Here is a 72,089-nt window from a genome sequence, read left to right on the forward strand (position 1 = left end):
TCACACCAGTCAGAATGGCCATCATCAAAAAATCTAGAAACAATAAATGCTGGAGAGGGTGTGGAGAGAAGGGAACCCTCTTGCACTGTTGGTGGGAATGCAAACTGATACAGCCACTATGGAGAACAGTATGGAGGTTCCTTAAAAAACTAAAAATAGAACTACCATATGACCAAGCAATCCCACTACTGGGCATATACCCTGAGAAAACCATAATTCAAAAAGATACACATACCACAATGTTCATTGCAGCACTATTTACAATAGCCAGGACACTGAAGTAACCTAAATGTCCATCAACAGATGAATGGCTAAAGAAGATGTGGCACATATATACAATGGAATATTACTCAGCCATGAAAAGGAACGAAATTGAGTTATTTGTAACGAGGTGGATGGACCTAGAGTCTGTGATACAGAGTGAAGTAAGTCAGAAAGAGAAAAACAAATACTGTATGCCAACGCACATATATGGAAACTAAAATAAAGTGGTACTGATGAACCTAGTGGCAGGGCAGGAATAAAGATGCAGACGTAGAGAACAGACTTGAGGACACAGCGGGGGAAGGGGAAACTGGGACGAAGTGAGAAAGTAGCACTGACATATATACACTACCAAATGTAAAATGGATGGCTAGTGGGAAGCTGCTGCATAGCACAGGGAGATCAGCTCAATGCTTTGTGACGACCTAGAGAGGTGGAAGGGAGGCTCAAGACAGAGGGGATACGGAGATATATGTATACATATAGCTGATTCACTTTGCTGCACAACAGAAACTAACATAACATTGTAAAGCAATTATACTCCAATAAAGATATAATAAAATAAAAAAGAGAAAACTATTAAATGGGAAAGCTACCAGTAAAGGCAAACATACAGTAAAGGTAGGAAATCATCCACACACAAATGTGATATATAAACCAGTAATCCTGAGAGAAGAAAAGTACAAATGCAGGATATCTGAAATGCATTTGAAATTGAGAGATCAGCAACTTAAAACAATTTATGTATATATAGACTGCTATATCAAAACCTCATGGTAGCCACAAACCAAAAGGCTATAATAGATATACATACAAAAAAGAAAAAGGAACCTAAACACAACACTAAAGATAGACATCAAATCACAAGAGAAGAGAACAAAAGAGGAAAGGAAGAAAAAAGACTTACAAAAACAAATCCAAAACAATTAACAAAATGGCAATAAGAACATACATATTGATAATTACCTTAAATGTAGACAGATTAAATGCTCTATTTCCAAAAGACAAAGACTGGATGAATGGATACAAGAACAAGACCTGTATATATGCTTTCTACAAGAGACCTGCTTCAGATCTAGAGACCCATAGAAACTGAAAGTGAGGGTATGGGAAAAGGTATTCCATGCAAATGGAAATCAAAAGAAAGCTGGATTAGCAATACTCATATCAGACAAAATAGACTTTAAAATAAAAACTGTTACAAGAGACAAAGAAGGACACTGCATAATGATAAAGGGATCAAATCAAGAAGAAGACAACAACAATTGGAAATATATGTGCACCCAACATAGGAGCACCTCAATATATAAGGCAAATGTTAACAGACATAAAAGGAGAAATTGACAGTAACACAATAACAGTGGGGGACTTTAACACCCCACTTACAACAGTGGACATATTATCCAGACAGAAAATCAATAAGGAAACACAGGCCTTAAATGACACATTAGACCAGATGGACTTAATTGATATTTATAGAGCACTCCATCCAACAGCAGCAGAATACACATTCTTTTCAAGTGCACATGGAACATTCTCCAGGATAGATCACATGCTGTGCCACAAAGCAAGCCTTGGTAAATTTAAGAAAACTGAAATCAAGCATATCTTCCAAATACAACATTATGAGATTAGAAATCAACTACAAGGAACTTCCCTGGTGGCACAGTGGATAGAAATTCCACACTCCAGGGGGAGGCTGGGTTTGATCCCTGGTCAGGGAACTAGATCCCACATGCATGCTGCAACTCAGAGTTCACATGCCGCAACTAAGGAGCCTGCGAGCTGCAACTATGAATCCTGTGAGCCGCAACTAAGACCTAGTGCAACCAAATAAATAAATAAATATTTTTTAAAAATCAACTACAGAGGGGCTTCTCTGGTGGCGCAGTGGTTGAGAGTCCGCCTGCCGGTGCAGGGGACGTGGGTTCGTGCCCTGGTCTGGGAAGATCCCACATGCCACAGAGCGGCTAGGCCCGTGAGCCATGGCCGCTGAGCCTGCACATCTGGAGCCTGTGCTCCGCAACAGAGAGGCCACAAGAGTGAGAGGCCTGCGTACCACAAAAAAAAAAAAAAATCAACTACAGAAAAAAACTGCAAAAAACACCAACACGTGGAGGCTAAACAACATGCTACTAAACAACCAATGGATCACTGAAGAAGTCAAAGAAGAAACAGAAAAATATCTAGAGACAAATAAAAATGAAAACACGACAATCCAAAACCTATGGGATGCAGCAAAAGCAGTTCCACAAGGGAAGTTTATAGTGACAAAAACTTACCTCAGGAAACAAGAAAAATCTCAAATAAACAACCTAACCTTAAACCTAAAGCAACTAGATAAAGAAGAACAAACAAAACCCAAAGTTAATAGAAGGAAGGAAATCATAAAGATCAGAGCAGAAATAAATGAAATAGAAATGAAGAAAACAATAGCAAAGATCAATGAAACTAAAAGCTGTAGTGAGGTGGATGGACCTAGAGACTGTCAAACAGAGTGAAGTAAGTCAGAAAGAGAAGAATAAATACCGTATGCTAACACATATATATGGAATCTAAAAAAATGGTCATGAAGAACCTAGGGGAAAGATGGGAATAAAGACACAGACCTACTAGAGAATGGACTTGAGGATACGGGGAGGGGGAAGGGTAAGCTGGGACAAAGTGAGAGAGTGGCATGGACATATATACACTACCAAACGTAAAATAGATAGCTAGTGGGAAGCAGCCGCATAGCACAGGGAGATCTGCTCGGTGCTTTGTGACCACCTAGAGGGGTGGGATAGGGAGGGTGGGAGGGAGGGAGACGCAAGAGGGAAGAGATATGGGGACATATGTATATGCATAACTGACTCACCTTGTTATAAAGCAGAAACTAACACACCATTGCAAAGCAATTATACTCCAATAAAGATGTTAAAAAAAAAGAAACTAAAAGCTGATTCTTCGATAAGATAAACAAAATTCATAAACCTTTAGCCAGACTAATCAAGAAAAAAAAGGGAGGGGGGCCCAAATCAAACTAGAAATGAAAAAGAAGAAGTTACAACCAACACCACAGAAATAAAAAGGACCATAAGAGATTACTACAGGCAACTACATGCCAAAAAAATGGATAACCTGGAGAAATGGACAAATTCTTAGAAAGGTACAATCACCCAAGACTGAACCAGGAAGAAAGAGAAAATATGAACAGACCAATTACAAGTACTAAAATTGAATCTGTGATTGAAAAACTCTCAACAAACAAAAGTCCAGGGCCAGATGGCTTCACAGGCGAATTCTATCAAACATTTAGAGAAGAGTTAACACCCATCCTTCTGAAAGTATTTCAAAAAATTGCAGAGGAAGGAACACTTCTAAACTCACTCTATGAGGCCACGATCACCCTTATACCAAAACCAGACAAAGATACCACAAAAAAAGAAAATTACAGGCCGATATCACTGATGAACATAGACACAAAAAACCTCAACAAAATACTACTGAACCAAATCCAATGATACATTGAAAGGATCGTATACCATGATCAAGTGGCATTTATCCCAAAGACGCAAAGATTTGTCAATATCTGCAAATCAATCAGTGTGATATATCACATTAACAAATTGAAGAATAAAAATCATATGATCATCTTAATAGATGCAGAAAAAGCTTCTTATAAAGTTCAATATCCATTTATGATAAAAACTCTCCAGAAAGTGGGCATAGATGGAACCTACCTCAACACAATAAAGGCCATATATGACAAACTCACAGCTAACATCATACTCAATGGTGAAAAGCTGAAAGCATTCTCTCAAAAATCAGAAACAAGACAAGGATGTCCACTCTTGCTACTTTTATTTAACATAGTTTTGGAAGTCCTAGCCACAGCAATCAGAGAAGAAAAAGAAATAAGAGGAATCCAGATTGGAAAAGAAGTAAAACTGTCACAGTTTGCAGATGACACGATACTACACATAGAAAACCTAAACACATTACCAGAAAACTGCTAGAGCTCAACAATGAATTCGATAAAGTTGCATGATACAAGATTAATATACAAATCTGTTGCATTTCAATACATTAGCAACAAAAGATTAGAAAGAGAAATTAACAAAACAATCCCATGTACCGCTGCATCAAAAAGAACAAAATACCTAGGAATAAACCCATTTAAGGAGGCAAAAGACCTGTACTCCAAAAACTATAAGATGCTGATGAAAGAAATTGAAGATGACACAAACAGAAAGATATACTATGTTCTTGGACTGGAAGAATCAATATTGTCAAAATGACTATATTACCCAAGGCAATCTGCAGATTCAATGCAATCCTTATCAAATTACCAATGGCACTTTTCATAGAACTAGAACAAAAATTTTTTAAAATTTGTATGGAAACACAAAAGACCCTGAATAGCCACAGCAATCTTGAGAGAGAAAAATGGAGCTGGAGGAATCAGGTTCCCTGACTTCACACTATATTACAAAGCTATGATAATCAAAACAGTATGGTACTGGCACAAAAACAGGAATATAGATCAATGGTACAGGATAGAAAGCCCAGAAATAAACCCACACACCTATGGTCAACGAATCTACAACAAACGGGACAAGAATATACAATGGAGAAAAGACAGTCTCTTCAGTAAGTGGTAATGGGAAAACTGGACAGCTACATGTAAAAGAATGAAATTAGAACATTCTCTAATACCATACACAAAAACAAACTCAAAGGGGATTAAAGACCTGACTGTAAAACCAGATATTATAAAACTCCTAGAAGAGGGGCTTCCCTGGTGGTGCAGTGGTTAAGAATCCGCCTGCCAATGCAGGGAACATGGGTTTGATCCCTGGCCCGGGAGGATCCCACATGCCACGGAGCAACTAAGCCCATGCGCCACAACTACTGAGCCTGCGCTCTAGAGCCCGCGAGCCACAACTACTGAGTCTGCATGTCACAACTACTGAAGCCCACGCACCTATAGCCTATGCTATGCAACGAGAAGCCACGACAATGAGAAGCCTGCACACTGCAATGAAGAGTAGCCCCTGCTTGCCACAAATAGAGGAAGCCTGCACACAGCAATGAAGACCCAACACAGCCAAAAATAAAAACAAATAAAGTAATTAATTAAAAAAAAATCCTAGAAGAAAACATAGGCAGAACACTCTTTGACATAAATCACAGCAATATCTTTTTGGATCCATCTCCTGGAGTAATGGAAATAAAAACAAAAATAAACCAATAGGACCTAATTAAACTTAAAAGCTTTTGCATAGCAAAGGAAACCATAAACAAAACAAAAAGACAACCTACAGAATGGGAGAAAATATTTGAAACGATGCAACCAACAAGGGATTAATCTCCAAAATATACAAACAGCTCACACAGATCAATATCAAAAAACAAACAAACAAACAACCCAATCAAAAAATGGACAGAAGATCTAAATAGACATCTCCAAAAAGACATACAGATGGCCAAAAGGCACATGAAAAGATGTTCAACATCGCTAACTATTAGAGAAATGAAAATCAAAACTACAATTAGGTATCACCGGGCAGAATAGCCATCATCAAAAAGTCTACAAATAATAAATGCTGGAGAGGGTGTGGAGAAAAAGGAACTCTCCTACACTGTTGGTGGGAATGTAAATTGGTACAGCCACTATGGACAGCAGTATGGATGTTCTTTAAAAAACTAAAAATAGAGCTACCACATGATCCTGCAATCCCACTCCTGGGCATATACTCGGAGAAAACCATAATTTGAAAAGATATTTGCACCCCAGTGTTCACAGCAGCACTGTTTACAAGACGTGGAAGCAACCTAAATGTCCATCGACAGATGAATGAATAACGAAGGTGTGGTGTGTATACATATACATGTATATATATATAATGGAATATTACTCAGCCATAAAAAAGAATGAAATAATGTCATTTGCTGCAACATGTATGGACCTAGAGATTCACTTCATACTAAGTGAAGTAAGCCAGACAGAGAAAAACAAATATCATATGATACAGCTTATATGTGGAACCTAAAAAAAAATGATACAAATGAATTTATATACAAAACAGAAACAGACCCACAGACATAGAAAACAAACTTTTGGTTACCAAAGGGGAAAGAGGAGGGGGAGGGATAAATTAGGAGTTTGGGATTAACATATACATACTACTATGTATTAAATAGATAACCAACAAGGACCTACTGTTTAGCACAGGGAACTATACTCGATATCTTGTAAAAACCTAAAATGGAAGAGAATGTTAAAAAAAACAGAAGAATATATAACTGAATCACTTTATTGTACACCTGAAACTAACACAACATTGCAAATCAACTATATTTCAATAAAAATTAAAAAAAAAACACTAAGAGGAACCAGGGCTACTTGGGGGAATGGTTGATTCCAGGTCTGGGGCAGGGAAGGAACATGATGAGCCTGGAGCATCTTCTTACACCAGAATGTAAGAAAATGCTCAAAGAATGATAGGGTCACATCAAAAGAATAAAGGAGTCAACCTGTAGGGGATTTTATCAGCCAAATGTGGGACAATTTGAGGATTAAAATAAATAACAGATTACAGGCCACTGAATGAAATAGGAATTCACAAATCCATACTGATATACATGAATAAACGAATGAATGAGGAGGAGGGAAAAGCTCTTCCTTATAGTGGAATGACAACTACTACATGTAGAAGAAATGGTGGAAACAGAAAATCACAATCGGACAACCGTCACGATGGTAGTTAATTCATGTGGGAATCACCAATAGATGTTAAAGTTGGTGCATGCGGGTTTAACATATATAGGGTATTGGTATAGTTTTGGGAGTATCTCCCCACAAAATACTTATAAATTACAAAGGGAAAAATAATGACTTTATGGTGTAGAAAACTGACAGGCACTAACTTTCCAGATGACTGAGGTTGGCATCACCAGGGGTGGGATGAGTTAACACAGAGTTGCTTCCTGAGGTCATCCATGGAAAACAGCACAGCATCTTCTGCAGCATTCCCATCTGCGTCTGGTTGTGAGGAAACCTCAGAATGACCCTCGTTGACAGAAATCTTACAGAATGAAAAGCTTGTACCCTTTAAAACTGTTAATGTTGTGAAACAGAGGGAAAGACTGAGGAAAATGTTCCAGGTTGAAGGAAATTAACAAGATGCAAAACTCAGTGATTCTGGATGGGATGCTGAACCAGAAAGGAAAATGACACGTTGAAACACTTTTTGAAATTTGAAAGGGCCTGTGGGTTGAACAGTAGTGTCCAATCGACGGTGATTTCTTGTTTTGGATGAATGAATTAGCATGAGTTAGAGTCCTTATTTGGGGGCAGGGTGGAATTGAGTATACTGTCTTTAACCTGCTCTCAAATGATTCATAAAAAAGAATGAGGGGGAGTGGTGTGCAAAGGTAAGAGAGAGAGAAAGAATTATAAAAGATAGTGTAAATGTAGTAAACTGAAAATTTGGGGAGAAGATATGGGAGCTCTTCGTACTGACAAGAGGTGAAGTAACAGGCAAAGGATCCATGATTGGTGGGTAATTTAGTAGTATGTACAAATTTTGAGAAAAATATAACGTACCAAAAACTGACCAAGAAGAAATAGACAGTCTGAGTAGTTCTTTAACCAATAAAGAAATTGAATTAGTAGTGAAATATTTTTCCATTTAGAAGACACTAGGCTCAAATGGCTTTTCCAAGAGAATTTTAATAAACGTTCAAGGAACAAATAATTCCAATCTTACACAACTTCTTCCTGAGAAAAGAAAAATAGGAAACACTACCCAACTCATTTAAGAGGTTGCCCTAATCAAGACATCAAAACCAAAGAGACCATGGTAAATTACACACTAAGCTCACTCATGAACACAGATTCAAAAATCTTAATAGGATATTAGCAAATTTAATCCAGCAATGAATAAAATTAAAACCCATAATGACCAAGATGGGTCTACCAAAGGAACACAAGGCTGGTTTAACATTAAGCAATCTTTTAGTATAATTCACTACATTAATTGATTAAGGGAGAAAAAGTATAGGATCATATTATTAGATGCAAAGAATGCATTTGATAAAACTCAACATCCATTCATGATAATAATTCTCAGCAAGGCAGAAGAGAAAGGACCTTTCTTAAGCTGATTAGAGGCATCTACCGTGAGCATTTAATAAAGTTCAACATCTGATTAAAAAAATAAATATAAGTGAATTTGCATAATATGATAAAGGACAGCTATCAAAAGCCTACAGCAAAAACCATACTTTAAAGTTTAACATAAAATAGTTTCCTCTAAAATCAGGAACAAGAAAAGATGCCTGTGCCTTTATCTCTACTCAACATTTCCCTAGCGATTCTAAAGTGCAGTAAGACAAGAAAATGATATAAAAGGTTTGAAGATTAGAAAGATACAAATAAAATTTTCATTATTTATAGATAATATAGGTTCAGTCTAGAAAACAAAAGAAACTAAAAATAAATAGTATTAGAATTAATAAAATTTAGCAAGATTGCTTAATATAAGATTAATATATAAAAATCACTTGCATTTCTATATATTAGGCACAAATACATACAAATACAACTTTTAAAAAGATGTTATTTATAAGAGCAACAAAACATAAGATTAAATCATAAAATATATGCAGAATCTTTGTGGAGAAAAATTTTAAAACCTTTTGAAAAACCCAATATACAAAGTTAACACAGATACACCATGTTCAGGGATGGGAAGCCTCTATATCTCAAACTGATCTATAAATTCAATGCACTTCCAATCAACATGTCAGAGGAACTTTTTGAGGAATGTGACACTATGATTCTAAAACTTACATGGAAGATTAAAGGGTCAAGAATAACCAAGAGGGACTTCCCTGGTGGTCCAGCGGTTAAGACTCCACACTCCCAATGCAGGGGGCCTGGGTTTAATCCCTGGTTGGGGAACTAGATCTGCAGGCATGCTGCAACTAAGAGTCCACACACCACAGCTAAGAAGTCCGCATGCCGCAACTAAGAAGCCCGCATGCCACAACTAAAGATCTCACATGCTGTAACGAAGATCCTGCATGCCGCAACTAAGACCCGGCACAGCCTAAATAAATATTTTTTAAAACATTTAAAAAAAGAGAGAGAATAACCAAGATATTCCTGAAGAAAATAAGGTGTTTTGGGCGGGTGGTAAGGGGGCAGAGGTGTAATCAACCAATGATATACAATTTAGAACCCAGAAACAGACTCATGTGTATATGGAGATCTGATACATGACAGAGGTGACACTGTCGATCAATGAGAAAATAGTGCTGGGATAACTGATTATCCAAGTGGAAAAAAAACTGGATCCCTACCTTACATCATACACAAAAATAAATTCTAGATGAATGAGGATACAAATATAAAAGGAAAAACGTATGGCTTTTAGAGGAAATATAAAAGTTATTTTTTAAAAATGGAGGTATAACTGACATAGAAAAATAAAAATAATTTATAACCTTGGGTAGAAAATGCTTTTTAAAAAGATACAAAACCCATTTAAGAAAATTATTTGTATATTTAGCACATTAAAATAAAGAACTATGCACTGAAAAACATCATTAAGTGAAAAAGCAAGTGACAAATGGGGAGAAGATATTTACCGTACACATACCCAACTGAGAATGAATATCCAGGATGTATAAAAAATGCTTACAAATGAATAAGAAATAACCACCAAATGGAAAATGGTTAACAGGTATTTCATAGAGAGGACACATGTATAGCCAATCTATCTAAGTAGAAATCAGGGGGAATCACAACCACAAGATATCATTTTATGCCAACCAGATTGGTAAACATTAAAAGTTTGACAATACCAAGAATTAGTGGGGATATACAGCTATGTAAATTGGCCCAATCTCTCTGGAAAAATTTTCAGCATTATCAGGGAAACCTGACAACAACAACTCAAGAATTCTACTCCTAAGCGTAGTCCCTAAAGAAACTCTTCCATATGAACATAAGGAACATATACAAAAATGTTTAAAGCAGCATTGCTTGCAATAGCAAAAAGCTGGAGATAGTGCAAATGTCTTTTGACTCAAATATGTTTAAATAAATTGTGGTATATAGCTACAATGAAATACTATACAGCAGTGACAATTAATGAACCACAGTCATACCCATCAACACTGTAAATTCTCTCTTTAATCCTTTACAAAATAATGTACTTTCATAATGTTGGCTTTTGCTTTCAGAGTCTCGGAGAAGTTTTTGTGTCTCACTATTTTTAAGTATTTCAAGTTGTGATAGCCCAAGTTGGAGATGGAAAACAGGCTCTGAGTCACTGGTGGAGGGAGGGGCTTCATTTTGAGTCATGCCTAGGACACTTATAAAATAATAAATTGCACTGGGCACAAGTCCACAATGCCAGGTACTTCTCAGATTTTCCAGGGGCCACTTCCTCCTATCTTCAATTTTCCCACAACTACAGTTCTACCTCTTAATGTCTTCATGTGTTTAATAAGAAGCAGAACGTTCCTGTGGTGGTCCCTGGCACTAAGTTCCCCAGGACTGGCCAATCTTTGAGGATAATAACAATCTGGACGGCCCAGCTCCCACCCCGTTTGTCTCCCAAATTCTCCAAGACCTTGACCACGACAGATTGGGCAGGTTTCCATTTCAATTCTCCTTCGCTCTCTGACCAAAACTCTCATGTATGCGAAGCCCTCATCACCCTCTGAGAGTCTGCGCAACTTGGGACTTCGAGCCAAGACATCCTCAAGCGACCAGATTTCAGCAAAACCTACGAACACAGTCAAATACAAGTATCAAATGATTTACTGTGTTGCGTTTCCTACACACACGGTCGCCGCCGGAGGAGCAGCCTTGCGTCGCCTCACCCACGCCTCGCCGTGACGTCACACAGGGCGCCGGGAAATGGCCGCCGGTCCCTACGTCATTCGGTCGCGCAGAGTTGGCCGTTGCTATACAGTTGCTGGGAGGAGGCGACAAGTGGGGTAGCAGGGGCAAAGATCATGCAGGACAGCGAGAGGTTTCCTGGGCAGCAGAGGCCGCTGGGCTGGCGATGAAAGAAGCAGGGCAGATGCAAAATCTGGAGAGCGAGGGGGCCGGACGGTCAGTCAGCACCCAGACTGGCAGCATGACCGGTGAGTGCCCCGAATCCTCCCGCCACTCGCCTTTCGCTCTCCTCTGTGCGTCTCCCGCTGTTTTACTCTGGGTTCCCTGCCTGGCCGTCTTCGCCTGCGTTTCTGCTCCTGGGTGTCCCATCCCCGCCCTGGGCGCGTCCCTACCTCGGTCACCGGAATCGCTTGGCCCGGCTGCACTGGCTTTTGAAGTTGCGCTCACTACTCCCCTTTACTTTTCCTCCCAGGACCTGGAGCTGGGGTCGACGAGCCTGCAAATTCCCCAAACTGTGTTTTTTATTCGATTTCAAAATTAGCCGCACGCGACGCTTTCCTATATTTCAACTGCTTTTCCTTCTAAGGTCACCGTATTTTTAGGTCTGGGTTCTAACCACTGCCCTTGTTGCAGCGCTTCATCACAGTCCAAAGTAAAGGTTGCTCCACGATGATCTCAGACGCAAGGACTTTTCATAACTTTTTTTGGAGTGTTCCCATAGCTACGTGTATCAGCTGTACTATTTTTTTCTGCTGGGTGAAAGAGGGCCCAACTTTGGAAAATGCTGGAAGACGTTGGCGGCAAGGAGGTTGAAATCAGTCTCCTGATAAGAAAGAACTTTGATTCTCTTGCACACGAATCCTTTTGCTCTGCCTCCTGCTAAAACAGCTGAGCTAAGGCTGCAGCACCCAAGTGGCATTGAACTTAGTTCTTATTTTCATCATTAGTAAAATGTTAAAGTGTTTGCCCTCTCTTTTGCAGGTGAAATACCAAGGCTTTCTAAAGTCAACCTTTTCACTCTGCTCAGTCTCTGGATGGAGCTCTTCCCATCAGTCAAAAGTCAAAGACAAAAGTGTCAGGTATAATTTGTTTCCTTGGACAGTTTTTCCCCTTAGACAAGCGGTGGTCTACAATTTGATTTTATTGCTCTAGTTTCGGTCACACTTAAACTCAACAAGGCTTCAAATTTGCAAAATACCTTCATGGTTTAGCGTGATACTTGTAATTCATAGCTGTGATAGTTTCTCTTTCCAGTCTAAAAGTAGAATATGTAGTTATCCTCTCAGACTGCCATCTGTATTTTCTTTGGTCAGGTGTCTGTTAAGGTCTTTGGCCCATTTTTTAATCAGGTTGTTTGTTTTCTTACTGTTGAGTTTTAAGAGTTCTTTATATATTTTGGAGAACAGTCTTTTATCAGATGTGTCTTTTATGATATTTTCTCCTAGTCTGTGACTTGTCTTCTCATTCTCCTGACATTGTCCTTTGCAGAGAAGTTTTTAATTTTAATGAAGTCCAGCTTATCATTGATTTCTTTCATGCATCATGCCTTTGGTGTTGTAATTAAAAAGTCATCGCCATACTCAAGATCACCTAGGTTTTCTCCTATGGTTATCTTCTAGGAGTGTTATAGTTTTGTATTTTACATTTAGGTCTATGACGCATTTTGAGTTAGCTTTTGTGAAGGGTGTAAGGTCTGTGTGTAGATAAGGAATTCACTTTTCATGATACAATAATATCTCTTGGAGTAGTTTTCTCCCAATACCTATGTAAAATGTTTTATAAATAATAAAACATTATTTAAAATGTTATGCATTTTTATCCCCTATTTTTCAACCACTCCCTTAACCCCCACCCTGGCTCTACATATTATTAATGGCTTTGAGAAAGTTCTTCATTTTCTTCATGGATTTTGAAGTCCTTTATTCTTCCTAGTTATTAACAGCTTAGTATTATTTTATGAAAGTAGAAGACTTCTAAGCTGTTGGGTTTCTTTTTTTTGGTTTGTTTTGGTTTTTTGCTGATGAAATTTCTCTTGAAGAGACAGATTAGAAGCAAATGTTTAGAGATTTAAGCTTTTTAAAAGTGCATTTAAAAAGCTGGGCTTTGCAGTGGAGTGTTATTCAACCACAGGAAGGAAAGACATCCTGCCATTTGCAGCACTGTAAATGGACCTTGAGCACATTATGCCAAATGAGATAAGTCAGACAGAGAAAGGCAAGTACTGTATGATCTCACTTATATGTAGAATCTAGAAAAGCCAAACTCAGAGAGAGTAAAATGGTGGTTACCATGAGCTGGGGCGGGGGGACAGGGACAGATGTTGTTTAAGGGTACAAACTTATGAGTAGTAAGTAAGCCCTAGAGATCTAATGCACAGTGCAGTGAATGTAGAAAACAATATTGTATTATAATCATCAAACATGCTAAGAGATAGAGGTGCTAATTATTATTATTATTTTCTTTTTTCTGCACTGGATCTTAGTTGCGGCATGTGGACTTGCTGGTTGTGGCATGCGAACTCTTAGTTGCGGCATGTGGGATCTAGTTCCCTGACCAGGGATTGAACCTGGGTCCCCTGCATTGAGAGCGTGGAGTCTTATCCACTGGGCCACTAGCAAAGTCCCTAGAGGTGCTAATTATCGCTACAATGACAATCATATTACAATATATAAATGTATCAAATTAATGTATTATACACCTTAATTTTGCGCAATGTTATATGTCAAGTATATTTCAGTTAAAAATAAATTAAATAGGGCTTCCCTGGTGGCGCAGTGGTTGAGAGTCCGCCTGCCGATGCAGGGGACACGGGATCGTGCCCCGGTCCGGGAAGATCCCACATGTCGCGGAGCGGCTGGGCCCGTGAGCCATGGCCGCTGAGCCTGCGCGTCCGGAGCCTGTGCTCCGCAACGGGAGAGGCCACAACAGTGAGAGGCCCGCGTACAGCAAAAATAAATAAATAAATTAATAAATTAAAAGCTGGGCTTTTTACAAATTGAGTAATAATTTTGAAGAACCTTTTTTAGTATCAAGATTTGGTCTCATTTTAATTCATTCACACACCACACACACACACGCGCACACACACCCCAAGAATACATCCTGTTCTTTTTCAGCAGAGAGGCACATTAAATTAAATAAATAATTCCACTGTTAATTGCACATGATGTTCATAAAGTTGATTAAGATCTTTTTCCTATTAAGAGAAGAAAAATGTTCTGTAAGCTAAAGTAATAAATTTGTTTCACTTAAATTATTTATCCTGCTTTTGCTATACAAATTAAGTCACAGAAACTCTAAGATGCAATTTCACAAGTACTTGTATTGGAAACATTGCTTCTGATACTTTACAAACCTTTGTCTTTTTAAAAATAAAATATTTTTATGTGTTATGAAAGTAATACATGTTTATTATTATTATTATTTTTTTGCGGTACGCGGGCCTCTCACCGTTGTGGCCTCTCCCGTTGCGGAGCACAGGCTCCAGACGCGCAGGCTCAGCGGCCATGGCTCACGGGCCCAGCCGCTCCGCGGCATGTGGGATCTTCCTGGACCGGGGCATGAACCCGTGTCCCCGGCATCGGCAGGGGGACTCTCAACCACTGCGCCACCAGGGAAGCCCCATGTTTATTACTTATAAAATTGACAGAACAAAAAATCCCTCATAATTCCACCACCTAGAGACTACTAACATTTTTGTGTTGTTTCTCAATCTTTTTTCTCTATTTCCTTTACTCATTTGATATCATTTAATTCTGGATCCTGCCCTTTTCACTTAACATAGGAAAATCCTCATGCTGTAATACTATCATAAACACTGGAGTGGCAACTTAGTCTAATGCTTTGGGAGTAGCCAGTGGTTTCGCAATTAGCTTGCCTGGGTTCAAATCCTGGCTTCATCTCTTGCTAGTTGTGTAACCTTGTGTGAGTTACTTTACCTTTTTCTGTGTCATCTTCCTCATCTGTAAAATGGAGTGTTACTGGTACATACTACATGGAACTTTTATTGAAAAATGAATGACTTGATATTTGTAAAGGTCTTAGATAGTGCTTGGCATATACTATGTACTTTATGTGTTTGTTATTTTTATTTTATTTTTAAATTCAGTTTATTTAAACTAAATTTTTTTTTAAAGTTCACCAATTTCTCCCACCCCCACCCTTATCTTTGTCAACCACCATTCTGTTCTCTGTGTCTGTGAACTTGGGGGTTTTTGTTTGTTTGTTTTTAGATCCCACATATAAGAGAGATCATATGGTATTTGTCTTTCTCTGTCTGACTTACCTCACTTAGCATAATGCTCTTGAGATCCCTGTGTGTTGTTCCAGATGGCAAGATTTCATTGTTTTATGGCTAGATAATGTTCCACTGTGTGTGTATGTATATATATGCCACAATTTCTTTATCCATCCATCTGTTGATGGACACTTAGGTTGTTTTCATATTTTGGCTTTTGTAAGTAAATGATGCTTCAGTGAACATTGGGAGTGCATATGTCTCTTCAAGTCAGTGTTTTCATCTTCTTTGGATAAATACCCAGAAGTGAAATTGCTGGATCATATTGTAGTTCTATTTTTAATTTTTAGAGGACCCTCCATACTGTTCTCCATAGTGGCTGCACCAACTTACACTCTCACCAGCAGTGCCTGACAGCTCCCTTTTCAGCACACCCTAACCCCAACACTTGTTACTTCTAGTCTTTTTGATAATAGCCATTCTGACAGGTGTGAGGTGGTATCTCACTGTGGTTCTGATTTGCATTTCCCTGATGATTAATGATGTAGAGTATCCTTTTGTGTACCTGTTGGCCATCTGTATATCTTCTTTGGAAAAATGTGTATTCATATCTTCTGCCCGTGTTTTAACTGGATTTGTTGGGTTTTTGCTATTGAGTTGTATGAGTTCTTTATATATTTGGGATATTAGCCTTTTGTCAGATATGTGATTTGCAAATATTTTCTCCCATTCAGTAGGTTGCCTTTTCGTTTTCTTGATGGCTTCTTTTGCTGTGCAGAAGCTTTTTAGTTTGTTGTATTCCCAGTTGTTTATTTTTGCTTTTGTTGCTTTTGCTCTTGGTGTCAGATTCAAAAAATTGCCAAAATCTATGTCAAGGAGCTTACCACCTGTTTTCTTCTAGGAATTGTATGGTTTTTATTATCATTTTATTGTCCTCTTAATGATTGCATAACAGTCCATTGTAGCAATGTAACATGTTTATTCCCTTATTATTGAACATTTAAATTGTCTGTCATTTTTACCAGTCTTATGGAATTATTAACTTCAGCCACTTCAGAATATAACTACTATCTGAGTTTTCTATGTTGTCAAATATTTACAGTGTATGAGTGTGCCTTGAGGATTGTTCAGCAAGTTATATATTGAGTATAAAGAAAAAGAATTTTTAATAATCCAGTCTAAAACTAGATAAATGAGTAGGAGAGAAACTATTTATGAGACTTCTGAGTACTTACTTTTAAGTAAGTACTTAAAAGTTTTGAAGTACAAATCGAGTACTGTTGAACATGGCTGTCATTTAAAAATAGTTCTCTCTCCTACTGGTTTATAGTTTTAAATTTCAGTTAAGTAAGACTTACCTAAATTGCCTGAATGTTACTTTAGTAAGAATTAGAATAACTGCATTGTTCCCTCATATTTCTCTGCACATCACATATTTGTCTTTCTCTCCCAGGTCTTCCCATTGTGTCCTCTGGTGTTGTACCTTATCTTTATGCTGAAAGACCTCACATACTTTTCCAGAACAGAAGTAATATAGGATAACAGTGAAGACAATGGATTTGGGGCTCAGATCCTTGCTTACCCATTTATTAGTTATGTAACCATGTTTGAGATATTTAATCTCTATCCACAGTTTCTTCATCTGCAAAATGGGAATAATCATAGCTACTTTTGTAAAGATTACATGAGGTAATTTAGGGCCTGATACATGGCCAACACTCAGTAAATGTTAGGTATTATTATTATTATCATACATATAATCAGCATCACCACTACTACCATCCACACCCCCATAATTACATTACCAACATAATTACTTCCTCCACTTCCCATTCTACTTGAACAGAAACCTCATTCCCAGGACATGGCTTTTCTTGTAAATTTCTTAGAGGTTACTCCTTTTCTAGCATCCAGCCCTTGTGTCAGAAAACCAAGAGGTCAGCATACACCGAGTCTGTCATTCCCACTTTCAAACTTTCTTCAATTTATTGCATATCACACCTACTTTGGGGCTCACAGGATTCTGCTATTTCGTTCTGTCATCTACTTACCTCATAATCACTTTCCTGTGTTCTTAAATCATAAGCTCTGTAAGAGCTGCATCCTGAGCAACCGGGTTTATGGCTGGCACATAGAAAGGGTTCAGTAAATATTTGTTGAATTAATAAATGAAAAATACATCTGCTAAGAAAATTTATGTTCAAAAACTGGTTGCATGGATGGATGGATGGATGAACGAAATTATCCCCTGGTTCAAAACTTTCTGCTTCAAGTTTTACTTTTAGAGGAGACTTATGGACATTCCTATATTAGTGTCAACAAAGCTCATGGCTTAAAACAACACAAATGTATATTCTTACAGTTCTATAGATCAGAAGTCCAAAATGGGTCTCACTAGACTAAAATCAAAATGTTGCCAGGGCTGCATTCCTTCTGTAGACTCTCAGGGAGAATCTGTTTCCTTGCCTTTTCCTGCTTCTAGAAGCTGCACACATTCCTTAGCTTGTGAACCTCTTCTTCCACCTTCAATGCCAGCAGTGGCGGGATGAGGCTTTTTCATGTTGCATCCCTCTAGCACTGACTCTCCTGCCTCCCTCTTTCACTTTTAGGACCCTTGTGATTACACTGGTAATGTGATTACATTGCCCAGATAATCCAGGACAACCTCCCCATCTCAAGATGATTTGCAACTTTAATTCCGTATGCAACCTTGCCATGTAATATAACATAGCCACAGGCTCCAGGGATTGGGACTGGGAGGTCTTTGGGGGACCGTTATTCTGCCTACCACAATCCATAGTTCATATCCTTGCTACATAGTTCTTCACCTTCCCAGTGCCAGGTAATTTACCTCTATTCCCCTTTTGTCCTTCTTAGCCATGGCCACATTAGGACTTTTCCATTGCTCAAAACTGCCCCACCTCTGAAACCTTAAACTACAGAATTTTATTTTCAGTTCTTCTGTAATTTGGAAAAGTATTCAGGGGCCAGATTATAAAAGCCTTATTTACTAGGTTGAGTAGCCTGAACTTGAACCTGAACAAAGCAGGAAGTCAGTACAGAGTTTCATCGAGGAAAAAAATAAATGGCCACAGCCAAAGAAACCAGTCTTTAAATAGGAAATATTGAATTAATCACATCTTATGTACTAATCTTTTTTTCCCCCCTTAATCTGCGTTTAATTAGGAAAGGGAGGAAGGAAAGCATGGACCCTTAGGAGATAATGAAGAGATGGCCAGAGTATCTACTGACAAAAAACAGGTGAATTTTTATGATTTAAAAAAAAAGCATAGGCTCATAATAACAAAGCAAAAGGAATGGTATAAAGTAGAATAAAAGTCTCTTTTATACTCAAGTTCCCCATTCCCACTTCCAAGAGAGTTTTTGTATCCTCTTCTAAAAATCATACATTTACAAGACTATACATGTCTCTCCAAAGGTTGGGGGTGGTGAGGGAGAACAGATGGGATTATGTATTCTGTAATACGTTCCTACATCTTGCTCTTTCTTAAAATTTTTCAAATTTAACTCTTCTCACCTTCCCATATTAGTTTACATAGATGTGTTGAGAAACACTCTTCATGTTCTTTCAAACTCCAACACATCCTGCTGGTCTTGCCAAGAATGCAAGGCCCTAACTGTTCTTTACCTAGGCCATTTCTCAAGAGTTGTGTTTGCCGCAAGCAACCTTGAGGGTTGAGATAATGTCTCCCTCTGGGACATAGAGCAGGTTTGCTCACTATTTGCAATAAAACATAACAGATTCCCGAGCTCAGCGTTCCTCTCCTGTAACACAACCTGCTTCATGTCCAGGAATCCATATGGACCCATCTGCATGACCCCTTGTGGGACTTGGGGGCAAGGGAACCATCACAAACATGATGTCACATGGCTTGCTGTGCTGTGAACCATAAAGTCCTTTGTTTCTGACCCAGGAGTTTCATGTCTTCTGCTAGCATCCATGAAACAGTAACAGGCTAACTTACTAGCTTGTAAGTAGGGTAAAATCAAAGCCCAAACCTGGCAAGATGAGCCTTGTTCTTTTTAATATTGCATAGTATTTCCTTGCTATTTTAATCTTTTGAGTTTTCCAGAGAGATTCTGATTCATTGGGTGTGAAGTGGAGACATGTATATTTTGAAAAAAGTTACCTTGATGATTCTGATGTACATTCCTGGAGATTTCCTGACTATTTCTGAGAGTGAGTCTCTAGAATGCCCAAAAGAATATAGAAATAATTTTAGAATAGTTAGATGTTTTTAATTATAAGAAAGGCAAAAGGGAAAAGAGTCGTGAATTGCCATTTAAATAAATGTACTACTTCATGTACAAACCAGACTGTCCTCTTTTGCCTATGTTTTAATGTAGAACTCTGTGACTAGGATTACATAGACACTTGCCAAGATGTTAGTGAAGTGAAGCAAAATCAGGATCCAGAACAGTGATTCACTGCAAAGATTCAGTCTTCTGGGAGTTGGAGTAAGTGGAAGTATCGAAATGGAATGCAACTTAGGCTTTTATTGGTTTTGTTTTGTTTTCAGTTTGGGATGGAAAAATCTTGGTCTCAAACTTGATATTTTGGCCTTAACTAGAAACAAAATGGAAAAAGAAAAAAGATATTTTCTGAAGTGAAAAGGACTCTAGACAAAAAAGTGATAAACTTGGCCTAAAAGATTGTTCCAATAAAAAAATAAATTGTTGAGTATGTTTCCCATTTTTTAGGAATAATTTTTTTTAAAGTCTTTCGTGGTCAGGGTTTCTGGCTTTATCTCTGTCTGCATAACTGCTTAGAAAATCTAAAGCTAAAATCATTTAATTGCAGCCATTTCCATTGGTCACAATTGGTGCATTTAAATAAAAGGAGCTCTAGTCTACTGAGATCTTTTGATAAGGCCTCATCAGTGGCAATTTTTTTAAAAGCTTGCTGGAAGTATTTAGAAGTAGATACTAACATAAACTTTATGTTTGAGGAACATAACGCTCTTAAGAAATTTTGGGATAGGGAGGGGAAAGGAGTCAAGGTAAATTTAAGGCTTATTTTAAAAGCCAGTATAGGCAGGTCTTTCATATTTAATCTATGTTTTTGGACATATGTTTTGTAAGGGAAGGATTTTTATATTCCTTTTAAATGTCCAGAATGTTTAGGAGATGGTTGATTACCTCTGAAAGGGAATTCTATGAAATCTTCTCTGTTCCTTCACATTTCACAAAGTATCATTCTCCATAGTTTCAAAAATTTATACTCATAATTGAAACCGAAACTTGACTATTTTAGTAAATACAGCTTTGGACTGATCTTTAAAGTGATTTCAAATGTGTCCTATTGGGAATAACTGTAGAGTAAAATCCCTTTGAAAGGGAGTGTAGGGAATAATGGACACTGTTCTCAGCCCAAGTCCCCCTCATATTATAAAATCCCGTATGAACCTAAGGATTAGGTTTACATTCCTTACTTCAGGATCTTTTGCTGTGAAAACAGCGTAGACTGTTTTGTGGCTTATGTAGAACTGATTTTTAACCTTAGTCTATTCTATCTGATATTAATATTGTTATAGCAGCTTATTTGATTAGTATCTGTATAAGTTAGGACACTTTAGGTTTAAAGTAACCACTCTTCAGAACTCCAGCCAGTGCTCAGCCTCTGGGGCTTAAAGCAAAGTCGGCCCAGTCCCTTACTGTGGGTGGGAACCTGCTGAGATAGCTGCACTTTACTGCTTATGCTTTGAGTTCTGTCTTCCTTCCTAACACCTGAGGGTTATGTCTTCCTTTCTTTTGAGCTTGACTATGCATTTTAAAACATTTTTAAAATTATAAATAATCTGTATATTTGTAGGAGGTGGGTCCTACCACATTAGGCTAGACTGCCATAGTCCTAAAGATTGTTAGAGTCAGTTTTTAGAAAGAAGTTGAGAATTATCTTTATTTTAGTCAGTATTTAAAATATTTAAAAATTTAGTAGATGTAAGCTATCGTATATAGGATGGATAAACAACAAGGTCCCTGTATAGCACAGAGAACTATATTCAATATCCTATCATAAACCATAATGGAAAAGAATATTTAAAAAAAAAGAATATATATATATGTATAGCTGAATCACTTTGCTTTACAGCAGTAACACAAGATTGTAAATCAACTATACTTCAATAAAAAAAATTTTTTTGAAAACTTAATATGACCTCTGATTTAGTTCTGCCTTTTACCATCTATGGGTCTTTCAGAAAATCATGTAAACTCTGGGCTTCACTTATTCATGTGTAAAATCACAGGGTTTTCCAAGTTTTTACTTATTATCTAGAAGCTTAATACTAAGTAGTCTTAGACTAGATTAAGAAACAAGTCAAATCGACTTCATTATTGCCCTTTACTAGGTTAAAATGTATTCATTTTTTACTAGGGTAAATTTATGATAATTAAATGCATAATTGTTTGGTTAATAAAGCCTAGATTTAGAAAATTTCTGGTAGAAAGTCAACATTAAACTTTCAGAAAAATTTTTGGACCTAATGAGAAATGTGCTTTTGTTCAAACTGTGTTCAGATGAAGAATTAAACAAAACTTTCATTTAATTAATAAATCAAGTATAATCCATGATACGATCATTAGATATTATAACTAATCACATAAATTATAAAATAAATTATTATTTTGTATCTTAATGTAGGTGAAGAGAACTGGTCTTGTGGTGGTGAAAAACATGAAAATTGTTGGTCTCCACTGTTCAAGTGAAGATTTACATGCTGGGCAAATCGCTCTGATAAAACATGGGTCAAGGTTGAAAAACTGTGATCTTTATTTTTCCAGAAAACCATGTTCTGCTTGTTTGAAAATGATTGTAAATGGTAAGTGCAGATAAGGCTTTGTTGGAGATTAATAGCATTTATCTGAGAACAAATCAAGTGGGAACAAATTGCCTAAATACCACAGAGATAATTTAAAAATATAAATACATATCTGAAGACAGTTTGATGTACTGTAAGAAGAAGAGTCGGAAAACATGGATTCTGGTCTCAGCTCTGTCACTCACTAGTTAGATGACCCTCAGTGTATTGGTAGGTTTAATACTAGCTGCTATAACAAATAAACATCAACATTTCAGTGGCTTAATACACTAGATACTTATCACTCATGTAATAGTCCAGTGCGCCTGTTGCTGAACAGCAGACAGCTGTTCTCCATGTGGTTGATGTGTGGGCCTAGGCATCTTCTGTCTTGTTGCTACTGTCATCCTTCTGGCCTCCTCTGCATCTAGAGACAGAGAGTAGAGAAGGCATACCTGCTTCTTAAAAACCCTGGCCTGGAAGTCACAGACATCATTTCTGTTCACACCCATTGTGGGAACTGTAGTTTCTGGCTGGGCGGCTGCCTCCCAATGACTACTCTACCCTTTGGAAGGAGGAGAACAAAGTATTAACATATAGCTATCTATCTCTGCCACTCTGGGCTACTCACTAATCCTCTTTGTGCTTATGATTCTATTTTGCACCCAGGTAAGTATTCAGACCACTTTCCTGTTTAAAAAATAGTATATCTTTTACACAGGCACTGTGATGATTGTGATTTATAATATGAATTATATACTTAGTCTCCATTCCATTCTGGACACAGAGCAACTAAAATCTTTTGAATTTCCTGAGTGTTAAGAATGAGAAAGGTGTCTTTTGTTATTCATAACAAGTCCCTTTCCACCATTACTGAGTTTATGTTAATGAAGTAACTTTTGGGAATCCCCTATGGATGGGGCATGGTTGCCAGGGGAACCAGCCAGGTGACTAGAGGGTTGGAACTTGCAGCCTCACCCCGACCAGACCTCTGGGGAGGAGAGCCAGGCTATAGTTTGAGTTCAAACACCAATGGCCAGTGACCTAATCAATCATGCCTATGTAATGAAGCTTCCTTAAAACCCAAAAGGACACGGTTCAGAGAGCTTCTGGGGAAAAAAAGGCTAATGTAGTTCCTAATCCTTTCCCTCAAGCTGTTATTTGGGGGCAAAAAGGGGCAAAAACCAATTTGATGTAATACATCATGTAATACCAAATGAGTAATAACAGCTGTAAATGATATATGAGCTCAGAGGAGAGACAAGAGATCCCTGCAGGCTGGCATGTTATAAATAGCTGGGGCTTAAGCTGGACCTTCATGGGTCAGATGTAGAGGAGGAGGAACACATTCCTGGTCAGGAGGACAATGCATGCGGGGTCATCAAGTTGTGAGAAGCAGGGTTCTGGGGGTCAGTGTTCGGGGTGGAAAATTATTCTTGAAGAGAATAGTGGCAGAAGGATTATAATGATAGGTTGGGGCCTTAATGGAGAACTTTGAAAAACTGTCTGGCCTTTGGGCTTTATCTTATAGAACAGAGTTGCTAAATTTGCTTTGAGGAAGAGCTGTTTTTGTTTATATCAAAGTCTTAAGAGTAATGATCAGATCGGTGATCAGGGCAGTTCCCTTAAGCTACAAGTGGAAGCACTTCCAGAAGAAATGGTCATGTGGCTAGAGTCTCCTGGCCTGCATCGAGTATTTCAAGCTGGTAAGTAGGTACCTATGATAAGTTATTAGATTCTGTAGTCTTTCCCCTGCAATTACGAATAGAGAAGGTAAGTGTGATAGTGGTGGTGGCATTTTTTTCTCCTTTTCCCATTGAAGAGTTTTGAGCAGGATGTAACATGATTAAGATGATTATTTGTTGTTGTTATTGAATTAGAACATGGAAAGATAGCTTGAGAGCTTGATTAGTAGACTTGCATTAGATAAGGTGTAAAATAGGGTTCAGGTGGCGGCATTGATCTAGAAAGGAAAGAATGTGAAAGAACCAGACATTTGTCGACTGATCTCTTCTAGAGTCAAGAGAGAAGAATGAATAAAAGTCGTGTTTTGCGCTGAGTTGACTACACTTAAAGCACTCTTAATAGCCTCAGAGCCAAGAATTAGAAAAATGGAGGAGTACGAGTAATTCACCATTGCTTGTGTCTTTGAGTTCAGACACTTAAACCTTGCAAGAGAGATAATGAAATGTGGAAAATAAGGAAGAACATGCAATGGAAATGCTTTTATGCTGGTATTAGAGCCATATATAAATAAAATTGCTATGTTTGATTAGGCTTATACGTTATTTACTTATCTTGGAAAGGGGCATGGTTTAACCCCATGCTCTAGCTAACATTTCAGTTATAATTACTGTTACCTCAGTTACAAAGCAAACATTTCTAAAGCATAGTGGTTCTCAAAGTGTGGTCTGTGACCTCCTCATGGTCCACAAGGTCAAAACTATTTTCATAATAATACTACATTTATGCTAATAGTACTAAAAAAATGTTGAGTAAGACTACTGTTGCAGTTGTATGAATCAAGGCAATAGTAGTAGTCATTGTACTCTTACATAGCCACCTACTTGGAGTTAAAAAAAAAGGTGGAGGGTGTGGAGTTTCATGTAAGAATGTCATTGATGAAACAGTAAAAAAAAAAATCAATTTTATTAAACCCAGCCCTTAGTACGCATCTTTTTAAGATTCTGTATGAGAAAATAGGAGGTGGACATAAAGCACTTTTGCTATAAACCTAAGTATGAAGTTTGCCTTAAGGAAAACCGCTTATGCAATTGTTTGAGTCACAAACTGAATTACCCAATTTTTTTCATGGAACACCATGAACTAACAAACCATAGTTACTTAGACTTGGCTATTTGGCAGACATTTTCTCAAAAATGAATGAAGTGAAACCGTCACTTCCAGGAAAACAGCTGACAGCATTTATTGCCACTGATAAAATTTGAGCCTTCAAGTGAAAATTAGAATTGAAAAACTCCTATCTACCATCATCATAAGCTTACAGCTTCCCACTGCTTAAAGACTCTTCTGATGAGATTGGTGGTTACTATTAATGAATGAGTTTTGGTTTTTTCTTAAGTATTGTGAAATCAGTAAACTCTTGTTTTCCAAATGACCAGTGCATGATGCTAGAAAATCACGCGTGAGTGAAAGAGCCATTCTAAGTGTAAGATAGACAAGTGGACTTTAACATTCCAAAAGTTTGTTGTGTGATTTTAGGTTCCACACTGTTACTTACCTCTAAGAAACTATCCCTTCTCAAAATTTTATGTAGTGTGAAGAATATTCATAATTATTTGAAATGGCTGTTAAAATACTCCTTTTTTAACTGCATATCATGTGAGGCCGGACACTTTTTATATATACTTCAGTGAAAAGCTAAGGCAAGAGGTTGAAAGCAGAAGCGGACTTGAGAACCCAACTATCTTCTATTCAGCCGGATAATAAAGAGATTTGTATAAACTTTAATGCCATTCTTCTCAACTGGCGTTTGTTTTGGAAAATTGTTATTTTTTATTGAACTGTTATTTATATTAATTTATGATGGTTCTTATTGCTATTTTTAATGAATTAATATTTTAAAATTTTGTTTAAATTTTCTAATGCAGTAAATATCAGTAGATATAGTCCACATAAACAAAAACTCTTTGGGGTCCTCATTGATTTTTAAGAGTGTAACAGAGTCTGAGACAAAAAATTTGAGAACCTTTGCTGTAGCTTCTGCTACTAGTACATGAAAATACGTTTAAACATTGGTCATCCCCTCTTCTTGAATCAAGATTACTAGAAGCAACCAGAATGCTTAGATGAAAGATTGATCATTACTGCTGGTTAGGAAATGAATTATGAGAACTCCAACAGAGGGAAAAAGAAACAGCCAGAGGAAACATTCTGATAGCTTTGAGGCCTTCAAGATTACTTTACAGCCCAAGGCACAGTAAGGGTCAGTAGTAGGAGGGAGTAGATAGAAATGTGTGTTTGTTTAACTCGAATTTTTTAGTTCATCTGTATCTTTGAATGAAGAAAACGTGTGGGCCATCTGCCTGTTCACTTCTGGGCACAATTATCAAAAACATAAATGCCTCTCCTAGCAGAAGTTACATGAGACACTAGCAAAGGCGTTTCTTTGTTGTAAAATAGTAACTAATTGATAAACATTTATGTGCTTAGTTTTGTATAAGGCATCTCATCGTTCATTCTCAAACACAAATTAAAAACTTTTTTCATATTATCCAGTTTTGTTTTCTCTTTTGTAAATTGTTCATTTATTTTGTCTCTCTTGGAGGCTTTATTCTTGTCAATTCATATGTGCTCTTAGTGGATTAAAATCTCTATATCAAAGATTACTAACCTTTTCTCTGTTACATTTATTGAAAAACGTTCCTTCTAGTTTGTTGTTTTGGCTTCAATTTTGTGGACTTAAAAACAATTAATATTGCTTCCTCTCCCCCCGCTTCCCTGCTGCCCTCACATTACAAATTCTTTGTGGACGTTTTGGATAACTGCATATTTTATTATGAGGAAGACTGTAATGTGTTAAACCATTCCTCTATTTTGGCCATTTAGATTTTTTCTGTGTTTTTACTGTTTTAAACAATGCTGCACTAAACATACGCATGCATGAATTTTCTTTTGTCTTTATTTCAAATATTTTCTTAGAAGAGCTTCCCAGAGGAAGAGTTTAGAGTACAGGTACATTTTTCATGTGTGGATGAATTGTTATTTCAGGTACAAAACTCTAGCCAGTATCAGTTATGTTATGGTATTTCTAAAAGCCGCCATTCGATTACTTGGAGGACTCTGGTATATAGTCCTATCTCTGGGCTTTGGGACCACACTTAGCAAAGGTAGTGATGCCACAGATACCTTCCATGGGTTTTGTTGTTGGCAGACTTTTCCTATAAAGGGCCAGATAGTAAGTATTTTAGGCTTTGCAAGCCGTAGGGTATCCATACAGCTAGCTATTCAGCTCTCAACTCAGCTACTCCATTGTAGTACAGAAACAGCCAGAGACAATGTCAAAGATTAGGTTTGTCTGTGTTTCCACAAATCTTTATAGGCACTGAAATTTGGGTTTTATATGATTTTCATGTCACAAAACAGTTTTCTTTTGATTTTCCAACTTTAAAACTGCGAAATCCATTGTTGACCTGCAAGCTGTATAAAAATAGGCAACAGGACAGATTTGGCCTGTGGCCGTAGTTTGCCAGCACTTGGGCTCTATTATTGGTGACTTGGTAATAGACTTTTATTATATTGGGACCTTTGGACCTACTGCAGTGATATGGTGGATTTATCAAGAAAACCCTTAATTTCAGCATGCATCTGATAACTACCGTTCCGATTTTGTGTTTCAGCTGGAGTTAACCGAATTTCATATTGGCCTGCTGATCCAGAAATAAGCTTGCTTACTGAGGCCTCTAGTTCTGAAGATGCAAAGTTAGATGCCAAAGCAGTGGAAAGATTGAAGTCAAACAGTCGGGCCCATGTGTGTGTCTTACTTCAGCCTTTGGTGTGTTACATGGTGCAGTTTGTAGAGGAGACCTCTTACAAATGTGACTTTATTCAAAAAATTTCAAAAACATTGCCGGACACTACCATTGACTTTTATTCTGAATGTAAGCAAGAAAGAATAAAAGAATATGAAATGATATTTTTGGTTTCCGGAGAAGAAATGCATAAGCAAATACTGATGACTATAGGTTTGGAGAACCTGTGTGAAAATCCGTACTTTAGCAATCTAAGACAAAACATGAAAGACCTTATCCTACTTTTGGCCACAGTAGCTTCCAGTGTGCCCAACTTTAAACACTACGGATTTTATTGTAGCAATACCGAACAGATTAATGAAATTCACAATCAGAGTTTGCCGCAAGAAATTGCAAGGCACTGCATGGTTCAGGCAAGGTTATTGGCATATCGAACTGGTGAGTTATACGCTTAGTTCATAAATCGGGGCTGCTTGGGTCGTATTTGTCTCAGAAGTAAAGTATTCATTTCATCTATGGTGGTGTTTATTGACTCTTAGATACTAAGGTTTTGTTGGTCATACAAATAAAGAGAAGTTAGTGAGACCCTTGAGTAGACAACTCTTAGAGTAGTTTTAGGATTTCTTGTGGCCTGTATCGGGTGCTACATTTATAAATCAGGATCTGATTAGGCCCTTTCTGCTTCTTGCTTTTATCATTTCACAGTTGAATGAGCCCTCCGCTAGAGATAGGACAAAAAGAGAGGGGAGAGAGAACCAGAATTATTCATTTTTTTCTTAACTCTTCAATATTCTGTAGGTATTCAGTATTTAGTAAAAACTTAAAAAATCTTTAAACTAAAAATATGAATTCAAAATAACAAATAGAATCAAAGTAAAGGAGAATTTTTTCATATTCTTCCAATTTCTGGTATGTCTTCAATCAGCAAGTGGAGAAGTCAAACATTTTTACTTTATTAAGTTGTACCTGAGTAAGTATGTGAAAAAGGAAAATATTACTTGGGAATTTTCTCTATCATGATAAAAGGCGGTATCTGTATTTCCAATTATAGAGCAGTGTTTTTACATCTCAGCAGACATAACATTTTTCAAAGTAGAATCATGATCACTTTTTTTTTTTACATCTTTATTGGAGTATAATTGCTTTACAATGGTGTGTTAGTTTCTGCTTTATAACAAAGTAAATCAGTTATACATATACATATGTTCCCATATCTCTTCCCTCTTGTGTCTCCCTCCCTCCCACCCTCCCTATCCCACCCCTCCAGGCGGTCACAAAGCACCGAGCTGATCTCCCTGTGCTATGCGGCTGCTTCCCACTAGCTATCTACCTTATGTTTGGTAGTGTATATATGTCCGTGCCTCTCTCTCGCTTTGTCACAGCTTACCCTTCCCCCTCCCCACATGATCACTTTTTAAAATGCAACTTTGAAATAAGGAAAAGAAAATGCAGGCAGGAGGAACAGTAGAGTAAGATTTGGTGAGTAGGCTATAGTAGGAATTTTTAAACTTATCCCAAGAAAGAAGGAGAAGAGAGAAAATCTTCAGAAAAAGTCCATACAAATGCCACTGGTCTGCAGTATATGCTCAACAAAGACCACAGGTTGAAGTAATTTCAGTAAAATGGAGGTTTTCAAATGGCAGCATGTTAGAATCACCCTAGAAACTTTTATTAAAAGTAAGAATGCTCAAATTCTAACCCAGACCTTCTAAACCTGGTCCCTAAGGGTATGTCCTAGGTCTGTGAGTTTTTAAATTTCTGTAAGGGATTCCAACATTCAGCAGGGTTAATAATCACTTGATTCTTATTAAAGAATTTGATTCTACCATAGGCACAAACTACGTGATGCCAAACAACTGTATTCTGTAAAGGTCTGACTTAATGTAAGTATCTTGTATCGTGCTCTATGTTAGTCTCTGCCAACTCCAGCTTTATAAAGAATTTTTCTCCCAACCATTCTGGAAGGACAGAAACATAAATGGAAACAGCTGTTACAGCTATACTTCACTAATTCTCATTTGCTAATTAGAATTCAGCAGATTCCAGAGTGAGCGTAAGATGGGAGGTGTGAGTCTGTTTTTTTACTTAATCTCAGGAGCTCCTCTCCTAATACCTAATAATACCGTGTATGGCTCCACTATTTAAAGAAGCAGTAATGTATAGATATAAATTTGCATATATATTCTTTATTAGATACTCTACTAGTATAGTTACAGTATTGTAAATTTATCTGCTGTTACTATGCAGAGTTTTGTACTTATGCGCTTGATGGGTGATTTAGGTTTTTCAAGGTTAATTTTTTGTCTATGTATGACTTTCTTGCCTGGAACCCGAATCCTGAATAGAATGCGACTCTTACGTCATGTGCTCCTTTCCACTGTGAGCTCTGCCAGGGGAGAGACCATGTCCTCATCATTGTTTTTCCCTTAGCACAAAAGAAATATTTTTATATACAAAGATAAATGGTCCACAGTCCCCTACCCAAAGCTCTTGAAGCCAGATGAAAAGGAATTCAGATTTTAGAAAAATAATATGTACATGCTATATGTATGTGTGTCAAGCTGTTTTAAAAAACTTGATATAAGGGATTGCAGATAAGGAATTCTGGACTGATACTCCTCATTGATGATAATAATAAAAAATTTATTGAGCACCTACTATGTGTCAGGCACAGAGCTAGGTGATTTATATATGTACCTCACTTAACATTGAGGACAATCCAGGAAGGTAGATATACCCTTGACTTAGTGTGTTTCTAATAACTCTAAATTTTATGCTGTTCAGCTCACATAACTTTATTTCACTCTAATAGGTGAAGAAATCATTCCGTTAAACCATTTCATTTAAAAATATACATATGATTAAAAAGAATGCCGAAACTTCTAACAAGAGTTCTGAAACTAATTGAAAGTAGGTAATTAATAATTGATTTTTGAGTGATGAGTAAATAGGATCCACAGAGGTGTCATTAAAAATATGTTTCTAAGCTACTTTGAGGGTAGCAAAAAAGTGACAAAATTTGTTTAGACTCTAGGGGAAAAAAACAGATAGGAGGGCATCACATCTTACCTACCTGGTTTAAGTGTGAGTTTTGATTTCTTTTTAGGTCCTGTTTCCCATTAGACTAGGCGTTTTCCAAAGCTGACGATTATGCCCTCCTTCTGAACCACAACGCTAATGATGAAAGTAGGTTCGAGTAGCCAAGAAAGTTAACTGTTTCAAATCATAACTCAGCGGTTCTCAACTTTTAGTTGCCTACGAATCAGAGGTGATGCTCATGAGAAGTACAGATTCCTGAGTCTGCCGCCTCCCTTGGAGAGGTTGATTCATGGAATTTCCATGGGAGCCAGGAGTCTGCCTTTGTAACAAGTGTCCAGTCATTCTGATGCAGTTGGTTTGTGAACCACACTTGGACAAACCCTGACATGACCACAGTATTGGGAGCTAAAATAACCATGCCTGTGTTCCAGAACCATAGGATAAAGAGTCCTCTGACTTTCAGTGACTGAAGAGTCTCAGGAATTTGGCTCAGTGATTTTAAGTTGACCTTTCCTTCAAGGGTATACAGAGAAAATCCTGTGAATGACCAGATCCTGGGGAGCAATTTACAGACATGAAAGCTTTTTGAGAAACTTTACATAAAAAGTACTGATGTGAAAAGATTTTTGAGAAATTACCTCATCTGTCATCCAACCTTGGGGGCTGGGTGAAATCTACTCATCGTATATGGATGAAATTTTATTCTGATTTCAAAAGACATGTAGTAAAGAATATTTTCTTGGTGAAACTAACCTTAGCTAAGCAGTAGAGCTTTATTTTTGGCTGCGTTGGGTCTTTGTTGCCGCGCGCAGGCTTTCTCTAGTTGCAGTGAGTGGGGTTGCTCTTCGTTGCGGTGTGCAGGCTTCTCATGGCGGTGGCTTCTCTTGTTGCGGAGCACGGGCTCTAGGTGCGTGGGCTTCAGTAGTTGTGGCATGAGGGCTCAGTAGTTGTGGCGCACGGGTTTAGTTGCTCTGCGCCATGTGGGATCTTCCCAGACCAGGGCTCGAACCCCTATCCCCTGCATTGGCAGGTAGATTCTTAACCACTGTGCCACCAAGGAAGTCCCTGAGCTTAGTTTAAAAAATCACATTTTTTTTCCTCCTGACAAGATTTAGGCTGTCCCTAGACTGAAACAGAAAAAGTGGCTCCTGAACTAAAAAATAATAATATGAAAAATACTTAGTATCAATGGTAGGAAAAGTAGACTCTTGATATGAAGAGTTTCTATTTGCGTTTTTCATTTTCTGTTTCAGATTTATACATGTATTAAGTACAATTTTACTTAAAGGCTTTCATTTATAATATAAATGAAATATAATCTTAGGTTTTTAACTTCTATACTGCTTACCTTAGAAAGGAGCATAAAGCCATAATTATATTCTTTTCCCTTCATGTTGTATTCTGACAATCTTGGAAGGAACAAAACTTTTACCCCCAAATTCCTTTCCTGACAGTCTCCACTCTATAAAGTATGTTTCTCCCATACACTGTTCCTCAGCATCCTGCTCCTTGCCTTCATAGTCCAGCACAGCACCTAGGTTCTTAGATGTTTCCTTGTTACCATCTTCCTTCTCCATTGGACCATAAGCTTCGTGAGTATAGGCACTCAGGTATTCAGTAAAGGGGAACCTTTGTTACAAAATTCTTCACATTGGAGGGAGGCAAGCCGGTTGGGTGTGGAGGGCTAAATTTTAGTCATTTAATTTCTTTGCCTGTTTTCTCATCTAGAAAAGGAAATTTTGTCTGCTTTACCTTTAGGATAAAAATGAGATAATGGACAACAAGTGCTTAAAACAAATTATAAAAATGCTTTGTGGTATAATTTTGAAAACCCAAGCTTGCTTGACCTGAAGATGGGGAATTTCATTATAGTATCATAACTTTCTTTAAAAATTAACTTTATTAGGCATCCTAGTTTTTCATGCATAGGTAGAATAATGTTTCTTTGTACTTTTACTAGAAAAGTATTTAAATATGTTATTATTGGAAGGATTAACTTTTAGGAAATTGTGGGGTGAAGCCACAGTTTCGTTTAATCCTCATCAATATGAAAATGCCTGAGGGCAAGTTCACAGATAATTTTCACTTTCTCTGTGTAAATGTACCTACTTAACTATATTGGTCTCTTATTAAGATTTTGATAAATACTATGATTTTTATAATTTGTGTATAATTGTCTTAGAAATTTTTAACTCACCCTTAGTAGTAGTAGAAAGAAAAAGTCAGTTCTTAATATTTAGAATTTCTATTTTGGTTTTGTATTTTCTGTTTAAGGTTAATAGTTTTAAGAAATACAGCCTTTCTTGTTGCAAAGTAAATAGGTTGGTTCTGCAGGGAAATTATAATGTTATATTTGTGACTTCTGCCACTTGATTTAGAAACGGGCATCATGTCACTAACTTGGCATTCTTTTCCCCTCAAGGTAAACTGTGAAGGTCAGGGAAAGGGCATCATTTTATTTAAATCAAAATTCCTTTCATGTACCTTCCAGCAAAAAAAAAATGTGTGTGTGTGTATATATATATATATGAAAGCCCATAAAGATTTATGTTTGTATTATGAATTTGAACTTTTTTCATAGCAAGAACACTTTCATGAAATGTATTTTCCATGATTAGAGTGCAAAAAATGCTAGGAGAAGACAGATTTGATTGTTGTGAATGGTTATTACACTAAATCCATTAGTTCAGAAACTTCTTTCTTAATTGATTTCATCGTCTATTAGAAATAGTCATTTAAAAACTGACTAGTTGGTGGAAATTCAATAAAGTTACACTCAGTTCTGGTTACAGCTTTGAAGTCACCTGAGTGCGGGCACTGCCACTGTGTTATCTCTGCACATAGATCATGTGAGATTGGGTTGGTAGTGACACTGTCTATAGTTAGTTCGTACCTAGCTCCCATATATTCTATGCTTGACAATATTTATTTTCATATTTTTCCGTAATTAGTTAGGTTGTCAAGGATTGCTGCTACATTTATGAAGTATATTTCAATAAATACATGTTTATTATTTTTGGAAAAAATGTATTTCTGAAACTAACAAATCATTGATTTTTACTGAGTTACATGCCATGTATCTTTCAGAGGATCATAAAACAGGAGTTGGAGCAGTCATCTGGGCAGAAGGAAAATCTGTGAGTATGAAAATAATTCTTTATAAACATTTAAACTTGATTTTGTTTAAACATATTTTGATCTTAAGTACATGACATTTTGTTGACCCCTGGGGATTAATATTATTGGTGTATTTATTAAGTCTTATAAACATTTGCATATTCTCTCAACAGTTTTTTATATAGATTTATTCATTTAGTGAACATTTATTAAACACCTTCTACAGGGTAGGCTCTGTGCCACAGTGAACAATGGGGAGTTAAGGATCACATAGTCCACCCTTCATAGCCTTATATAGTCTAGAGATGGAGACAGAGGTGAAAAAGTGACTGGTATATAACTGTAATTATAACCTGATACCGTGAGAGCACAGAGGAGGCACCTTTACTCCGCTTGGAGAAATGAGTAAAATACTATTAGGGGAGGTCAGGTGCTATTAGTCTTGAAGAATGAGTAGGAGTTCATCAGGCAGAGCAAGTTAGTGGGACTAGAAGGGTAACATGCAGAGGTAGGGCATGAGAATGTGGGGAAATGCAAGTGATTTGGCACATTGAAGTCCAGGGTCCTGTGTCTAGCAGAGTAGCAAAAAATTGGGCTGCACCATGAAGAACTCTGTATACCACATAGAGAGTTTAGACTTTATCCATCAGATAAAGTGGGATACACTAGCACAGTGCTAACCAACAGAAATAAAAGGCAAGCCACATACGTGATTTAAATTTTTTTAGGAGCCACATTAAAAAAATAAAAAGAGGGCTTCCCTGGTGGCGCAGTGGTTGAGAATCCACCTGCCGATGCAGGGGACACGGGTTCGTGCCCCGGTCCGGGAAGATCCCACATGCCGCGGAGCGGCTGGGCCCGTGAGCCGTGGCCGCTGAGCCTGCGCGTCTGGAGCCTGTGCTCCGCAGCGAGAGAGGCCACAACAGTGAGGGGCCCGTGTACCACAAAAAATAAATAAATAAAATAAAAAGAAACAGGTGAATTAATTTTAAGAATATATTTTACTTGGGACTTCCCTGGCGGTCCAGTGGTGAAGACACCGCGTTTCCACTGCAGGGGGCACGGGTTCGATCCCTGGTTGGGGAACTAAGGTCCCATGTGTCGCGCAGCGCGGCCAAAAAATATATATATATGTATTTTACTTAATCGCCTGTCCAGAAATATTATCATTTCAACATGTAACCAATATAAAAATATTGGTTAATGTTTTTAATAAAATGTTTTGCATTTGGGGGGAGTATTGATTCTTCACAATCCTGTATGTATTTTATACTTACAGCACCTCTCAGTTTGCACTGACCACATGGTGCTACTGGCTACTATACTGGACAGAGCAATCCAAGAATATTTTAAGTGGGAAAATGATTTGATTAGATTTGCATGTAAAAAATGAAGTGGGGCTAGACAGGAACTAGGGAGGTTAATAAAAAGAGATGATGAGGACTTGGAATTCTATGGATGGGTTGGCAGGGCATGGAACCAAGAGATACTTCGTAACTATGAGGATGACTAAAAGATGAGTAGGGCGGCCTAAGTGTCTTTCAACAGACTTTATAGCAAGTAATTTTACTATTTGGCTGGATATGTCATGAGCCCCTCAAGTTCAACCTAGCCAATACATTCAGTATCTTCCCGGCTAACCTATTCCTTCACTAGTGGTCACCATCCCATTCCCCATTCCACTCAAACAATCAATCACCAAATGCTGTGAATTCCACCTTCAGACTATCTCTTGACTCTTATTTCTTCGCAAATTGTTAGCACCTATTAGAATAGGTTCCTCTGCCAGAAGCTCCCATAGTATTCTGTACAACTCCGTGGTGACGCTCATCACAGTTAAATTTACATGTCCAGTTTCTTATCGTCTCCAGATCAGAAGGTTCAGGAGGGCTGGGATTCTCTGTCACATTTACCAGTGTATTCCCAGAACCTAGCACAGGGCCTGGCCTATGGTTGGAACTCTCCCTTGGATTTATATAAATGCTCAGCAGCCTTTTGGCTTAACACCTGGTTCTCAACTACTTTTTGGAGAATTTAGGTTTCCAGTTATATTATCTAGAGTGTAGGCAGCATGGTAAAGTGGAAGGACATGGGTTTGGAGCCAAGCAACCCCTCCTTGAATTCTGGCTATGTTGCTTACCAGCTTTGTGACTTTGGACAAGTTATTTAATCTCTTTTGGCCTCAGTTTCCTTATCTATACAATGGGAATAGTAATAGTACTACTGTCTAGGATGTTGTGAGGATTAATTAAATGAAGTAACACATATAAAAGTGAGCATGATGTTTAACCTTTAGTGAATGCTCAAGGATAATTTATTATTAATGAGATATTATTTGTAAGCTTCTGTCGGCTCATCATAACAATGATTTTTTATCAAGCTGCTATAGTACTGAGTCTGTTGAAACTATCACATGAGTAACTATGTATAATATATTGAAATTTAGTGAGGTTTATGGCATATTCCAAACTATTATAAACAGTTCTGATTTATAAAATATTTTACTTTTATAGTTGATAAAACATTCATATTGACACCTAATATGCCACTGACCAGGAGAAATAAAAAAACCGCTTAAGTAGGAAGTTCTATTACATACACACACACACACACATACACACACGCACATATACACAAAAACACAGTAGAGGCTCAGTAAACATGAAAATTAAAGGAAAGTGCATTATTTGTTTTCCAACTATATACACTAACACATTTTTAGCCCAAAACAGAAATTGTGTGTTGAAAATATTTTTAGGATTTCTGACTTGCTAACCAGTAGCACAGCACAGAGCATATAAGAAATTAACAATAATTTATTGTGTACCTGCTGTGTATGGAACACTGTAATAGGTCTACTTTAAGGGGTAGAGAGGAGGTATAAAACATGGTTTCTGTTCTCTAGGATCTTATAACCTATTCAGGGAGAGGTGTCTGAATCAAATGAAACAGTTTGTAAATTAAGCTACTATTTAATTAACTGCTAAAACAAAGGACTGCCTTGAGATTATATACTAGAGATGATCAGGCTGCTTGAAATTTAACTTTGACAAGACCACACTGTGGCAGGAAAATCTAATATTGTATTTTTCTGGTGGCTCAGTTTATCATGGAAAAGTGAATTCATTATAAGAAGTATGATACTAGGCTTTAAAGATACAATGTAAGATGCCTTTTCAGAATGTTGAAAACAGCTTTGTTGGTTTGCTTACTTTTCATAGAGAAATTGTGATGGAACAGGAGCAATGTACTTCATAGGATGTGGTTATAATGCTTTTCCTGTTGGATCTGAGTATGCTGACTTCCCGCACATGGATGACAAACAGAAAGACAGAGAAATAAGGAAATTCAGATACATTGTACACGCAGAACAGAATGCCTTGACATTTAGGTATGAAATTTGTTCGCATGTATTTTCTATAAAATGTAGCAAGGGTTAGTTAAAATTAGTTTTATTTTAGCTGTAATTTATTGCCTTTTTTAAAAATTCCAAGAAATATTCTTTTCAGAAGTATAACTTTGGTCCTACTTGGTCTTTGCTACCTGACCTGAAGCCATTGTCAGGGATCCTGCAGGCCTTCAAATTTATTGAGCAAGTCTTTTTTCCTTTCTTCTTTCTCTGTCCGGTATAAAACTGCTTGAAGTTTGTCCTTAGGGTCTTGCATATTTATGCATTATATAATCAGTTTTGTTTTCTAAATGTAGAGCCCATATATTTATATTTATGAATATATAGATTTTATTATGAATCAAATTGCTTTAACATAGTTTTTGTTAGAGATTATAACTGGCATTATTACCTCCTTCTAATGTTAATTTAGATCATTTCCACAAACATTTCTCAGCATTTACCATTAAGTGGGTGATCTTAGGGGATTTAAATCTGCATAAGTCATGGTTTCTGTCCTTGAGGAGCTTATAACACAGTATGGGATACAAGACTGTATTCAACCTAACATGGTCAGTTGTGTGGGAAAGGCCAACACAAAGTGGGTGGAAATTCAGGGGCTGCTACGGATGGAGGGGGAGTGAGAGGGAAAAGCTTTATGGAGAAACTGGCATTTGAGCTGTGCTTTAAAGGTTTGGTAGGATTATGGCCATTGGAGATGCTTACTTGAAGGGAAACCATTCTTGCTTCAGGCATAGCAGTGGGCTAGAAGTAGGAAAATGCTTGTGTGTTTAGGAACACAGATGTTCCACTTAGGCTGCACCATGGAGCACATGGGATCGGTTGGGACTGACAAGGGAGGACTTTGAGTTTAGACTTCATTTGGTAGATAGTGGAGAAATTGAATGACATTGACAGAGCCACACTAATGATTACTTAGGTTGCAAGCATATTGTTTGAACAGACTAGATGCGTACAATTCTGCTGCCCTAGTACAGGGGAACAGAATGAGAATCTGAACTAAGGACATGGATGCAGAAGGCTGGTGGTGGGGAATGTAAGACTGAGAGCAGTGTACACCATAGAACCCAGAAGTACAACTCCTGTATCCTCAGATGAAGCATTCCTTAGTCCTAAACTACCCCTGGCATGTAAAATTTCACCAAACTCCTCTGTTTTTTTTCCTTGTGCTCTTCATTACAGATTACTTGCTTTGTTTTGTCAAATCCAAATGCTTGTTAAATAAAATTATCCTGTGTTAGGGAAGGGAGTAAGGGAACTATAACTCAAAACAGAACTCTAATATTAATTTATCAATTTAGTAAGCATTATTAAATATCTGTTAGTTACCAGATAAGAGGTAGACCTTTTGGCTACCATGATGACTTAATGTCTAATCACACGTGGTACATTCTTAGGGAGGGTGTTAGTTCTAGCCCCTAATTCTGGCATTATAAAGAGTTTCTTACTTAGAAAGCATTGTTTTCTCTCTCTCTCTCTCTCTCTCTCTCTCTCTTTTCATTTCCTTTGTAATGTAATACTGAAAATCTTGCCATTGACTAATTCAGCAAGAATAAGGCTTGATCATTATTGTGTATAATGTTGTAAATCTGTTCCTAAAGCAGCTCAATTTTAATGTTTAAAGATTTTTCTAAAACATAACTTACCCTTTTAGAAACTATCTTCCTGATATTTTATATATATTTTTTGTAGGTGTCAAGAGATAAAACCAGAAGAAAGAAGTATGATTTTTGTGACAAAGTGCCCATGTGATGAATGTGTACCTTTAATTAAAGGTGCGGGCATAAAACAAATCTATGCAGGGGATGTAGATGTTGGAAAAAAGAAGGCAGACATCTCTTACATGAGATTTGGGGAACTTGAAGGTGTTAGCAAATTTACAGTAAGTAGATACACATTTTTTCAAATATACTTTTTATTATATTGTTAGGTACTCTGCTGCATATTTTAAATTAGTGATTCTTACCCTTTTAAAGAGTTATCATTGAGTTTATTTTTATGTGCAAGCACTTGCTTAACTACAAATGTTCAGCTTAGGATCTGCCTTATGAATATAGATCTCTGTCAAGAGTTGTGCCTTGACCTTGCAGACCTTGAATTAGTTAGTCCTTTGGTGCCATCTGGTGGCTAACAAAAGAAAATCCTTGACCCACCTCTTCCCTCACCCTTCTTTCTGGATTGAAGTGGTAGACAGAGGTGAAAGTAGTTTAAGATTACCCAAAAGAAGGGGACACGGACACACACACACACACACGCACACACACACGTGTGCATTTCTCATGAGAAAAACCAGGAAAAAATAAGAATTTAATATTTGACATTTCCAAAAAAGTGCTGGGGTGGTTTGTGGAAAACTCAGAACTTTAATTCTTTGTGCTTTTTTACTACTTTGGTTTCTAAAAAACTTTTTGTTTTTAGAAATAATCTCAAGCATATAGAAAAGTTACAAAGAATGTTTATAAAAAACTTTTCCTTGGGCTTCCCTGGTGGCGCAGTGGTTGGGAGTCCACCTGCTGATGCAGGGGACACGGGTTCGTGCCCCGGTCTGGGAAGATCCCACATGCCACGGAGCGGCTGGGCCCGTGAGCCATGGCCGCTGAGCCTGCGCTCCGCAACGGGAGAAGCCACAACAGTGAGAGGCCCGTGTACCGGAAAAAAAAACAAAAAAACCTTTTTCTTTTTAGAAATAATCTCAAGCATACAGAAGTTACAAAAATACTACAAATAATTTTTTTTCCAGAACATTTGAGAGTTAAGTTGTTGCTATGATGCCAGATCACTCTCAGATACTTTCTTGTATATTTCCTCAAACAGTATATTATCCTACATAACCACCACAAAACTCAGGAAATTATCATTGATATGTTGCTACCATTTAATCCACAGAGTCCAGTCAGGGTTTACCAGTTGTCCCAATAAAGTTCTATACAGCAAAAGGATCCTGTCCAGAATCATATGTTGCTTTGATAATTCTGGCTTTTTTTTTTTTAATATTTATTTATTTGGTTGCACCGGGTCTTAGTTGCAGCTCGCTGGCTCCTTAGTTACAGCAGGTGGGCTCCTTAGTTGCGGCTTGCCAGCTCCTTAGTTGTGGCATGTGAACTCAGTTGTGGCATGCATGTGGAATCTAGTTCCCTGACCAGGGATCGAACCTGGGCCCCTGGCATTAGGAGCACGGACTCTTATCCACTGCGCCACCGGGGAAGTCCCATAATTCTGGCATTTAATATAATATTTATATACTGTAGTTTGCAGTGGGTACAAAAGGCATATGATAGAACTGTTTATAAATTTCAACTTTACTTTTCTGTTTGAATCCAGGGTGCCTGGAACATATAAGGCACCTAAAAATTACTTACTAAACCATATATATATTTAAAAATTTATTTAAAAATTAATATAGCAACACACTATTTAGTTTTCTAGTTTGTGTGTGAAGAATCATATATTTTTATCCTTTTTATTTATTTTTATTTTTTTTATTATTATTATTTTTTTTAACATCTTTATTGGGGTACAATTTCTTTACAATGGTGTGTTAGTTTCTGCTCTATAACAAAGTGAATCAGTTATATATATACATATGTTCCCATATGTCCTCCCTCTTGCGTCTCCCTCCCTCCCACTCTCCCTATCCCACCCCTCCAGGCTGTCACAAAGCACCGAGCTAATATCCCTGTGCCATGCGGCTGCTTCCCACTAGCTATCTACCTTACTACATTTGTTAGTGTGTGTATGTCCATGACTCTCTCTCGCCCTGTCAAAGCTCACCCTTCCCCCTCCCCTTATCCTCAGGTCCGTTCTCCAGTAGGTCTGCGTCTTTATTCCTGTCTTACCCCTAGGTTCTTCATGACATCCTTTTTTTTTCTTAAATTCCATATATATGTGTTAGCACACGGTATTTGTCTTTTTCTTTCTGACTTACTTCACTCTGTATGACAGACTCTAGGTCTATCCATCTCATTACAAATAACTCAATTTCGTTTCTTTTTAAGGCTGAGTAATATTCCATTGTATATATGTGCCACATCTTCTTTATCCATTCATCCGATGATGGGCACTTAGGTCGTTTCCGTCTCCGGGCTATTGTAAATAGAGCTGCAATGAACATTTTGGTACATGACTCTTTTTGAATTTTGGTTTTCTCAGGGTATATGCCCAGTAGTGGGATTGCTGGGTCATATGGTAATTCTATTTGTAGTTTTTTAAGGAACCTCCATACTGTTCTCCATAGTGGCTGAACCAATTCACATTCCCACCAGCAGTGCAAGAGTGTTCCCTTTTCTCCACACCCTCTCCAGCATTTATTGTTTCTAGATTTTTTGATGATGGCCATTCTGACTGGTGTGAGATGATATCTCATTGTAGTTTTGATTTGCATTTCTCTAATGATTAATGATGTTGAGCACTCTTTCATGTGTTTGTTGGCATTCTGTATATCTTCTTTGGAGAAATGTCTATTAGGTCTTCTGCCCATTTTTGGATTGGGTTGTTTGTTTTTTTGTTATTGAGCTGCATGAGCTGCTTGTAAATTTTGGAGATTAATCCTTTGTCAGTTGCTTCATTTGCAAATATTTTCTCCCATTCTGAGAGTTGTCTTTTGGTCTTGTTTATGGTTTCCTTTGCTGTGCAAAAGCTTTGAAGTTTCATTAGGTCCCATTTGTTTATTTTTGTTTTTATTTCCATTACTCTAGGAGGTGGGTCAGAAAGGATCTTGCTGTGATTTATGTCATAGAGTGTTCTGCCTATGTTTTCCTCTAAGAGTTTGATAGTTTCTGGCCTTACATTTAGGTCTTTAATCCATTTTGAGCTTATTTTTGTGTATGGTGTTAGGGAGTGATCTAATCTCATACTTTTACATGTACCTGTCCAGTTTTCCCAGCACCATTTATTGAAGAGGCTGTCCTTTCTCCACTGTACATTCCTGCCACCTTTATCAAAGATAAGGTGTCCATATGTGCGTGGGTTTATCTCTGGGCTTTCTATCCTGTTCCATTGATCTAGCTTTCTGTTTTTGTGCCAGTACCATACTGTCTTGATTACTGTAGCTTTGTAGTATAGTCTGAAGTCAGGGAGCCTGATTCCTCCAGCTCTTTTTTTCGTTCTCAAGATTGCTTTGGCTATTCGGGGTCTTTTGTGTTTCCATACAAATTGCGAAATTTTTTGTTCTAGTTCTGTGAAAAATGCCATTGGTAGTTTGATAGGGATTGCATTGAATCTGTAGATTGCTTTGGGTAGTAGAGTCATTTTCACAATGTTGATTCTTCCCATCCAAGAACATGGTATATCTCTCCATCTATTTGTATCATCTTTAATTTCTTTCATCAGTGTCTTATAGTTTTCTGCATACAGGTCTTTTGTCTCCTTAGGTAGGTTTATTCCTAGATATTTTATTCTTTTTGTTGCAATGGTAAATGGGAGTGTTTTCTTGATTTCACTTTCAGATTTTTCATCATTAGTATATTTTTGTTTTTTATTTCCAGTTGTCTTATTTAAAAGACATGATTTTAAAAAGAAAAGGGGGGCACTGAAAGAAGGGAGAGGTGGGACAGATGCCTCTTGTAAAACTAAACAAGTTTGTATCCATCTAATCAAAAGGGAAATCACCAGTTCTGTATTTTTGTTTTCTGTTCCTTCATTCCTACTGAAGATTGGGAGGAAATAATTCTCTTTATAAAGTGTAAGTGACCTAGCTCTTCAGGACTGTCAGTGCTGGGTTAAGTGAATTCTGAAATATCTTGCTTACTGGTGGATTTTAGTAGCTTTTCCACCGTAAAGAGAATGAAGAGATCAGAAGAATGTAAGACAGGGCAAGAGAAGCAGGAAGAGACAGGAAGACAAAGGGAGTGAAGGCTCCTCGGGCAGAGATGGGATTCAGAAATACCTGTTGGGCCAAGACCCACCCAGGAGTGCCCTCATTCAGGTACACCTGGTCTCTCTGTACTCCTTCCAGTGAAGATTAGCTCTCCACCCTCTCATTCTTTCCCTCATCTGGCCTGGCTTGCAATATTATGTCAATGATTTAAACTTTAAGTTTAAACATTTAGTTATAGCTAAATGCCTAGTTTTGTAAATACCAGTAACTAACACGAACTAGTATTTGTTCCACATTGGAATTTTTATAATGATTATATTGTTTTTAGACTGTCAAAAGTAGCATGAGTACCAGTAAATTTCATTTTTTTAAACATTAAACCAATTGAAATTAATTTTGTTTGAAAATTTTTTTCTTTTCTCTTTGAGGTGTTACCATATGCCTTGAGGTAAGAGGTTCTGTTCTGTGGGGTTGTTGCAGACTAGGCTAGGGCTGGGCAACAGTATTTCCAAGAATATATTTTACCTGTGTAAACCCAAGTCCATTTACTGAGAAACTATTTTTTTTTCTGTTTAATACATGTAAATTTTTCTTTATTAGGTTATATTACTTTTTTTTTAATTGTGAAAGTAATGTATGCTCATTATAGAGGAAATAGAAAAAAGAACAGATATATAAATGAAAATAAAAAAAGAACAGATATTATCCCACAGTTCATAGATACCACTGTTAACATGTTGCTATATTTTCTGTGTCATTGAAAATTCTTCAGAAATAATTTTTAATGATTACACAGTATTGCAACCTATGGACATAACTTATTTAACCATTCCCTTTTTGTTGGACACCTAGATTGCTTCTAAGTTTTCACAGTTAGACATAGTCTTTTTATGATGATCCTTAAATGTAAATTCAAGGTTATTAGTTTTTACTTTGCCCAAAGTAATAGATTTTAATGGTTTGGCATGTTTTGAACATGACTTTTTTTTTTTTTTTTAATTTCACATATATCTTCCCATTGCTTGGAAATCCTCCTTTTTCCTGGTGCTAATCCTAACCGTCCCATTTCTATAGGTGACCAACCAGTTCTAGATGTCTTCCCCTTCCAAGGACTTTTTTATACATGGTAAAATGTCTGTCTTATATCTCATTCTCCCTCAAGGCCCATGATATTAATGACTTCATCTGATAAACTAACTGATGCTTCTGGAAGAGGCCCCCAGGAACTATCCACTTAATTGTGTCTTTCTGGAGAGAGTGCCCTAGTGGGGCTTTTTTGGTTAAGTCATTAGTGTTTCTGATGATGGGGATTTCTAGGCAAATAAGAAAGGAAGGGTGTGCTTTGAGATATTGATTACACGCAGTTTTTCTTATCTGCTGCTCCAGTCTTCACTGTAATATCTGAGAATCTTCATGCTTCTGTATTTCTTTCTGAATGATTGAGATGGAAAACTATAATCAGAGGATATGTGATATGATATGATATGATACAATGAATGGTATGCTATGATAAAAATAATAGTATATATTATATTACTATATTAAAAGGCAAGATAGTCTTTGTCTTATTTTCATTCTTTCTATCTAGGTCTTCTCTAGCTATTATAAGTTTCTGTAGGACCTGGAGCTAGAATATGAAGTGGTGGAAATTCTATAGTATTGGGCATGGGCAGACCCAGGTTCTGGTGCTACTGCTGTCTTTAGTCAGTATGTAACCTTGGGCAAGTCACTATGCTTCTCTGGTCTTCCACTTCCTTACCTGTAAAACGAGGGTAAAGGAGGATTTTTACACTTCCTTCTCTAAGAATATTGATTCTCATTTCAGAAGTCATATCATTCAGCGTCATTCAGAGTCCTTATTAGGGCTTGGTTGGTATGACACACTAACTCTTTTTTCTTACATTGTTTTAAGCTGTTTTGATATTTGAAAGCACAGTGCTGAAATGCTACTTTTTTTTTTTTTTTTTTTTTTTTTTTTGCGGTACGTGGGCCTCTCACTGTTGTGGCCTCTCTCGTTCCGGAGCACAGGCCCCGGACGCGCAGGCTCAGCGGCCATGGCTCATGGGCCTAGCCACTCTGCGGCATGTGAGATCTTCCCAGACCGGGGCACGAACCTGTGTCCCCTGCATCGGCAGGCAGACTTTCAACCACTGTGCCACCAGGGAAGCCCTGAAATGCTATTTATTAAACATATAAATAAAATGTTTGTGTCCTTTTACAGTGGCAAATGAATCCATCAAGAACTTGTGTTCTTGAGCAAAATGAGCCTGAAAGCAGAGAAAGTAAGTATTTACAAGTCCTTTACTGAGGTTAACTTTGCTGCTAAGAAGAAAAGAAACATAGTGAATTATAATGATCAGGTGTTGGAAATTGATGTGGTTGGAGATGGAGTATATTCTTTTTGCAGGTTACATTTTCGCCATTCAATTTGTTCACAGACGTTTGTGTATCTGCTATTTGCTAGGTGTCATGGAAACTGCTGATTAATGACTAGTCCTATGGGCTCTGCAGTTTAATACAAATAATCATGAACAAATTGAATTTATAAATTAAATTTACATGAGAAAGTAGATGACAGTGCTCTTCTATACCAAAACAAAAGCCTCTTGGGCAGTTAGAAAGGAAAAATACATATAATTAATACAGATGGATTAGGGCCAAATTATGAGGATATGTACTTTCTTATTAGAGTAAAGCCACATTAGCTCAGATTGGTCAGAGAGTGGAAATATTCTGGTTATTTGAATAATCTAATTAAGAGTCATCACAGTTACCATAAATGAATTAGTAATCTTCAGAGCTTTATTATTTGCATATTAACCAGATATTTTTAATGTAATACAATCTTTGGGATATCTTGCAGTTCCTCAGGCACATAATTTGGAACATTAATTATTATTAACTGTACAATATTATGTTAAAATATGAGCCATGTTATCTGTTTGAATTCAATTCAAGGTAAGTAGAAGCTTAGTATAAAAAGTAAAATTTTCTTGATAATAACAATGATTTGACTACTCTGAAAAATCAGGAAATATAAGCCTTTATGGGCAGAAGCAAGGAGAACAATCCTGTGGAACAAAAACCACATTCACAGAAAGACAAGATGAAAAGGCAGAGGGCTATGTACCAGATGAAGGAACAAGATACAACCTGAGAAAAACAACTAAATGAAGTGGAGATAGGCAATCTCCCAGAAAAAGAATTTAGAATAATGACAGTGAAAATGATCCAGGACCTGGGAAAAAGAATGGAGGCAAAGATCGAGAAGATGCAAGAAATGTTTAACACAGATCTAGAAGAATTAAAGAACAAAAAACAGAGATGAACAATACAATAACTAAAATGAAAAATACACTGGAAGGAATCAATAGCAGAATAACTGAGGCAGAAGAACAGATAAGTGACTTGGAAGACAGAGTGCTGGAATTCACTGCCGTGGAACAGAATAAAGAAAAAAGAATGAAAAGAAATGAAGACAGCCTAAGAGACCTCTGGGACAACATTAAATGCAACAACATTCGCATTATAGGGGTCCCAGAAGGAGAAGAGAGAGAGAAAGGACCCGAGAAAATATTTGAAGAGATTATAGTCGAAAACTTCCCTAACATGGGAAAGGAAATAGCCACCCAAGTCCAGGAAGCACAGAGAGTCCCATACAGGATAAACCCAAGGAGAAACACGCTGAGACACATAGTAATCAAACTGGCAAAAATTAAACACAAAGAAAAATTACTGAAAGCAGCAAGGGAAAAATGACAAATAACATACAAGGGAACTCCCATAAGGTTAACAGCTGATTTCTCAGCAGAAACTCTACAAGCCAGAAGGGAGTGGCATGATATACTTAAAGTGATGAAAGGGAAGAACCTACAACCAAGATTACTCTACCCGGCAAGGATCTCATTCAGATTTGATGGAGAAATCAAAAGCTTTACAGACAAGCAAAAGCTAAGAGAATTCAGCACCACCAAACCAACTCTACAGCAAATGCTAAAGGAACTTCTCTAAGTGGGAAACACAAGAGAAGAAAAGGACCTACAAAAACAAACCCAAAACAATTAAGAAAATGGTCATAGGAACATACATATTGATAATTACCTTAAATGTGAATGGATTAAATGCTCTAACTAAAAGACACAGGCTTGCTGAATGGATACAAAAACAAGACCCATATATATGTTGTCTACAAGAGACCCACTTCAGACCTAGGGACACATACAGACCGAAAGTGAGGGGATGGAAAAAGATATTACATGCAAATGGAAATCAAAAGAAAGCTGGAGTAGCAATACTCATATCAGATAAAATAGACTTTAAAATAAAGAATGCTACAAGAGACAAGGAAGGACATTACATAATGATCAAGGGATCAATCCAAGAAGAAGATATAACAATTATAAATATATATGCACCCAACATAGGAGCACCTCAGTACATAAGGCAACTGCTAACAGCTATGAAAGAGGAAATCAACAGTAACACAACAATAGTGGGGGACTTTTAACACCTCACTTAACACCAATCGACAGATCATCCAAACAGAAAATTAATAAGGAAACACAAGCTGTAAATGACACAATAGACCAGATAGATTTAATTGATATTTATAGGACATTCCATCCAAAAACAGCAGATTACACTTTCTTCTCAAGTGCACACGGAACATTCTCCAGGATAGATCACATCTTGGGTCACAAATTAAGCCTCAGTAAATTTAAGAAAATTGAAATCATATCAAGCATCTTTTCTGACCACAAGGCTATGAGATTAGAAATCAATTACAGGGAAAAAAATTTAAAAAACACAAACACATGGAGGCTAAACAGTACATTACTAAATAACCAAGAGATCACTGAAGAAATCAAAGAGGAAATCAAAAAATACCTAGAGAAAAATGATAATGAAAACACGACGATTCAAAACCTATGGGATGCAGCAAAAGAAGTTCTAAGAGGGAAGTTTATAGCTATACAAGCCTACCTCAAGAAACAAGAAAAATCTCAAAGAAACAACCTAACCTTACACCTAAGGGAACTAGAGAAAGAAGAACAAACAAAACCAAAGTTAGCAAAAGGAAAGAAATCATAAAAATCAGAGCAGAAATAAATGAAATAGAAACAAAGAAAGCAATAACAAAGATCAATAAAACTAAAAGCTGGTTCTTTGAGAAGATAAACAGAATTGATAAACCATTAGCCAGACTCATCAAGAAAAAGAAGGAGAGGACTCAAATCAATAAAATTAGAAATGAAAAAGGAGAAGTTACAACAGACACTGCAGAAATACAAAGCATCCTAAGAGACTGCTAGAAGCAACTCTATGCCAATAAAATGGACAACCTGGAAGAAATGGACAAATTCTTAGAAAAGTATAAACTTCCAAGACTGAACCAGGAAGAAATAGAAAATATGAACAGACCAATCACAAGCAATGAAATTGAAACTGTGATTACAAATCTTCCAACAAACAAAAGTTCAGGACCAGATGGCTTCACAAGTGAATTCTATCAAACATTTAGAGAAGAGCTAACACCCATCCTTCTCAAACTCTTCCAAAAAAATTACAGAGGATGGAACACTCCCAAACTCATTCTATGAGGCCACCATCACCCTGATACCAAAACCAGCCAAAGATACTACAAAAAAAGAAAATTACAGACCAATATCACTGATGAATATAGATGCAAAAATCCTCAAAAAACTACTAGCAAACAGAATCCAACAACACATTAAAAGGATCATACACCGGGCTTCCCTGGTGGCATAGCGGTTGAGAGTCCACCTGCCGATAAAGGGGACACGGGTTCGTGCCCTGGTCTGGGAAGATCCCACATGCTGCGGAGTGGCTGGGCCCGTGAGCCATGGCTGCTGAGCCTGAGCGTCCGGAGCCTGTGCTCCGCAATGGGAGAGGCCACAACAGTGAGAGGCCTGCGTACCGCAAAAAAAAAAAAAAAAAAAAAAGAGGATCATACACCATGATCAAGTGGGATTTATCCCAGGGATGCAGGGATTCTTCAATATATGCAAATCAATCAGTGTGCTACACCATATAAATAAATTGTAGAATAAAAACTATATAATCATCTCAATAGATGCAGAAAAAGCTTTTGACAGAATTCAACAGCTGTTTATGATAAAAACTCTCCAGAAAGTGGGCATAGAGGGAACCTACCTCAACATAATAAAGGCCATATACTACAAACCCACAGCAAACATTATTCTCAATGATGAAAAACTGAAAGCATTTCCTCTAAGATCAGGAAGAAGACAGGATGTCCAGTCTCACCACTGTTATTCAACATAGTTTTGGAAGTCCTAGCCGCGGCAATCAGAGAAGAAAAAGAAAAGGAATACAAATTGGAAAAGAAGAAGTAAAACTGTCACTGTTTGCAGATGACATGATACTATACATAGAAAATCCTAAAGATGCCACCAGAAAACTACTAGAGCTAATCAATGAATCTGGTAAAGTTACAGGATACAAAATTAATGCACAGAAATCTCTTGCATTCCTATACACTAATGATGAAAAATCTGAAAGAGAAATTAAGGAAACACTCCCATTTACCACTGCAACAAAAAGAATAAAATACCTAGGAATAAACCTACCTAGGGAGACAAAAGACCTGTATTCAGAAAACTATAAGACACTGTTGAAAGAAATTAAAGATGATACCAACAGATAGAGAGATATACCATGTTCTTGGATTGGAAGAATCAATATTGTGAAAATGACTATATTACCCAAAGCAATCTACAGATTCATTGCAATCCCTGTCAAATTACCAATGTCACTTTGTACAGAACTAGAAAAAAAAAATCTTAAAATTTGGAGACACAAAAGACCCCGAATCGCCAAAGCAGTCTTGAGGGAAAAAAAACGGAGCTGGAGGAATCAGACTCCCTGACTTCAGACTATACTACAAAGCTACAATAATCAAGACAATATTGGTACTGGCACAAAAACAGAAATATAGATCAATGGGACAGGATAGAAAGCCCAGAGATAAACCCACACACCTATGGTCAACTAATCTATGACTAAGGAGGCAAGGAGATACAATGGAGAAAAGACAGTCTCTTCAATAAGTGGTGCTGGGAAAACTGGACAGCTACCTGTAAAAGAATGAAATTAGAACACTCCCTAACACCATACACAAAAATAAACTCAAAATGGATTCGAGACCTAAATGTAAGAATGGACACTCTAAAACCCTTAGAGGAAAACAGGAAGAACAATCTTTGACATAAATCATAGCAAGATTTTTTTTGATCCACCTCCTAGGGCAATGGAAATAAAAACAAAAATAAACAAATGGGACCTAATGAAACTTCAAAGCTTTTGCACAGCAAAGGAAACCATAAACAAGACGAAAAGACAACCCTCAGAATGGGAGAAAATGTTTGCCAACGAATCTTAGGACCAAGGATTAATCTCCAAAATATATAAACAGCTCATGCAGCTCAATATTAAAAAAACAAACAACCCAATCCTAATATGGGCAGAAGACCTAAATGGACAGCTCTCCAAAGAAGGCATACAGATGGCCAAGAAGCACATGAAAAGATGCTCAACATCACTAATTATTAGAGAAATGCAAATCAAAGCTACAATGAGGTATCACCTCACACTGGTTAGAATGGCCATCATCAAAAAATCTACAAACAACAAATGCTGGAGAGGGTGTGGAGAAAAGGGAACCCTCTTGCACTGTTGGTGGGAATGTAAACTGATATAGCCACTATGGAGAACAGTATGGAGGTTCCTTAAAAAACTAAAAATAGAATTACCATATGACCCAGCAATCCCACTACTGGGCATATACCCAGAGAAAACCATAATTCAAAAAGACACATGCACCCCAATGTTCATTGCAGCACTATTTACAATAGCCAGGTCATAGAAGCAACTAAATGCACATCGACAGATGAATGGATAAAGAAGATGTGGTACATATGTACAATGGAATATTACTCAGCCATAAAAAGGAACTAAATTGGGTTATTTGTAGAGAGGTGGATGCATCTAGAGACTGTCATCCAGAGTGAAGTATGTCAGAAAGAGAGAAACAAGTAGGTGCATTTTGTTTCCTCCAGCCTAGTAAGAATAACTGTCCCCCCAAAACAGTTTTATGAATTGTTGGCTATACACTGTTGAATGAATCCAGTTTTTAAAAGGTCAGATATTGTGTTACCTGAGTGAGTTATCTAGAATCTGTTCTTCAACAGTTGAGAATTATTTTAAGATAAGATCAGTATTCCTTTTTAACTTAAGCATTATTTTGATCTTACAACCTCTGTGACTTTAACAAATAGTCATTTATTTGAAGTGACGTTTTTCTGACGTTACGTTATCCTTGAACACTAGATGGTGTGTTGGGACCCATACCCCGGGATGAAGAACAGCACCAAAACAAGAAGCTGCGTCTTGCAAACCACTAAGAAGTCTTGTGTAAACTAGGGTGAAGGCCTCAAGAATTTTTATTGCACTTTTAAAATCCAGCCTTCTTAACTCAGAAAATAAGAATGGATTTTGGATATAATTGAAAAAAATTTTTAAAGAAAGCTAATTTATTACTAGCATATGAATGATATTAATGAGAATATTTTTATTTTAGATTTGTGTGTTTTCCAGAGTATAGTGGTGTGTTTTTTTATTACACTGAATGAGGTATCAATAATTTAATGAGACCCAGTTCAATCGGCCATACAGATTGATTTCTCCTTGTCTTAGCTTTACATTAACCAGTTTGAAAGGGGCTGGTTTATTGGATCACACATCTCAGCAAAGAATTACATACCTTTTCAGAAATATTAATTTTTAAAAATAAATTAATTTATTATTTTTGGCTGCATTCGGTCTTCGTTGCTGCACGCGGGATCTCTCTAGTTGCGGCGAGCGGGGGCTACTTTTCGTTGCGGTGCGCGGGCTTCTCATTGCGGTGGCTTCTCTTGTTGCAGAGCAGGGGCTCTAGGCACGCGGGCTTCGGTACTTGTGGCTCGCAGGCTCTAGAGCGAAGGCTCAGTAGTTGTGGCACACGGGCTTAGTTGCTCCGCAGCATGTGGGATCTTCCCCAACCAGGGCTTGAACCCATGTTCCCTGCATTGGCAGGCGGATTCTTAACCACTGCGCTACTAGGGAAGCCCAGAAATATTAATTCTTTTGGATTATGAAGGTGATAATTAGTAAACTACTCCAGGAAAATAAACGGCAACCTGGCCATTTTTAAGTCAGTGTGTGGCTCACCAAAAGTTCCCATTTATACTCAAAGCTTTCTAATAATCAGAATTTACTTAATTAGGATTGAGTCATAAAAATGAAGTTGGTGGACCTGGTCTCCATTATAAAAGTACATTCCTAACAAGGTTATTAATTTTTCTTCAGTCTTTCAATATGTAGAAATCACGATCATTTGCTGGACTAGGGTGTTTTTATATCACTGATTTTGGGTAGCAAAGGAAGAGAATATAATTCTGAGACAGTATTACTATTTGATATCACTGACTCTTTAAACCACTAACAACAAACTTCAAATTTGGTTATGATGTTAACAGAAAAGAAATATTTTAGTCTGGAATACTGAAACTAGCCTTTTTCAAGTTCCATTCATAAATGCTGCCCATTATTCCCTCCATATAATTAGCACAGAATGTCTCATGGCTTTGAATGGAAAGCTTTATAAAAACACTTGCAAACCTTAAGAATACTGAAAGTCTTGAAAGTAAACGTTATGGTCAGTTCAGTTATTTTCCAAATTGCTCTTCGTGAGTCCTCTCATTTTTATTTGCTGAGAAACTTTCAGAAAATTAGCCCGAGTCAGAGAGGGATTTGCATGGCCTATGGCCTGCAGGCCTGGGGTGTGACATGCTGAGGAATGACTGCCCTGGTTATATGTGGGGAATCAGGTTCGCCTCTGCTGTTGCCCCCTTTCCAGGGCATCACATATCATCACAAGGCCTCCTATCAGTTTCTCAGAATTTTACACAGGACAATCCACATGTTGACCGATGTCCCTGCTTGGACAGCAGCTTAGGTCCTCCGGGGGTTTAGTCATCATACCTGGCAGTTGAGAACTGCTGTAAACATTTCACCACAGATGTAGGACATGGAATAGAGAGGGATGGGAGAAAAGATGCCTTTAGAGGTAACTAAGGCTAATTTGAAAACCAGTGGTTAAGCTATTCTTTAACATTTATCGATATTAAATATTGAGATTTGTTTACATTATGCTTAAGTTCATCTTATATGATGTGTTGTTTTCAACTGATGTCAGCTACATCAACTATTTTGTAAATCAATGAGCAAATGTTTTGCCAGTTTTGTGGATTTATGTGTTGGACATAGTGGGGAATATCAGAAGGGAGAAACATACAAATGGGAAGAGCTATGATTAGGAAATGGAAAACTGGCTATTTCTGTAGCACTATTAAAATGGTCATGATAATGCCGTATTTTCTTCTGTACAACTGGCCGGATTTCAACATTTATTGAGAGTTTACCATGTAGTACCAGAAGGAAAGCTCTTTGAGTGTAGGGATGTGTGTATGTGTGTGTGTGTGTGTGTGTGTGTGTGTGTGTGCGCGCGCACACACGCACGTGTTATTTAAACTGCTGAATCCAGTACCTACAACAGTGTCTGGCACATAACAGGCATTCAATAAATATTTGTTGATTGACTGAATGACTGCTAGACTCTGGCTAGACCCTGTAGATGATACGTGTAAGAAATGCATCCTGACCTCAAGAAGCTCACAGTCTAGCGGAAGTTGCAGGCATGAAATCAAGCAATAGAGTGATTCTCAGAAGGGGGTCCCTGGACCAGCAGCATTAGCCTCGCCTGGGGACTCGTTAGAAGTGCAAGTTCTCAGGCCCACCCAAATCTACTGAGTCAGAAACTCTGGGGGCGGGGCCCAGCATTCCTGTGGATGTAACCGTAGGAACAGTGGTGGCACAAAAGAGGACAAGCATACACTCTGGTAAGTCATGGAGAAAGGGTCTTGTAGAAGTGGAGGTCCTGAAGGGGCTACAGGGTGTTGCCAGGCAAACAGTGGGGGTGAAATGAACTTCTGGGAGAAAGTAATGGAGATAGATGGTCACACTGGGAAGCAGGAAAGGGAAGTGTCAGGGACTCGCACAAAGATTGCTGAGCTGTACCAAGAGTGCCCTGGGGTAGCCCCCTGCCTAAAATCTAGGAATTCACAGTCAAGAGGGTTCATCCCTTAGCGTGAGAAATCAAAATTTGCACTTAAAAATACATCATCCTTAATTTCAAAGATGGGGAGGATAATAGTGAATTCATAATTTGAAAAAAAGAGCTCTGCGTTTGTTTACTGCCAAGTGACAATATAATATGCCACCTGGAGGCGGGGTGAGTGTGGGCCTGGCTCGCCACCCAGCTGTCAGGTAGAGTGCATGCCGGTTTACATGTACTGTTTCATTGCATCACTGCCAAAGCTTTTTCTTTTATTCAGCTTTTCTATGGGTTTCTCTTCCTCAGTTACTTATTGAGTTTGAGAATATACCTTCTCTCATAAATCTTCCTCGTTTTATGCATGAACAGTTCAGCTTTAAGATCTGCCACAACAATCTGCTTTTGACCCACTTTAGAGCAATTTTTTGAAGTTCTGGTATTGCCAGTAGTGGCCACTTGGCATTTAGCTGAGGCTATTACTGTTGCTTTTTAGGATTAAGCAACAGTTATGAACCTTCGTTTCATGTGTAATATTCTTCAGGGTTTTTTTTTTTTTTTGCTATCATTTAAAATTATAACATTTCTGATATACAAGAAAAGTTAAAAGCCCCATTAATCAGTATCAGTTGAAAATGAGGCCCATTTAAAATGGAATACCCTTTAGAACCTTGTCCATAAAAATGTATTTACTCTATTCTATGAATTGCATTCAAATAGAGTCCGATTTCAAAGGAACTCAGATCTCATCTGTTTAGAATACTCCTTTATAGTTCTGGAAACAGAAGCATCCAGAAGGTGAATGATTTCTTCAAGTCTAGTTCAGAATGTCACAAGGGCCTAAATCAGTATCAGGGTTTTTTTGGTCCGTTTTCAGTTTTGCTTTTAATGTAAGTGCACATTTGTCCTGTACATGTTGACATGTTGGCTGATTTTAACATGTATATGACAGTAATAAAAGACTTCCATTACTATAAATTATTTTTTAGTAAAATTACACCTACACATTTTAAATGAGCAAATAGTCCTATAAACCTTACTTTGAAACAGTAAGTCTCACGCTGTCCTCTGTATCACCCCACCCCAGAGGCCACCAGGCTCAATTATTTTAGCTGATTATTTTGTATTTATCTCCAAATGTCCAAATCACATGTTCCTTACTAGTGTTTCAGTTTTAGGTATTTTCTTTTGAATTACCATTATGAAAGAGCTTTCTTTCACCTCACTCTCTCCACCCACTTCCATCTTTCCATCCTCCCCACATTCTTTTATTTTGGTGGCATCAATATTCATTGTCTGGTATTATGACTATGTAAATGCTACTCACAGGTTTGTCATGTGTACTGTGATTACTTTCCCTTTCCTTATAAAATTTATTTTTCTGAATTTAAAATTTGACTTTTTTTGAAGGGGGGGAGCTTGGTTTTCTATATTTTATTGCTAACCTGTAGCCAAACTCTTCTCCCAGTTGTGTGACCAACTCTTCTCCCAGTTGTGTGACCTTCTCTCAGTATGTTGAAGCACATTGAGTGTACTAAAAAGCTCTTCTTATTGAAGAAATCCCTCCTAGAGCCTCTGACCACCTCTAGCCTGGGCTAATTGGTCACTAGACCTTCTGCACTGCTGGCTTCCTGGGGTCTTCCTCCACAGCTCTGCTGGAGGGAGTTGGGGGGCATTCTTCACCCTCTCCTTGAATTGGAACACCTGTTTCCTGGGATCCAGTCTTTTTCTCAGTTTGGTGGGCATATCTTTCAGAAGGGCTCTGAGAAAAGGGTACATGGTGGTGGGATGACTGTCAGACAAGACTATTGTTGGGGAACATTTTCGATGCTAAGAGTATCTGCAGATGTCTTTATTCTACCCTCAATTTAATTGATAGTTTGTTGGGTGTAGAATTCTAGATTGGGAATAACTTCCCCTCAGAATTTTGAAGGCATTGTTTCATGATCCTAGTTACACTACTAGAATAAGTTTCAAGGTTTGGGTTGTCAATCAGACTCACAGGAATCAATGAAGGGGGACTTCCCTGGTGGCGCAGTGGTTAAGAATCTGCCTGCCAATGCAGGGGACAGTTCGAGCCCTGGTCCGGGAAGATCCCACATTCTGCAGAGCAACTAAGCCCACGCCACAACTACTGAGCCTGCGCTCTAGAGCCCGCAAGCCACAACTACTGAGCCCACGTGCCACAACTACTGAAGCCCGTGCGCCTAGAGCCCGTGCTCCGCAGTAAGAGAAGCCACCGCAATGAGAAGCCTGCGCACCGCAACAGAGAGTAGCCCCCGCTCGCTGCAACTAGAGAAAAGCCTGCGTGCAGCAACAAAGACTCAATGCAGCCAAAAATAAAAATAAATAAATTTATATAAAAAAAAGAATCAACAAGGGTTACTTGGCAGCAGATGTTTAGAACAATGTAGAACACGGCACAGCCTCATGCACTACAGCCTCCCGAGACCTCACATTCATAGGCACAGCTTCCAGAATGTCACCATTGAGTCCTCTTTTCTCTTTGTCCTATAAGTTTATGTTTAAAACACAACTCCTTTACTTTCATTTTATGATTTTGGGGGAGAAAAAAGAGGTAAATTAATGTTTGTTCACTTCCATTTTTGTATTTTCTGTAATGTGTTGGCTTTAAGCATGAAACTCCTTTCCCACAGTCACTTTAAACATTTTAATGAATAAATTTAGTATAAACAGCCACCCCCTAATATCATTATGTATCCTTTCCTTGGAGATAAGCCCCAAAGATGTTGTGTCAGCGGAGTATGTGTTCTGCTCACGGCTGTTTTTAAGACGATGCAGATGACGAATACCTGAAAAATACGGATTTTCTAAAACACAACCTTTGAGGATAAAGAATTAAATCTTGTTCAACATCATAGCATTTGGGTGTCTTTCTATTTGTTATTTCTGATTGTATATTTTAAAAGGCTTGAAAATAGAAACACTTTACCAGGCTAACCATGTATTTTGGTTCTTGTTTAACTCTCATCTCTGCTGGAATTGGTCCACTAGGTGGCTTCAGGCTCAAGTTTATTTGCAAACCATATATCTGATAAAGAGTTAATACCCAAAATATACAAAGAACTCATAAAAATCAACATTAATAGAACAAAGCACCCAGTTAAAAAAAAAGGGCAGACATCTGAATAGACAATTTTCCAAAGAAAACATACAGATGACCAACAGGTACATGAAAAGATGCTCAGCACCACCAATCATCAGGGAAACCCCAATCAGAATCACAATGAGATATCATCTCACAGCTGTCAGAATATTCTATTATCAAAAAGACAGTAACAAATGTTGACAACGATGTATAGAAAAGGTAACCATTGTGCACTGTTGGTGGGAAGTAAATTGGTGCAGCCACTATGGAGAAAAAGTATGGCTACTTCTCAAAAAAAATTAAAAATAGATCTACCATATGTTCCAGCAATTCCAATTCTGGGTATTAAGCAAAAACACTAATTGGAAAATACATATGCACCACTACATTCACTGCAGCATTATTTACAATAGCCAACCCAAGTGCCCATCAATTAATGGATAAAGAAGTTACACACACAATAACTGTACGATTTCAATTATTTGTGTAATCTAAAAAATGAAGCAAATGAACATATAACAAAACAGAAACAGATTTGTAAATACAGAGGAAAAAACAGGTGGTTGCCAGAGGAGGGGGGGGCGGTGGGAGGAGGAAAGAAATAGGTGAAGGAGATCAAGAGGTACAAACTTCCAGATGCAAATAAGAAACAGCCTTGGGTATGAGATTTGGGAAATATAGTCAGTAACTATGTAATATCTTTGTATGGTGACATAAACAGACTTACTGTGTTGATCATTTTGAAATGTATAGAAATATCAAATCACTATGTTGGGCAACTGGAACTACCAGTGTTGTAGGTCAATTACAGTTCAAAAACAAACTCACAGGAAAAGAGATTTGTCCTTACCAGAGGCAGTGTGTGCGTGGAGAAGGAATTGAACGAAGGCAGCCAAAAGTTACAAACTTCCAGTTACAAGATAAATAAGTACTAGGGATGTAATGTACAACATGATAAATTTAATTAACACTGCTGTATGTTATATATGAAAGCTGTTAAGAGAGTACATCCTAAGAGTTATCACAAACTTTTTTGCTATTTCTTTAATTTTGTATCTATATGAGATGAATGTTCACTAAACTGATTTGGATAATCATTTCATGATGTCTGTATGTCAAATCATTATGCTGTATACCTTAAACTTGGATACAGTGCTGTATGTCTATTATATCTCAATAAAACTTAAATAAATGAATAACACATTAATAAACCTAACTTAGGAAAAAACTTTATAGCAAGATTAAGTGAATCCTATGCCAGGACTCCAATGTTTTGGTTGTTAGGAAGTATATTAATATAACTAATCAGCTTACAAATTTAGGAAAGGCATGTGACCAACTCGATAGATGCAAATAAAGTAGCATGGTAGAATATTACAGGTAAAAATTATAGAAATAAAGAAGATATTAATGCATATGTACTCAAAGAAATGTCACATACCCACAACACGAGTTCACCTATAGAGAAATAATAGATTAATTTCCTCTAATTGTCAGATCACTAGGAGACATGAACACCTAACTTACTTAACACTTTGAGGTATTAGTACAAAAAAAATACCACTGGAAAAGGATTAAAATTATCTCCATTTGCAGAGCATATGGATATATATCTAGTAAGCCCAAAGAACAACTGGAAATTTGTTACAGAAAATAAGACAATAAAATATTTTTAAAACTATAACATAAGCATGTAGTACACAGTTCATATAGACACATCGCAAGCAGTCACCAGGTATGTTAAAAGGGAGGCTGCAATTTTTAAAGTATAAAATAAAAATAACAACACATGTGAAAAGCCTACATGAATAAAATTATCATGAACTCCTTATATAGGTAATACAGATTTGAAGAAAAGGAAAAATCGATTTCCTTAAATATAATAAGAAATCATATAGAGACAAAAATATACCAATATGCATATGTGTATGTATATATTTGTGTGTATATGTGTGTGTGTATACATATATATACACACACATAAAAGTTTTTCTGGGGATAATTTATTGTTTACATAAAATGAGAAAAAATATAAAATGTACATAAAATAGTTATTTTATGAAATAAAAGATTATTAACTTAAATATATTTTACATACAAGATACTTTATATATGTTTCATGGAAACTACAAAGAAAAAAAATCTATTGTAGTTACACAAAAGATTAATCCTTTTTCTTTAAAAAGAATTAATTCATATCACATCAAAAAAAAATACAAAGGAACTACAACAACGACAATAACAGAAAATAATGAAAGTCCTTATCAACAATTAAACATTAACAGATGAAATTCTCCAATTAAATGACACAAAGTGGTTGAATTAATTTAAAAAAAGAACCTACAGGGAATTCCCTGGTGGTCTAGTGGTTTCACTGCCAGGGACCTGGGTTCAATCCCCGGTCGGGGAACAGGGATCCTGCAGGCAGCATGGCGTGGCCAAAATAAAAAGTAATTTTAAAAAGAACCTACAATATGCTGTCTACAAGAGACTCAATTTAACTTTAAGGACGTATATAGGTTAAAGTGAGAGGATGTAAAAATATATTCCATGCAAAGGCAACCCCAAAGAGAGCAGGAGTACCTATACTTAGATAATACATATTTTCAATCAAAATCAGTCATGAGACAATGTTACTATACAGTGATAAAGGAGTCAAATTATCAAGAGAATATTACAAGTATAAATATGCACCCAACACTGGAACATGTAGACATTTAAAGCAAATATTAACAAAACTACATACAGAAAAAGCAATAAAGTAACAGGGTACTTCAATACCCCATTTGTAAATGTGGATAGATCATCCAGGCAGAAAATTCATGAGAAAACATTGACCTGCACAACACTTTAGAAAAGTAAACCTAACGGATATATACAGAACATGCCATCCAAGGGCACCAGAAAACACAGTCTTCTCAAGGGCACATAAAACATTCCCAAGGATATGTCATTCCTGGGCCAAAAAGCCAACTTTAACACATTTAAGACTAAAATCTTATCTCAAAGCTTTCCAACCACAATGATATGGAGCTAGAAATCAATAGGAGAAAAGTCTGGAAATTTTACAAATACATGGAAATTAAACAACACATTCCTGAATAACCAGTGGGTCAAAGTAGAAATTGAAAGAGAAATTAGACAGTACCTTGAAAAAATATAAATACAAAATACCACAATTTAGGGAATACATCAACAGTAGTTCTTATGTGCCTACATTTTAAAAAATGAAAGTTTTCAAAAACAACCTAACTTTACACATCGAGAAAGTAGGAAAATAAAGAATTAAGCACAAGATTAGAAGAAAGGAAAGAGCAAAGATTAGAGGATAAACAATGGATAAAGAGACTAGAAAAAAAATCAAGCTAAGAGTTGGTTTTAAAAAATAAAGCAAACTGACAAACTTTTAGCTAGACTAACCAAGGAAAAAAGAGAAGTCAAAAAATCTGATAAATGGAAGAGGAGACATCAAAGAAATACAAAGGACCATAAGAGTATATTATTAACAATTACATACCAACAAATTAGATAAATTATAATAAATAAATTTCCAAAGCATGAACCTACCAAGACTGAATCATGAAGAGAAAGTCTGACAGACCAATAATAAATGAGGACATTGAAACAACAAACATAAACCTCCCGATAAAGAAAAGCCCAAGACCAGATGGTTTCACTGGTGAATTCTACCAAACATTAAAAAACTGGACTTCCCCGGTGGCGTAGTTGTTAAGAATCCGCCTGCCAATGCAGGGGACACGGGTTCAAGCCCTGGTCCAGGAAGATCCCACATGCCGTGGAGCAACTAAGCCCATGCACCACAACTACTGAGCCTGAACTCTAGAGCTGGAGAGCCACAACTACTGAAGCCCGCGCACCTAGAGCCCGTGCTCCACAACAAGAGAAGCCACCGCGGTGAGAAGCCCACGCACGACAACAACGAGTAGCCCCCACTCGCTGCAACTGGAGAAAGCCTGCGTGCAGCAACGAAGACCCAATGCAACTAAAAATAAATTTAAAAAAATAAAATAAAAAATTTAAATCTATAAAAAAAATAACACCAATCATTCTCAAACTCTTCCCAAAAAATTGAGGAGGGAAGACTCCCAAGCTCATTTTATGAGTTCAGCATTACTTTGACACCAAAGCCAGATAAGGAACACTACAAGAAAATAAATCTAGGGGCTTCCCTGGTGGCGCAGTGGTTGAGAGTCCGCCTGCGCGTCCGGAGCCTGTGCTCCGCAACGGGAGAGGCCACAACAGTGAGAGGGCCCGCGTACCGCTAAATAAATAAATAAATAAATAAATCTGTAGGCTGATATTCCTGATGAACGTAAATGCAAAAATTCTCAGCAAAAGTCTAAATAAATCAATAAGGGTGATACACATTGCTAAAAGAATGAATATATGATCCTTTCAATAGATGCAGAAAAAGCAACTGACAAAATTCAAAACATTTTTATGACAAAAGCTCTCAAAAAATTGGGAACAGAAGAAGCATGCCTCAAAATAAGACCATATAATACACATCCACAACTAACCTTGTACTGTACCTTGTAACCCTGAATGGTGAAAAATTCAAAGCTTTTCCTTTTTAATCAGGAACAAGATAAAGGGTATCCACCCTCACTACTCTTATTAAAGACAGTACTGAAGTCCTAAGCAGAGCAATATGACACAAAAATAAATAAAAAGGCATTCAAAATGGATAGGGAAAAGTAAAGCTTCCTCTGTTTTCAGAAAACATGATCTTATATACGACCTCTTCTCTCCCCCAATATGGTGAAAATAAATTCAATAAAGTTGCAGGACATAGAACCAACATACAAAAGCCAGTTGCATTATATGCAACAGTAACAAAATATTTGAAAGAAATAAAATAATTCCACTTACAAGTAATTGTTGTCCTCGACCACCCTAAGGGTCCCCGGGCGTCTGTGACAGCACGGGTCCGACCTCTTTAGTCGGCTGAGGCACCCATCCCCCGTCCCCTCCCCCCTGGTACTTTATCTAATAGCGGAAGGAGCGCAGAGGCACTTGGCTAAAACAGGAGACCTGCGAGCCTGTGGATGAGTTTTACGCCCGAGAGCTCGAGAGGCAATTAAACATTATTGGAACCCACTGTAAGCGCGGGGAGGGGAGGTTAGGAGGCGGAGTCCCGCCGCAGCGAGTCCCGCCCCAGGACTCGCCCCCGCCCCTTCCCCGCCGTCAGGAGGAGGGGCTCTGCACCTCCCCCTCCCCGATTCCCCTCAGGACGCTCAGGTTTCCACCCCACCCCGGGGCCCAAGCAAGCCGGGCGGAGGTCAGGGGCGAGATGAGGGACCCAAATTCCTCTTGACTAAGGTGCTACGGGGCAGCTCTTCTTAAAGAGCAGTCGCAGCTCCGAGCGAACCCCTGCGGCTCGAAAGTTGGCCTCGCGACCCCCCGCCCGCCCCCGCAGGCGGTGCAGGGTGCGGGCCACCTTACCTGGCCCGAGGCCCCCGGGGCGGCCGGGGCCTCAGCGGGCGCGGTCCGTCGTAGCGCAGCGGCCAAGCGGCCGTGGGCTGGGTCCGCGTCGCGCCGCCCTCCCCTCCGGCTCCCGGGAGCTAGGGCGGATGGACGCAAGAGAGGCCATGCAGGGAGTTTGGGCTCCCCAGGGACACGGGCTCCATTCCGGGCGGCGGGGCACTGGGCCCTCAGTCACTTGCAGGGCCTTTTATCCGTTCCCTTCCTCGCCCCACCCCGGGCGCTAAACGTCAGGTGCCCCGGATTTAGGGCAGGTGGCGGGCTTCTAGTCATGTGACCCGGCTCCACTCACTCTGCCTCTCAAGCCTGAAACTTCAAAAGTCGGAAACTTCTTGATCCCAGCACCTAACATAACTTTTGACGTAAAGGCTGGGATCAATGATTGTACAACAGATGGATAAGCGAGAACCTTCTGCTGAGGGGAGGGGTGTGGAGACAGGAGGGGGAGGCTCAGATGGAAAGGGAAGAAGGAAGTTGGGGGAAAACTCTGAGAGGAAGGGCACAGGTATGAGCACAGCCCACCCACCAAAATACCACCGCTTTTACAGGCTCCACGTTTTACAGGACCACCAGCCCCGTTTCCCAGATGCCAACACCCACGCAGGCTTACAGCTTGCAAACTGCAAGCCCAAGAGTCAAGCCGGGTATTTCTGGGTCCAGAGTCTTGCCTCTGGAGAAGCAAAGGGCAGTCACACCGCAGACAGCCTGTGAGGCTGTCCAGCCACTGGGCCACCTGACCAGGCTGGAAGTGCCCCATCGGATGCTGAAGGGGCAGACCTCTGTCCTCTGTGTGAGGCGAGGCAATTTGGGCCGGAAAGTCAGAAGCGCCCGGTTACCAACCCCTTCTCTCTGGGCACGTCCTTGGGGTTCCTCCATCCCCATCTCCCAGCCTGGATGTCTGGCCGGGAGCCACAGGTGGGATCCGCCGGTGCTCTGGCGCCCTCTAGCGGCCGTTCGCTCTAAGGCCAACTCTTAGCCCTTCCTCCTGCCTCCCTCCCCAGCCCTGGGGGCTGCACTGGCCTTGGGCACCTGCCAGCCTGATTTTGTTCCTCCTCTCCCTTTAAGCACAATGAAGTGCCCTACAGAGGTTTAGAATCTCTTGAAGAAAGAAGCTCTTTTAGTCAATACACCTTGACCCTGAGAAGGTGGTTTCTAGAATGAACCTGAAATACTGTATTTTTCTCCATGTGTTTCCAAGAAGAGAGAGCTCTAGTTTTCTAAGTCAAAAGAAATACAAAGTTATAAATACGATGTTGTGAGCCAGAGATGGAAAATCAACATTTTAGAAAGTTTATTCTTTTTGAATGGACATTTCATTGAAGACAGAATAAAGGATTCCCCTGCAGATTCCTTGAACTGTAAACATATAAAATCCCTCTGGACTTGATTGATTCAGTTGTGACATTTAAAAGAGAAAGCTAGAACTGTGCATGAGCAATTCTTCTTGACAAAACCGTTCGATCAATCAGCCCCCTTAAATCCCGTGACCCCTGTAGATCAAACAGGCCCCTTAAATCCTGAGACCCCCTTTGATTTATCAGCCCCCTTAAATCGAGTGACCCTTGTTGATTCATTAAGTTCCCTTATATCCCTTATATCATGACCCTTTTTGATTAAAATAGCCCCCTTAAATCCTGTCACCCCTGTGTGATCAAGCAGCCTCCTAAAATCCCGTGATCACCGTTAGATCTATCAGCGGCCTTAAATCCCATGACCTTCTTTGATTCAATTAGCACCCTTAAATCCTGTGACCCCTGTTAGTTCAGTCAGCAAGATAGCGGTTCTGGTTTCACAGGGAAATATCAGGAAGTGTTATCAACAGCACAGTCCTATTGAGGCAAGTTCATGCAAAAAACAAAAACAAACAAAAAAAACCTTTTGAGTTCTGTATACATATCCTACTATTTAAGACTTGCAGACCATTTATCTCTTTTTCCTTAACTTTAGAATTTCCATTCAGCTAAAAACACATTTGAATCTTTTATTCTGGTTGCTTTGCACCTAATGAGGCTTAAATTATGGCTTTAGCATTTTTAGCAAAGTTCTTCTGACTGATAAACGATTTACGATTTTCTTTTGTCCTCAGTTGCTTTACCTGCCTTTCAGGAACCGCTCTCATTTTCAAGAACTTGAGAGTGAGACTTTGTGATTTGAGGAATTCCAGAAGAGGATGCATCCTTATAAGGTTAAAAAGAAAAAATAGTGTCATTTAGTAGTGTACAGAAGTGTGAGGGCCAAGATAAAGGATGAAGTTCCAGCTTCTTAAAAATGTGGAGGAAGGGGTCTGCTGGTGGCGATAAAGACATGGGTTAGAATGTTTCATGAGGGTCACTCATCACCACCTGGTCCCCCTCCCTCTTCTGGGACCACAAGCCAGTAAAGAAGCTGGTCCCTTTCAAATCGTACACCCGTGTCCCTGAAAGGAACCAGGTGAATGTGCGTGGCTGGATCAGAGTAAAACGCACATCTAAAAGGGTCTGCGTTAATGAGGCTGAAGGGCTGGGACTACTGCCTTCGTATACAAAGGACAGTCCTTTTTATTTTATGTTATCTCTTGTCTATTTGATGACAGCCATCCTGACAGGTGTGAGGTATCTCATTGTGGTTTTGATTTGCATTTCCCTGATGATGAGTGATGTTGAGCATCTTTTCATGTACCTGTTGGCCATCTGTATGTCTTCTTGGGAAAAGTGTCTATTCCGTTCCTTTGCCTGTTTTTCAGTTGGATTACTTGATTTTTTTGCTGTTGAGTTGTAGGAGTTCCTTATACGTTTTGGGTGTTAACCCCTTATCAGATATATGATCTACAAGTACTTTCTCCTCTTCTGTTTGTTGCCCTGACTTCTGCTTTCTGGGTGACGGGGGTCTAGGCACTCGGGATCCTCTGTTTCTCACACATGTGGTTACAGTAGTGGCCAGGGCTGTGTTCTGATAAAACTGCACGTGGCCGGGGATCACTAACCCCTCTTCTAGGAGGCAGCACGCGGAGTGCGGCGGTGGGCGGGCACAATTCCCCTGAAGTCATCAGTCAGATGGTCATGCGCTGTGGAGTTCACATCTCCCAGCCCCAGAGTGATGGGGCAACTTCTAAAGGGAGGACCTTGCGGCTGAAACACTGAGCAGGTGCTCTTGTTCCTTGTTGGAACGATCTGGAAACCAAGTTGTGTGGAACAGGGAACTCCCCCAAGTCACAGAAGCTCAGTTCAGACTTACTGGGACGCCAGATCTGCTCCGAGTCACCCTCACTGAGGAGCGAAAGCCCTCAGGCAGGGACGAGAGGACCTGCTGGATTGCCCTTGCCCTGCTGGCCAAGGAGCAGCTCTGCGATGAGTGGCACATGCCTTTTGCTTTGGGAGTGGTTCTTTGGGGAGACTGGCTTTTTCCTCTGGTCGAGGGCCTCCTGTGTGCCAAGCACAGCAATCCTCTGTCACGGTTGGAAAGCTAGACACAGAGAGGTCAGGGAATGTTTCCAGGTCACACAGCTGGTAGGGGCAGCGCTGGGGTCTGATGCAGACCATCTGATGCAGACCAGATGCCCAGCCCTCACTCTCTCCACTTTCCCAGGAGCCGTCGTGATCCCACATGTCAGCGTCCCTCAGAGAGGCCCAGGCATCGGCGCTGGGAGCCTTCCCTGCCTAACAAGCCAGGACGCCGTAAGAGGGAGGACAGGATGCCCAGAGACTGCTTTTAGCGAGGGACCCAGCACACACCGGGGTGTTTCTCCTTGGAAACACATGGAGAAAAATACAGTATTTCAGGTTTATTCTAGAAACAACGTTCTCAGGGTTAAAGTGTATTGATTAAAAGACCTTCTCCGAGAGATCCTAAACCTCTGTAGGGCATTTCATTGCACTTAGAGGGAGAGGAGGAATGGAATCAGGCTGGCAGGTGCCGAAGGCCAGGGCAGCCCCGGCGCGCTGGGGAGAGAGGCAGGAGGAAGGGCTGAGAGTTGGCTTTAGAGCCTATGGCCGCTAGAGGGCACCAGAGCACCGGAGGATCCTCCCTGCGGCTCCCCGGCCCGACCTCCAAGGCTGGGAGATGGGTTGGAGATGGGGTTGGCGGAACCCCAAAAAGGTGCCCAGAGAGGCGAAGCTGGTTACAGGGCACTTCTGACTCTCTGGCCCAAATTGCCTCGTCTTCCTGTTTAGGAAGAGCTGCGCAGCATCCTAGTCTGGGGAATTTAGTCCTTCATCTCGCCCCTGCCCTCCCACCGTCTCGCTAGGCCCAGCGTGGGTGGGGAGGGGGCCCCCCGCCCCGCCCGCCCTGCGCGTCCCGGGGGAATCGTGGAGGGGGAGGCCCAAAGTCCTGCTGGAGTCGCAGCGCCCCTCCTCCCGACGGCGGGGAAGCGAGGGGGGTTGGGAGGGCTGTGCGGGGGGCGGGGGGGGGTCCCCGGGCTGGACCTGCGGCGCTGAGACTCAGCCTTTCAACCTCCTAACCCCCTCCCCCACCCCGCCTCCCTTTCAGTACGTTCCAGTAATATTTAACACAGATCCGTGCGCGCCACCTCCAGAGTTTATGATTCGGTGGGTCTAGTATTAGAGCCAAATAATGTCTCTCTGACAGTTTCTCAGGTGATGCTAATACTGCTGGTTTGGGAACCACACGCTGAGAACCAGCGCTTTAGCGATTCACTTAGACAAACTGTGCATTTTCTCTCCTGTGGGGGTACAGTGGAGGACAGCACTGGTGGTGAGGAAGCGATCTGCCATCTACTGAGCACCTGTGACATCTGCCGTGTGCCAGGCACCTCAGCAGCACTTTACGCGTATTATCCCACTTAATCCTCTCACCCGGCCCGCCAATCAATTCGTAATTATTTATTGAGACCCCGTCGTGTATCATGCCATGTGCTGTGCTAGGCTCTGAGGATGTGAAACCAACCCCACAGACATAATCAGGGACACATTCTTGAGCAAATAATTATAAGGGCAATTAGCCTAATCCATAGAGAGTGGAAGACCAGAGAGTTGAAATAACTTGGCTTGTGTTACGCAGCTAGCGGGTGACAGAGGAGACAAAACAAAAACCACTTCATTCCAAAATGTACAGTCCTTCCGCTAAACCAGAGGTTCTCTGGTTTTTGGTCTCAGGGACTCTTTACACTCTCAAAAATTATTAAAGACCCAAAAGATCTGTTTGAGTTAAATCTATCAACATTTACTGTACTGTATTAGAAATTAAAACAAAATGGTTCACACTTTGAGAACCACTGCACTAAACCAGGCTGCAAATAGTAACATCTTTCTTAGGTTCTGAACCCTGACTTGTTTTTTGTTTTTTTGATTTTGGCTGCGTTGAGTCTTCGTTGCTGCGCGCAGGCTTTCTCTAGTTGTGGTGAGTGGGGGCTACTCTTCGTTGCGGAGCGTGGGCTTCTCATTGCTCTAAGATGTGCACAGATCCTCTCAGCTGACACAACTGGGCATGCTATCCCCTGGCTCCCAGGACTGCACTCAACCCTGACCAGCTACTGTGCAGAGGGGGAGTTCCTGCCACTGTTCAGGGCAGCTCATTGCTGACAGAGGTTGGAGGCGGTGTGGGAAGGGAACATCACCCCTTTTTCTGGTCCCTGTTTGGTCTCTGCCAACATGCCATGGCTCCTGTCCTGGGCAGAAACCCCTAGGCTCTCATGGCCTCAGTAAGGGTACTGAAGTGGGTTTGGTACTAAGTAGGATAAAGCTATTCTTATCCTTTGAACAACCAGGTCAATAAGGACTCTTTTTTTTTTTTTTTTTTTTTTAATTTTGGGGAGGTTTAAGAAATGGCTGGGTGTCTATGGTCCAAAAAAAAAAAGGTGTTCCTCTGCACCAGCAAAGTTCACAGTGATAGGAAAATTCCTTGTGGGTGGGAAGGGCATTGAAGGAAGAAGAAAGGAGGAACAGGATGGAAGGAAGAAATGAGGGGAGGAGGGGAAAGTCCCCAGTTACAAGGTTTTAAATAGTTGCTTTGCTTGTCCTATGTGTTTCCCAGCAGCACTAATGGGGGAGAGTATTCAAGGAAGGGACAGGAAAGAGCAGGCAAAGAGGAGGGGACTCCTCTAACAGCCCAAGACTTTATATTCTGTGGCTGGAGGCCCATTTGCCTCTGTAAACGAGAGGTGCAGGGAAGGTGGCAGGGAGGGCTGAGGGCTGCCAGGTCTAGTGATGAAGATCAGAGACGACAAGGAGAACGGCAGCAGAGTCCTGTTTGGATCCTCACATACCATTTCCCATATACGAGTCCCAATAACACGCACAGCATGCAGGAGGCGGCTGCGTACCAAGGGGACGCTTTTAAAAGTAAACCTTAATTAGTCCCTGGGACTCACTGAAACTAATTTTTAGAAGCAAATCACCTACTCTGATTCTAATCTTGCCAGACACCTTTATATCTGGCTTTGTCTTGTTTTTTTTTTTTTTTTAAAGGTATCCCAAACTAGCCTGCCTAAATTAAAACATGCTTATTCACTTCATACTGCTTCCCATCAAGGGCCAGGGAGCTACATTTTAAGGCTTTCACCTCAAAGAAAGAGTACTGGCCTGGGCAGAAGCGGAAGCCTGGGTCTTGGACCTGCTCAGTTCCTGATGATAAACCAAAGTGATTTCTAGACAAAAGGGGGAGGGGGGGAGGACTGGGAAGGGGGAGGCTGAGGCAGTTCCGTGGTAGTTTGTCCTGAAACCCTAGTGGAGAAGCCAGTATGAGGCACCTGCTGAGAGAAGCGCCCAGAAACTGCTGGCTGCATCTGTAGGAGTTAACAGTAAAGAGGTAGGAGTGTGTTTCTGAATCAGAGTGGAAGTGTCTCAAGAGGGCCCCCACTGGTGGTCCCTGAGCTGCCTCCCTTCCACGAGTGGGAAGAGCGAAGCCCATGCAGAACTGAGATGAAGCAGGGGTGGGGTTCAGCCAGGCAAGAGCTGTGCTGTCTGTGGCAGGGAGCCCCACAAGTCAGAAGAGAAGAACTAATCATTTGTTGCAAGAAAACTTGCTGAGTACTGGGGGCAAAAGTGAGAGGGGCCACTAAAGGAAGGTGGAAGTTCTTTGATGGAGAGCAGAGAAGCCTAGGCACAGTGGCCCTGAGTCCACACTCGCCCTGATCTTTTAAAAGTGATGTGTCCCAGCTATTGTAACTAGTGCTGCAATGAACATTGGGGTGCATGTATTGTGGAACTAAGCCCAGTCAGTGTTAAGTCCTAAGTATCTCACAGGTTCTAAAGCTCCTGCCTCTGAGCCCTAGGTTTGAATTCTGCCCCACCATGGGCTCAGTGGACAATCAGGCCAGTGACCCTCTCTGCGCTTCGGTTTCCACACTTGTAAAGTCAGGATAATAAGAGCACGTGCCTCACAGGTGGTTCTAAGGTTTGAGTTTAGTATTTGTGAAGCACCTAGAACAGGGCCTTCTCAGAGCAGGCACCAACTCGGCCACAGATGTTCTTAGGGGGTCCTCACTGTCTTGCATCCCCTCACTCAGTGCTCCCCATGCCAGGCCACTCTCCTCCTGACCGACCGTGCTCTGACAGGCAGGATGCATGTCACTTCCTGCTGAAAGGCCAGCTGCCTCCATGATGGCCCGAGACCCTTTGGGTGGCATTGAAGGCTCTCCTCCCGGTTCCCTCCACGTGTCCACACGCCCAACACTCAGGGCACACACCTGTCTCTGGCCACACGTGCTTCATGCCCATGGCCCCTTTCGCCCAGATCCCACACTGGAGTGGAATTCCCTCTCCCACTGGCTGTGAGCCCCGCAGGGTAGCTGAGGGAGTTCAACGTGGGAGCGTCCCCCGGGCCAGCACATCACAGACTTTACCTCATTGATTCCCTGTGAGGCAGCTCCTCTTTTTGCCTCATTTTACAGGTAGGAAACTGAAGGTCAGTGATTCTCAAGATCAAACACTTGTAGTGGAGCTGGGATTGAGTCCAGGCGTGGCTGTCCCCAATGTCTACATGGGTCCATCGACACCGCACAAACCTCTCATGTCGCTTAAGAGGAAAAAACAGCCAGAGGTCTTCAAGGGGGGAAAGACATTAAGAGGATGTGGAAACACCTCCTCCAGTGCAACACATAAGTGGTGGGTTTGGGATGTGTCCGTTTAGCTGGAACACATTCCCAGTCTCCTCTCCTGCATGGTGATGAATTAGGGCTGGGGTCAAGAGAAAGCTGGCAGCGTTGCAAGTGGAAATGAGGTGGCAGCCACACTTTCCCCGGGAAGGTCGGGGCCATCACAGCTCAGGACGTTGCCACAGGCCTGCTGGCTCACCCTGCTGCTGGGGCCCCAGCCCCCCTGCCCCTCCTCCGTCAGCTGTCCAAATCTGGGCTTAGCTGGGGGAGCTGTACAGTGAGTTGTGCGGTCTTACAGTCAGCCACGGCGTTGGAGGTGGAGGCTGGGAGGCCGGGAAGGCAGTGTGGGTTCCAGATCATATCCATGGATTCCAGCTGTCCTCATGGGTGCCCACTTCAATCTATCTTCCCTTCCCTGCTGACTCAGGCCCAGTGCCAGACACAGGGGACAGGCTCACGAAGGCCACTTACCCAGCCCCCACAGCACATAGGTCTGACCCCTAGAGTAACCCCCTACAGTAACTCTGTGGATCAACCCCTGACGGGCACAGAGAGTGAGTTCAATGAATGTTGGCTGAATAAATAAAGATTTTGGTTGCTTTATCTAGGCTTTAAATTTCAGAACTAAAATGAGGGGAACTCATTTTTTTCAACCTTCGCTAATGGATAAATTATTCATGTATATTACAACAACATGTTCTTCCAAAAGGCCCCTGTGATCACAGCTTTCACGTAACATAGATGGCTCACAGGGCAGTGATTAAATTACAGTTGATATTGAATTAATTGATGGTAAAGGGACTGGGACTTTTTGTATGGTTCTGTGACTTTCAGGGTATTGGTAATTGTACACCTTCCTCCTGGGAGGGAGTGATGAGGGACTTGGTGATGTCAACAGGATCGTTTGTACATGCATCAGAATGTCTGCCTTGTGGTAGCCCCGTGGTGCTGGGCCGCTGAGGAATCTGAAATGGAGGCACGGCTGGCTGGGCAGCAACCAATCTATCAGGAATCTAAGCTGACATTATGTCCAACTGCAGAAGTAAGTCAGGAAAACAGAAGCAGATGCAGAAGAGTGGTTTGGAATTAACACCCGTGTAGAGTCAAGAGATTGCTCAAAATGATACAGAAATTCAAGATCGAATCCCTTATCCCATGCAG

At 39.3% G+C, this 72,089-nt stretch overlaps 1 protein-coding gene across 3 annotated transcripts; it reads left to right on the top strand.

Annotated features, from left to right (window-relative positions):
• The first annotated feature begins 11,223 nt into the window (after positions 1–11,223).
• CDADC1 (cytidine and dCMP deaminase domain containing 1) lies at positions 11,224–52,014 on the top strand. 3 transcript variants are annotated; one of them, XM_029210406.1, is made up of 10 exons: positions 11,224–11,412; positions 12,146–12,243; positions 18,588–18,662; positions 22,066–22,243; positions 27,583–28,152; positions 33,841–33,890; positions 37,092–37,261; positions 38,972–39,161; positions 45,316–45,376; positions 51,465–52,014. In XM_029210406.1, exons 1-10 carry the CDS (start codon positions 11,331–11,333, stop codon positions 51,536–51,538), a joined length of 1,548 nt encoding a protein of 515 aa, XP_029066239.1. In that variant the 5' UTR covers positions 11,224–11,330; the 3' UTR covers positions 51,539–52,014. The 3 variants fall into 3 exon arrangements, with proteins under 3 accessions (XP_029066239.1, XP_029066240.1, XP_029066241.1); XM_029210407.1 differs by lacking the exon at positions 18,588–18,662 and having other exon boundaries at positions 11,226–11,412; XM_029210408.1 differs by lacking the exons at positions 11,224–11,412; positions 12,146–12,243 and adding an exon at positions 19,770–19,880 and having other exon boundaries at positions 18,418–18,662.
• The last annotated feature ends 20,075 nt before the right edge of the window (positions 52,015–72,089 follow it).

Source organism: Monodon monoceros, unplaced genomic scaffold (assembly GCF_005190385.1).
Source record: "Monodon monoceros isolate NGI ecotype Baffin Bay Population unplaced genomic scaffold, NGI_Narwhal_1 Super_Scaffold_8, whole genome shotgun sequence".
In the NCBI taxonomy this organism is placed as follows: domain Eukaryota; kingdom Metazoa; phylum Chordata; class Mammalia; order Artiodactyla; family Monodontidae; genus Monodon; species Monodon monoceros.

What these genes read in the sequence shown, in the direction of transcription:
- CDADC1 (XM_029210406.1), top strand. Translation starts at nt 11,331, where the DNA reads ATGAAAGAAGCAGGGCAGATGCAAAATCTGGAGAGCGAGGGGGCCGGA. An exon ending in TATCTACTGACAAAAAACAG is followed by an intron (nt 18,663 to 22,065) that starts GTGAATTTTTAT and finishes ATCTTAATGTAG; the next exon opens with GTGAAGAGAACTGGTCTTGT. An exon ending in TGAGCCTGAAAGCAGAGAAA is followed by an intron (nt 45,377 to 51,464) that starts GTAAGTATTTAC and finishes CTTGAACACTAG; the next exon opens with ATGGTGTGTTGGGACCCATA.